Raw genomic sequence first — 71163 nt, forward strand, 5'->3', positions numbered from 1 at the left:
GACACCCCCAAATGTCTTCCGTTGGTGCTCAAACTTTGCGTGGCCGCTTTATCAGACCCGAGGAACTTTCTATGTGATTTCCGCAGAATTTTGTTCCGGGACCCCGGAATCCCGAAAAACGTATATTATACACTTCAATTTCAGCCGTTCGGAAGGTCGTACCGGACACTGTTTCTTTTTCTCCCATATTTTTCAATCACGCATCCGAGCTCATTTCAGTATCAACCTGTTCGATTTCAGCCTCAAATAACGAGCTTTAACACATTTTTCACGATAATCCGAGTTTCGGCGAATGCTGGTTTGTGGCACACTGGCACCCCCAAATGTCTTCCGTTGGTGCTCAAACTTTGCGTGGCCGCTTTATCTGACACGAGGATCTTTCAATGTGATTCACGGAGAATTTTTTTCCGGGACCCCGGAATCCCGAAAAACCGTGTATTATACACTTCAATTTCAGTCGTTCGAAAGGTCGTACCGGACCCTGTTTTTTTCTCTCCCTATTTTTCAAGCACGCGTCCGAGCTCATTTCAGGAATTAATCTGTTCGATTTCAGCCTCGAATAACGAGCATTAACACATTTTTCACGATAATCTGAGTTTCGGAGAATGTTGGTTTGTGGCACACCGGCACCCCCAAATGTCTTCCGTTGCTGCCCAAACTTTGCGTGGCCGCTTTATCTGACCCGAGAAACTTTCTATGTGGTTTCCGGAGAATTTTGTTCCGGGACCCCGGAATCCCGAAAAACCGTGTATTACTTCAATTTTAGCAGTTCGGAAGGTCGTACCGGACCCTGTTTCTTTTCCTCCTTGTTTTTCAATCACGCGTCCGAGCTTATTTCAGGAATTAACCTGTTCTATTTCAGCCTCAAATAACGAGCTTGAACATATTTTTCACGATAATCCGAGTTTCGGCGAATGCTGGTTTGTGGCACACCGCCACCCCCCAATGTCTTCCGTTGGTGCTCAAACTTTGCGTGGCCGCTTTATCTGACCCGAGGAACTTTCTATGTGATTTCCGCAGAATTTTGTTCCGGGACCCCGGAATCCCGAAAAACGTATATTATACACTTCAATTTCAGTTCGGAAGGTCGTAATCGGACACTCGTTTCTTTTTCTCCCATATTTTTCAATCACGCATCCGAGCTCATTTCAGGAATCAACCTGTTCGATTTCAGCCTCGAATAACGAGCTTTAACACATTTTTCACGATAATCCGAGTTTCGGCGAATGCTGGTTTGTGGCACACTGGCACCCCCAAATGTCTTCCGTTGGTGCTCAAACTTTTCCTGGCCGCTTTATCTGACCCGAGGAACATTCTATGTGATTTCCGGAGAATTTTGTTCCGGGACCCGGAATCCCGAAAAACCGTGTATTACACACTTCAATTTCAGCCGTTCGGAAGGTCGTACCGGACCCTGTTTTTTTTCTTCCTGTTTTTCAATCACACGTCCGAGCTCATTTCAGGAATTAACCTGTTCTATTTCAGCCTCAAATAACGAGCTTGAACACATTTTTCACGATAATCCGAGTTTCGGCGAATGTTGGTTTGTGGCACACTGGCACCCCCAAATGTCTTCCGTTGGTGCTCAAACTTTGCGTGACCGCTTTATCTGACACGAGGAACTTTCTATGTGATTTCCGGAGAATTTTGTTCCGGGACCCCGGAATCCCGAAAAACGTATATTATACACTTCAATTTCAGCCGTTCGGAAGGTCGTACTGGACACTGTTTCTTTTTCTCCCTGTTTTTCAATCACGCGTCCAAGCTCATTTCAGGAATCAACCTGTTCGATTTCAACCTCAAATATCGAGCTTTAACACATTTTTCACGATAATCCGAGTTTCGGTGAATGCTGGTTTGTGGCACACCGGCACCCACAAATGTCTTCCGTTGGTGCTCAAACTTTGCGTGGCCGCTTTATTTGACCCGAGGAACTCTCTATGTGATTTCCGGAGAAATTTGTTCCGGGATCCCGGAATCCCGAAAAACCGTGTATTATACACTTCTATTTCAGACGTTCGGAAGGTCGTACCGGACCCTGTTTCTTTTTCTCCCTGTTTTTCAATTACGCGTCCGAGCTCATTTCAGGAATTAACCTGTTCGATTTCAGCCTCAAATAACGAGTTTTAACACATTTTTCACGATAATCCGAGTTTCGGCGAATGCTGGTTTCAGAGACTCTGGCGTCCCGGAATAAAAAACGTTCAGAAATTACACGGAGGACTAGGTTTCAACAAGAAATATTTCCGGTTTTTTTTGTTTGCCAAAAGCTGACGATTCTTTTGTATATTATTATCCACGGTTTTCGAGCCGTTTGAAATAGAAATACTCAGGAATGGAATTGATTGGAATGAGAAAACATAGGAGTATGAGGTCCAAATCCATACCTTTGAAATTATGTTTGGTTCATTAGAAAATAAAGACAAAAGAATGGAGTTAGAATCCATGGGAAGGAGATAGGTATGGGATTCCAAGCCGTTTGGGTGGAATTAGAATCATGATGAATTCTAACTCCATTCCAAAATACCCCAACTAAACACTGGAATGAGTAGAATCCATTCCATTCCAATCCAAACCTCCCAACTAAACACCCCCTTAAACTTAAAGGCCTTAAGTCTTGCCACTAATGATAAATGTCAGTCACTCTTGATGTGCTTCCTGGCATTTTTCAACCATTATGATTTCATATATATTAATATTAATGCTACAAAATTAAAACCAAAATCTGAGAGATGAATTTATACTTTTTAGTATATGAATTTGGTAAATATGAACACAGTGGATAAAAGCAAGTGTAATCTCTACAAAAGTGTCTGTGTCTGTGTCTCTGTGCCAGAGACAGAGACAGATGATGGTCTCTCTTTGTTCTAAAAGTTCTCCTTGTGGAAATGGAACCGGGTGGTGGTGCTCAGGCTGAATTCTTGGCAAAGCTTTCTCAATGGTTTCGTTAATGTCGGACTTCCGCAATAAAATACACCTGCAGTTTAATTTTTCACCCCAAAACACACCAAATATTAGGAGAGAACTGTAAGTAAGGTTGTGCTGAGTAAATAAAAGTATCATAATCGAGTTTTTGTGTATTTACCTATTCTTTGCGATGCGTGGTCAGCAGCTAATTGAGTGAACACCTTCCGCCAATTAGGTCTTGCAAAATGCGTCTTTATCTGTACAAAGTTTACTACTAAGTCAAGTATTCCGTGTTGAAATACTGTACAAGTCTAGTGATGGAAGGAGGAGATCAAATACCCGGCTTTCAGACACGACATCAACTCCACTCTTAGCATGCTGCAAGGACTGTACCATATGAATAAGTGCTGATCGAGCATCACCTTCTTCATACACACTCGTCAAGTAGTTGTGCATTTCTATCACATTCTGTTTTATTCAACAGGAATATTAGCAAAAATAATCAGTAAAAACAGGCATCAAACAGGCGAAACAAGTTAGGTTTGTATTAAACACCCACATCTGTATCATATTCCGCAATATCATCCATGACACCCTTGAACCAATCGAAGGAGCCTTGTTCTCTGGTCACCCAGTAAAAGTAGGCTCTTTGAGGCCCCTTCCTGCTCTCTATATCCTGCAGTTTTTGCAATAAGATCGTGTTTTTGATTAATAATAAATAACTGCTTCAAGAAAAAAAAAAACATATTCTGATCATACAAATTTATGCAAGGAAGATAGAATACCATATAGCTGTTGTCTTTCAAGTTATTCAAGAGATCCTTGATGATGCTGATAAAGGGAGTTGCACCTATCCCGAGTCCAACGAGCAAGAGAATATCATATTTTTTGTAGTTCTGAGCTGGTGCTCCATATGGACCCTTAATGATTACGTGCGGAAAGCTGCCACAAAAAAAACACTCGATCATCTAGAAACTAAAAAGCTGTTTAATTTATGATGTTGGGGGCCTGGCTTCTCTTACCTAGTTGGTTGAGCCCCATCAGCGTCGTAATCAGACCTTGCCCTTGTTTCCATTCTCATAAGCCTCCCTTTTGCTGGTGGTGCAACAGGAGGCTCACAGGCCTGCATCATATCATAATCATATTATATTAGAGTAGAAAGCAAAATGTTTCGAGCTCAAAAGTTCAACTATGTTCCTAAGACTATTCTGCTGCATTAAAAAACAGCGAAACTTATACAGAGAAAAGCCAAGTATTACTATTAGTGAGCAGCTCAGTTTCTAAATATCAACTGCAACATCATAACCCTAGTGCTCGAGCAAAGGAGAGTTGGATTTTACAGTTTAAAGATGTACCTTTGCAAATTTTTCCCTAAGTGCAGTGGTCCAGTCACCCAAGGTTCTAATATGAACACTCAAGTAGGCATCATCTGGCGCTGAGGTAATAGAGAAGGGATGCCTGAAGCAAATAGCAAGATCGGGTTAAACGCAAGTCTGCATTAATTTCAAACTGCATTCATGAAAACCAGCAATCGGTAAAGTTACCACTCAAAGCTTGAGATATCTGGACACTTGACGAACAAGTACATTCCACTTTTGTACTTAAAGTTAGGCGGTTTGCTCATATATAATGCAAGAACATTTCCTGTATATATGACAGCCTGCAGTCACAGAGAGTTCTTTAGGTAAAAACTATGCCACTTTTGAATGATTTTTAGCAGACTGAAATCTCAGAGAATTTATTCAAGACCTTAAGGATGTTGACATGATGATTGTAGTCGTGAACGGATGTCAGTGTTCTCTCACTAGCGTAGAGGACAATCGGGAAAACTAGATACATCCATGTCTGCAATATTTGTCATACGTCAGTAATTGATTATCAGTAGATAGATAAGATTCGCATTAGAGAATTTCAAATCAGGCTTATAAGAGTTCACAGTTGTAAGTTTTTGTCGAAGTAAATAGACTTGTGCAAAGATCTAGAAACATACCGTTTTGTTGTACCACTCCTTGGTGAGAAACAGGAAGTAACCGTGAATAACCAACAAGGCAAAGACAACCACCAGCAGATGATGCGCGTACCAGAACGCATTGAAACCAGCCAAGTGAAGAAATGGCCACGGCAACTTGATAACATTCCTCCTGAAAGAGTGAGTTGCCAGAGTAAAGGCGAAACCCATTAGAATTACCATGAGAACTCCTGTAACCCCGGGAATGCTTTCTAGCAAATCCAAATAAGTTGGTTGTGTGTAGTTGAAGTTTTGTCCTAGGTACTGTTGGAACAAGGGTTTCGGGCAATAAATGAGCCGCGGAAAATCACAAGTCATATGCATCAAAACATGCAAAAACGCTCCAACTGTGATCCCAGCTGCTACCATCTTGTGAAAGTTTATATTATCATCGAAAGGAAATATTCTACCGAGGAAGGTTGATCTTAGTCGTGTGAGAGTTCTTCTAGATACCGGAAGTAATATAAGAGCCATGTTAAATTTAAGGGTCTCGGCTGCACCCTTTGCGACACAAACACAATATCCCATGACTTGGAAAGCTGGTTGTTTCTTGTAATAGCTAAACTTGTAGTTGAAGAGGATAGCATTTGTAGCTAACCAAAGCCCAACAACCCAAATTCTCTTCCAGTTATCTAAGGCAAATTCCGCTGAACTAGTGATTGCTTTTGTGACGGGGTTTCTTAGCTTTTTCGGGATCATGGTTTTAGTTAAGGTGTTGGTTCTCTTCAATTGTGTTCCTTCGTCTGTAGACGTCACCATTCCCCTAAGTAATGTATCAAGTTGCCATATCTGCGCATTAACAGAAAGTCTCGTGTAAACAGGCCTAAGTAATGTATCAAGTAAAATAGTTAAATTCTCGATCTAAAAGTACCTCAATATACCCTAGATGATCGGGATCTAGCTCTTCCATGATCAAAGCCGCATATTCTCCTGCCTGCGTCTTGAGCTTGTTTAGTTTGTTAGCCGAGGCACTCAACACTAAAACCTGCATATGTAGTAGAATTGAAGTCAGCTCTGAGGAAATTCTAGCCGAGAGCAGGACATAATAAACATAAGAAAAAGTTGTTTTTTGAATTGATCACCTCGCGAACCTCTTCCTCAGATAATTTACCATCCCCATTCTTGTCACACCTATACAAATTAGGTCCATCATATCGTCACACATAAGTTTACTACGGAAATGAAATACGCAAATTATGTAAGTTAATAGTGAGCTTACTTACATGTCAAAGAAAATCTGTAAGCGGGCATCAATATCTTGGCTAGTCATATCTTCCCAAAACATTCTCATTTCGTTGATTGTAATCCCTCCTGACGAGTCCACATTCCGTCTCCTTGACAATGTATCATACAACTCTGCTGCAAATTCTTTCGAATCCCCCATCCCTTATACCAACAAACAAGTCATTCATTCAGAATTCTTCCACAAAAACCCGAATCAAACAATTTAACAAATTAACCATCCCTACGTCAATGGGATTAGTCTCACTATAGACGGATATATCCGTCTAAAGTGAAAGACGGGTCAAATATGCTTAAAGTAGTGACATTTTTGGGCCCCACCATACAACTTGTTGCTTGTCTTATACTTAAAAAGTGGATATTAGACGGATATCTCCCGTCTATAATGAGAATTTGTGACGTCAATGACCATTCTGTAAATCAAATCAACAATTTGACTATCCAAATTAGTGATCACCGCACAAGGGCGATTTTGATGCTGACGGGACCACATCATCATGAGTATCACATCTGATGATTTTACGAGCTAAGCTAGTTAAAGAGACATCTGAAATTGTTGAATAAATCTAAAATCATAAAAAACAGAAGAGAAGATTAAAAAAAAAAGTAAAATATAAAAGAGTACCAATGACAGCACCAAATTTATCCTTAGGAAGACGGCCGCTAACAGCATTCTGATTAAATCTTTTTTCAACAGGTTTCCAAGAATCGCCATCTTTACCAGCACCGTCGAGAAACCTCAAACTCTTCAAACCTCTAGCAGCACTTGATTGCATTCTTCCCATCGTCTTATTAGGTTGAGCATTAGAAGGACTAGTAGTACCTCCATTGGCTTGCATTCCGAATCGCTTCCTCGCATTACTTCCAATCCGTGTAAATACTCCTGGAGGTTTATTATTGACAGTGCTGCTGCTGCTGCTACTATCATCATTACTGCCATTGCTGTTGATGTTGATGTTGTTAACAGGAACATCAGTCATTTGATTAATCTCGGCGTTGCGAAGCATCCATTTACTTGACTCTCCACCACTGTTATTGGTCATTTGAGGGATCCAACACCCTGCCCTCCTCTTGATTGAATACGCTTCTTTGAATTCTTCAGAGTTATTGATACAATGCTGCTGTTGTTTTAGAAGAAAACAGCTAAAGAGCAAATCTAGGAGATCAGAATAATGATGTTGGAATTTTAGAGAGAGGGAGAGAGGGAAGGTCAATGAGTGAGAGGAATAAGGTTGGGAAGAAGGAGGGAAAATGGTGGGATTGAATGGACAGTTATTTTAGTTATATATTTTAGACGAACTTGTTTTACGTCAAACTCGTGTAAAACCGCCTTACACAAATATTTGTCCTGATTTTAAACCCACATTTCCTTGTCTTTTGAAAGTTTGTTAACATAAATTCGAGATTTGATAGTCTCATACTGTAATTAACTTGGTTTAAGGTAATTATATGGCAATTAAATCATTTTAACCCTCTTTGTAAACGAGGCAGAGTCGTAATTTGTTTGTAGGGGAGGGAATTACGGGTGTACAAGCTACTAATGTAATAAGGTAAATTAGAAAACAAATCGGAGTTTATAACTTACATTTCAAATTGCACAAATTCTCATTGTTCGGAGGGGAGACTGGCTGCTTAGTCGGCTAGCAACCGCACTGGTGGTTGTATATACCTCAACAATAATAGGGGCGAATCTAGAAATAATTTTTCGGGGTGACGAATTTTTCTCATGTTGTTTTATACTCCTACTTGTGTTAACGTCCATATTTATCCATTGATTTGGCCTAATTAAGGTAGTGAATACTACCATTTATCCATTGATTTGGCCTAATTAAGTACGAGTAGTTAAATGCATTTAATCATAAAACAATGAACCGACTGAAAACATGGTCAAGGTTTTCTTCGATGACAAGTTGTTACATAAAAAAAAAATGTCGGAAGTAATTTGATGATGCAAAGACTTTATAAGTTGAGAGAAGCAAACCAAGAATAAGATCCTCACAAAATTCAATGCAGAAATAAAGAAAGCCGAAGATACAAACAAAGTTGTGAAGGTGAGTTGTGAGCACGTTCTCTAGTTCATGTTACCCACTAATATAATTTGCTCTTGCTCTTTGTCTTTGTCTTTACCTAATCTTTCCTTTTATTTATTTTAGGGTTTTGGGTTAGTCACCGTTTGAGCATTGAGACGTGTGAATTCAACATTCAAGTGCAACACGGGACAGGACTATGTGCAATGTGCATGGGAATGTTTTGCTACGTTATTGTAGCGTAGTCTTCTTTTTAGGAAGCTTTTCACTTTAGTACGGTTAAACTAACTTTTGATTCATAAATTTTTGGGATATTTTCTCGTGTATCCCTCAACTTTTTTATTTTCTATGATATATCCCTCTTTTCACGCAAAAAAAACTTTAACCGTCAATAACTCTTGGCTACAAGTTCAGAATACGATAAACTTTTTTTCCAAATTGACCGTCTTTAAGAGGTCTTCCGTTTGAAAAAAAATTCACCGACGTCTCAACTCGTAGTCGGGAATTATGGTCGGTCAAAGTTTATTCGTTAAAAAATGTTTGACCAATCATAACTACCGGCTAAGAGTTCAAAAAGCGGTGAATTTTTTTTTCAAATTGAAGGCCTTGACAAGATAATTGGTTTGGAAAAAAAATTACCCGTTTTCTAAACTCGTAATAGAGAATTATTGTCGGTCAAAGTTTTTTTTGCAAAAAACAAGGGGTATACCATAGAAAACGAAAAAGTTCAGAAGTACACAAGAGAATATCCCTAAATTTTTTTCATAAGAGCGATAGAGCGATTTTGACGAGGGGATATGAATCACTTTACGGTGAAATTACCAATTAAACTAGGTGACATCTGCACTTTGATTTCTAATGTTTGACTGTACTCGGAAATTTTGATAAATTTATTAGTGGTTTATGTATATATTTGTCAGAATTTATCTTACTTTTAAGCTTTCTAAAGTCGATGATTGTGCGAATAAATATTAGAGTTTTATGTATAATGTGCACTTAGGTATTAGTTTTAGAACTACTTAAACATACCTTACAGGAAAATATCTGTTTTTCAAATGATATTTTTTGTAATGTTACGCTTTAGTTGACTTGAGTGAAAAAATCTCAAAAATCACATTACTATAAAGGAATTATTAAGAAAACAAAAACATTGAACAAACAAAAACTTATCTGTGAAGTACTCGGAATAAGACTTTAAGTTATGAGACGGTTCTGTACGACTACAAATACGACTAAGCTATAAATTTAGTGTAGGTATTAATTAGAACACCAATGAGTTGATGTCTTGAATGGATGGCACAACCGTCTCAAACAAGACCTACAGTAACAGCATTGAAAAAGTTCACAATTACAAAGTATTTCAGAAACCAACACAACATATCTATTTACAGGATCATACCGACCAGGTTGATTTACTCTCATGTAACAAAATTTATAGTTTAGTCATATTCATAGTCTTAAAGAACCATCTCATAACTTAGTCTTCAATGTATGACACAACCGCCTCAAACAAGACCTATAATAACCACATTGAAAAAGTTCACAGTTATATAATTCAGAAACCAACGCATCTATTTACAGTATTGTACATTCGGAACACCATACATTCATACCGGCCAGGTCAATTCACTCTCGCATATGTTGTTTTGACAAGAAGTTGCCAACAAGATTTTAAAACTATAGTAACGTTAACTTGATCCCATAATCCACAAACGTGTAGCAATGTAGCATGATGCATGACTGACAATAATAGAACCATAGCTCGAGATAAATAGGGGAGCAACAGTAGCCGTAATACACCACCAAGTTGGATTCGCAGATGCAACACAGAAGACATCATCTCAAAGCTTATGTACAGGGGCATCTCCAAGACGTTTTAACACTCGATGAGTGTCACCAAAAAAGAAAATATTCGACAACAATGCAAAGACTCCAAATAATTTTGGGTATGTTATACTTCTATGAGACTCTACGGGGATGTTTGGTATTAGATGGGATAAGGGAATGGAATCAAGAAAGGGAAAGAAAAGGAAAAGGGATATCCTTTGATTATTAATGTTGTTTGGTTGAAACTGGAAAAGGGGATGATTAAAACACAACCTAACTTAACCACCACAGAAACGACCAAGTTCCACCTGAAGCACCACCTCAACCCGAAACCACCACCACTCATACACTCACCGTACTGTCTGCACCGCCGTTGACACCACCACTCTCGCCGGCGCACCAGCCTACCGTCACGGCCCTTCCCCATCGACACACTTTCAAAACCTTCGAAAATTCACCTTCACCCCTCGCAACCACCCTCCTCCAATGTTACTTTGTTAGTGATGGATGGTGGTAACTGGTGAAGATGAGGGAATGAGGAAAGGGTATCTCATTCCCTTGGGGGTGGGGGAATGAAAATGGGGGAATCAAGGGTAAACCTAATCTGAAATATGGGTAAAGGGAATGAAATTTGAGGTGAACACACATCACGTACGGGAATGGCCATTTTTCATTCCCTTACCCTTTCCCTTTCTTGAAACCACCCAATCAAACGCCCACTAAGATTGTAATAACGAAAAACAGAAACTATAATTATAAAATTATAGATTAAAAATTATAGTAGTCGTAAATAAAAGTGCAAGTACAAATTACCACACCTGTGTGTGTACACCTAAAACTATTACAAGACCCCTCCTCCTAGGTTTACTGGCATCATCAATTTTTTTTTCCTTTGCCACTACAAAACACCCTATGTCCGTTTTGGGAAAAATAACTCATAACTGCCCAGCCTGAGCCCCACAAATGATCATTTCTACTGTAAATTTAGGTGAAAGACATAATGTGACACTCGGAATAGTGACAATATTTACGAAGTTGTGTAACTTGAAAAAACCTACCTATACTGTTGTATTCACAGGGCAAAATAAATTAACTTCATTTCTTCCCAACATGTTAGAATTAGCTACTTTTATGCTCTATATCAGTCGTACACAAAAAATGCCAAACCTCATTACGAATGTAACATACGCTGTCACTATTTTTAGCAGCAGGGAGCTCGACCAGTAAGAGCTTGATTTCAGAATCTGCACGAGAAAACACGCAGACATGAGTGCTTCAACAATGACAAGCTACCAGCATTGCATAATAATCGGCAGCATACAAAGCACTGGAACCTTGCATAAAAAGATTTCCAGATGACGTAATGAGTCAAAGCAAGATACTGTGCTAAGGGTTGTACGCTGTCAGCATTAATCGAAACATTCAAACATAATAAAAATTGATTAAAGCTTGCTCCTAGTTATATCTGAACAAAACACAGTGCTCGATAATTGCTTTCAATTAGGTATGAATGAGAAAACTAGGTCAAAGACGCAACATTTATCTTTGTAAGTGTATCAAGCAAAGCAGCTGAAGATAATAGAATTTGCGTTAAAAGCATCCAGTATAGATATGGAATGCCTTAGTCCAATTAATACAGTATAGTGGTATCCATTTTACTAGTGTTTCTCATCAAGTTCCTTCTCGAGTTCTTTGGAAAAGTTTTCTAGTTTGGCTAGACTTTTAACTTTAGTCCTCTAAATCTATGTTGATCTTGGGTATGTCTTTCCTATGTGTGAGTCATTGTTGAAAATAGACACTGATCTTTAAGCAAAAGGTCCATATAGAAATATAGTGCCTACATTTGAAAGGGAAAAAACCCAAACAATCAAAATTCACTTTCCAAAGCTACCTAACAACAGAACATGCAGAACAACGACTTCTTAAAAGATAAATGTATTTCCTCATGTATACCTTCAAAATATAGTGAATTACGACGACTTACAGATATTCCAAAATCCCAAATGGGGAACAATGACTAATTGACTATGAAACAAAGGAAGTAATACTTTCACAGCAAGCAAGGATATGACACATAAAAAACAGAAGTATGTACTACCTGAAAAAGGTGCATCAAAGGTAGGCTACTCAAGTCGAGCCTGCCATTCACCCTCTCCTATGTCCCATCATCAAAATCTTTATTTTTGGAGTTCTCTTCATTTTTGTTCTCCAAGCAATGTGATCCACTTTCAATCGTAGCACCTTGTTCGGGCATATGGTTGGCCTTTGCTTCACCTTCTAATTTCTCTTTTGCATCATCGTTCATACATGACAGGTCAACATTAAGATCAGAGGTTGGATCCAAGCCAGTAGGCTCCGTATTATCAGCGGAAGCGATTGTGACTTGGTCATCCTGCTCAGAAGCATCTTTCTTCTGCCTCTTCCATTTCTTTGTAGAGGAAGTACCATCATCCTCAAAATCTTCTTCTTCTCTAACTCTATGCAAGTAGACCCAGAGTTTCCTTTCCCCATCGAATTGTACACAAGGATCACGCTCGTAATGCAAGCGATCCAAGGCTCCACTAACCACTTGATTAACCTGGGCATCAGAAACATCTTCCACGACATACTGAGAGTCCCGTATCAAAGTGCAAACATCAGCCCTTGTACCAATGCTCCCTGGTAACCTGGCAGCCGCATCTCTCACAAGACAAAGAATTGTCACATGAGGAGGCCGGTCAGGTTTCAACATGAAGTGATCTCGCGCTTTTGAGGTCGGCTTACCACCACATCTTCTTAACGGAGCAACTATAGATTTTTTACCATCAGCAGCAGTATAATTGAAGGCTCTATCGGGAACAGAGTACCTGAGATGCTCTTCCTTACGGAAATAAGCCCGGACCTCATCTGTGCTAGGGCTAAAGGTGGGCAGACTCTTCTGAGCTCTCAGGTCCTTAAACCTTTCTTTCTCATCAAAGTTGAGTTCCATCAGCTCTGCAGGTGGAGCAGGAAGACTTCCAATTTGCTGCAAGGTCTCTTGACCACATTTAAGCCAATTGGCAAAAGAATCAACCAACTTCACTAGCATTTTACGAGGGATTCTCCAAGCCTCAGGAGAAATCACCTCTTCAATGGGCTCATCATCTGTTGGAGTCTGCGGACCTGGTCCTGTCCAAGACCAGCACTTTGTGGATTTATCATATGATATGAGAGGCTTCCAACCCTTTGCCCCTAAAGGAGCTGTTTTGGATGCAAATACCTTCAAAACTCCTCTGACCAATTCGTGAAGTGGCTCCGGCGTCTCAAGAATTTTGGGATCCCCTGGATTTGATTTAACACGATTCACAATTTCATGGACAGTAAGAGAAGGGATACTCGTTTGTTCAGGATTTGCAGGATTATTGACATCAATTTGTTCACTGGAACCATTTGTTTGTTCTTGCTTTCCATTTTGATCGATAGTTCCTGCAGCAAGAGTCTCGAGATTTTTCTGAGCCTCCGAAGAGTCTACAGTACTGGGAGTTATCAATGAAACCCGTACAGCTGAAAGAAGGTGGATAACTGAAAAAGAGAAGCCAGTATGTATAGTGGGAGTTATTGGAGGGGAAGGCTTCTTTGGTGGTTTAATTTCTGGCTCCAAATCTTCCACTACAACCTCTACAATAGGTTGCTCTGATGGTCCAGCACATGGAGAGCCATTCTCTTCTCGCCTCTTCCTTCCCCGATGCTTCAAGGAAATGGATTCAAAGACTGGTTGATGAGAATGCATATAATCAGATCCTACCTGCTCATCCATTTCTGTCAACCCCTCTTTTCTCTTGTACTTCTTGCCAGTTGAAGTGCAGCCAATTAGTGAAGCATCAAAACGTCTGTTGTCACGCCTTATGGGACTGTCTTCAAATCTAACCTCATTCTCTTGCATAGAGTAGTCTTGCATGTAATTTGACTTACGAGACAGGGTGTCATAACCAACATTTTCTCTCAGCCTTCTTTCAAAAGGGAAGGCACTATTCATGGGCACAGGTAAACCTTGCACTTGTCCATTCCTTCCGAGAACGTAAGATGATATTCTATTCGTATCAACATTTGTATTTCCCAGATCACCATAATAACAATTTTCTGGAAACCGTGATGTGAAATCCTGAGGGACATCAAGATGCTGTGTCTTTCCACTTTGCCTGGTTTTCAAATAATAGTTATCAATCTCTTGACCCTGCAAACGTCTGGCCAAATCACCAATGGTACCGGGAGAAGGCATCACGCCTTCAAACGCCACAACATTTCCCTTGACACTTCTTTTGGCTTGTTTCTCTTTCTTGTCAATTGCTGATCCATACAAAGAAGACCGAGGAGCCTCCAAATAGCCATGCATTCCCCGGTTCGGCATAATCAAATGGTTTTTCTCCTTTTCTTCGGGTTGATCCGATGAGTCTGACTCTGTATCCTCACCTCCATGGAACATTCTTTCATTCTTCAATGAAAACATACTGGACCCTTCATTCCACAATGTACCCCCTCTAATATTATCCTGAAACACTTTTGATTGTTTCCCATGAAGATAATTTCTATCATCCACACGGCTATTCCCCACAGATTGCGGAGTTTTAAATCTGGAATTTGGAACTTCTTTACCCATATTTATTTTCCTGGAATCAACATCCTTGTCTGCATAATTGAAGGACGGATCCATGAAGTACGCTTGTCTCGGTGTTTTCTTACTCCAATAAGGTTCAGCATAGTTACCCATGTTCCCTTTCATAGCCATCTGTGCCGGTCGCCCTTTCAAAGGGCCCATTTGATCTTCATACGTCGGCATCCCATACTTAGCCCTTTTAGCAGGGTCGTAGAAGCCTCTAACATTTGATGGCTTGGCAGTTAACACTTTAATGTCGGACAGTTGATTAATGTTCAAATCTCTTCCATGACCAGAAAATTTAGTCTTTGCGGAATGAAGTGCAGGTGAATAGCTGTCAATATCATATTCACCACCACCGGGTGCTATACGCTTCTTCCCACGCTTCATAGCTTGAACACTATCTATCTTATTGCCCTGTGCAACATTCGCATCCCTCTGGGAAGCCATCTCATATATCCTTTCTTGTTCATCATTGTAAGCAGCTGCCTTACCTCCTCTAGGTATAACGGAGTCTGGGCCATATGAGCCAGTCTTAATACTCTGATGGCCATGGCGGAAACGCGGAACTAGTTCACTCTGCAAAGGAGACTTTGAACCGGCCATTAACAGCCTAGAATTAGGCTTCCCCTCGGCAGCCAATTTCCCTCCACGTGAAAATACATCCACAGCAGGGCTTGTGCCATACAAAGGCTGACATACTACTTTCGACACAGAACTCCTTCCCTTTGACCTCAAATTAGAAATAGCTTCAGCCGATTCCTCCATTTCAGAAGAATCAGAACCAACACCCACATTCTTCTCCCCAGTCAACCTCTTCCGACTTCTAATGATATTCAATACACGTAGTTTCTCTTCAATACCATACCCCTTACATTTTTGCCAAGCATCCCTCATCTGTAGAAAACTGGCAACCATGGAATCCTGACGGTTATGCAAAAAATGATAGTGTTGGTGCAACTGAAAGAAGTTCAGTCCTTGGCGATAAAGAGCAACTCTCGGCTCACACAACCCTCCTTTCAACATACCGTACAACATATCTATAGGATTGCCAAAATGAATATTTCCCCCATCAAAGAGCTCCTTCAGGGTACGCATAAAAATCTCTTGATCCATATCAGGCAAATACTTTGTCAGACTAAACCTCTCCTCCTCAGTCAAGCACTCGTTCCACACCTCCAACGACAAAATCCCGTGTAAATCAGGAAGATCATAAAGCTCAAACGGAATACAACACGTTTGATCACCAACCTGACAAAACTCAGAACCCGTCTCCCCTAGCTCCAACAAATCAAAATCATCCGACCCAGCCCCGGAATCAGCATCATCAAACTCATCATCATCCTCAGAATCCACAGAGTTCTTTGGACAAAGCTCGTCTCCATCACTAGACATACTTTCCCTACTCTTACTACCAATCAAAAACTCGGTATCCATCCTCGATACCGCCACCTTTACGTTGCTCTTTTCAATAGCCATCACACATAATTCACAACACCTCCAAATCAAACAAACTACTTATTCCCAAATCAATTAAACTTCAAAACCCTAGAAATAACGAACCTACGAATCAATCAATTAACATATGAATCAATCACCAGAATAAGAAATAGTAGAATAATACACATCAAATCAAATTAAATCAAAATATCTCTCTAACTTTCCCCAATTCTAACATAATCGCATACAATCAATCGAAAACAAAACAAAAATCAAGCAAATAAAATGATAATAATAAGGATCAAAGAAAATACCTGAAAGTGCGAATAGAGAAAGATGAGCGAAAAAAATGTGAAGGAGGCGGAAATTAGGGGAAATAGCGAAACGCAGGAAACCCTAGAAGTGAGTATATTATTATAGAGATGGAAAGAGAAAGAGGAGGGCGTAGGTATTTATATTAGTATAATAATAATAATATAGAATAAATAGAAGGATGAAGGGGAAAGGGAAGAAGACGAAGAGGGACGTGGAGAAAAAGGAACCGTGAGATGAAAAGACGAAAAAGGACACCAAATAGAGAGTTTTGTTGATGAGGAAGAAGAGAGAATAATAATAATAAGTTAGTACGGAGTATTATATTTTGAGAGAAGAGGAGAGGAGGCTGAGGAGGTATTGAAGAAGAGAGACTAGAGATTCTTGTTAGAGAGACGATGATGACCCGAGTAGAACAGCACATCTTTACAGCACTTTTGTTGTGCAGACCCCTTGAGAGTTGTTGAGACTCTCACAACTGGTTTTTACTTCACTAGTTCACTCTCCCCCCACTCTTCTTTCCTTTTTTGAGTTTTGAGGGACATGAGACTTTTTTTTTTTTTTTTTTTTTTTTTTAGTGAGACTCTTATTAAGTGACAAACTTGTGCCGATCTGAAATGATCCGACTTGAATATTCAGATTTGTACTTGACGAATCACCTGAATTGAGAGCACGAGCTTGTATACGGATATTTATGTCCCGGTACCCTGAAATCTCGAAAATCGTATATTTTATATACTTCTATTTGTGTTTTCGGGAGGTCGTACCGGGTCATATTTCATTTTCTTCCCGTCTTTCAACAACTTGTCTGGGGTCGCTTCATGAGTTACCGTATACGATTTCAGATGTAAATAATAAGTATTAATCCATTTTTAAGGTGTGCCCCATTTTTTTCCCGAGACTAATTTATCGCATACTTGCACCTTCTAACGGCTTCTGTTGATTCTCAAAATTTGTGTGGCGGTTGTATCTGACCCGTTAAACCGTCCGTGTTATTTACGGACATTTTTGTTTCGGGATCCTGAAATCTCCAAAAACGTGTATTGTATACACTTCAATTTGTCCCGTTCGGAACCAAATGGGTTTGGTGTGGTGGTTGCTCACCTCATCCCTTAACCATGAGGTCAGAGGTTCGATCTCTGTCTATAGGAATGAAGCAAACTCTTTGGCCAGCCGTTTACCTCTTCGTGAGAGCACCCGCGGCGAGGGGATTATACACTATTGTCGACGGTGGACACCCCGGTTTACACCCAAAAAAAAAATTTGTGCCGTTCGGGAGGTCGTACCGGGTAGGGTTTCATTTTATCGTTGTTTTTCTACAACATGTTCGGGGACGCTTTATAAGTTACTCTATACGATTTCAGACATAAATAACATGTATTACTCCATTATTATTGTGTACCCGATTTTCGTACGAGACTGGTTTATCGCATACGAGCACCTTCAAACGGCCTCTTTTGCTTTCTCAAATTTTGTGTGGCTGCTTTATCTGACCCAAAGAACCATCCGTGTTATTTACGGACATTTCTGTTTCGGGATCCTGAAATCTCGAAAAACGTGTATTGCCCACTTCAATTTGTGCCGTTTGTGAGGTTGTACCGGGTCATGTTTTATTTTCTCTTAGTTTTTCTACCACGTGTCCGGGGTCACTTCATAAGTTATCGTATACGATTTAAGCCCTAAATAACAAGTATTAATCCATTTTTAAGGTATACCCGATTTTCGCACGAGAGTGGTTTACTACATACCGTCAGCATCAAACGTCCTCTTTTGCCTCTCAGAACTCGTGTGGCTGCTTTATCTGAGGAAACTTAGCTTGTGTTTGTGGAGTAATCTTAAGCTATTTACCTTAATGGTAAATTTGGATTATTTATTTACATTCTTTCATAATGTCGTTATTTTGCTTACTCACAGCAAATTGGCATAATACAGACACGTATGGATTTAACAAGGGAAGAATTAATGCCAAGTGTGTGTGGCATGCCAAGTGTGTGTGGCATCAAAAGAGAAACCATGGCCCGGTATATCTTGACTTTTAGGGTTCCATCCTGGTGGAGGACGAGTTTCAGGTTGTTCAGTTCCCTCTGGATTCTCTGTATCACTCTCAACGACTTCTTCAACATGAGTTGGTTCAGCCATCATAAATTCTGGCATCAAAACCTCGTCTACTGAACATTGAGACGTGACCCGATAAACCGTCCTTGTGATTTACGGACATTTTTGTCCCGGGACCCTGAAATCTCGAAAATCGTGTATTTATATAGAATTTAATTTGTGCTGTTCGGGAGATCGTACCGGGTTCCCGTTTTTCAACATGTTTGGGGTCGCTTCATGAGTTACCGTATACGATTTGAGCCGTAAATAACAAGTATTAATCCATTTCTAAGGAGTACCCGATTTTCTCCCGAGACTGATTTATTGCATACCGGCACCCTCAAACGTCTTCTGTTAATTCTCAAAATTTGTGTGGCAGTTTTATCTAACCCGATAAACCGTCCGTGTTATTTACGACATTTTTGCTCCGGGATCCTGAAATCTCGAAAAATGTGCATTATAAATCTATCCAGGATGAAGCATGGGTGAAACTAAGTGGAGGTCCGAACCGACTGATGTTGAAGAATCAGCGGATGAGTTGTGGTAAATGGTGAAATGCCACTCGAACCCAGAGCTAGCTGGTTCTCCCCGAAATGCGTTGAGCTGGATTCCACCACCACCAAATAGCAGCCCTTTACACTGACCCTGAAAAAGGATTTCAGCTGGATTTTCCGGTGCTTCCACACCTTTAACCGGGTCTTTTGGAAAGTTTCCGAACTTCCAGGTTCACGAATAGAGTAGTAGGCAGTAATGTAAATAACAAGACTGGCAAACACCAAGAACGAGTACAGACTACAGAGAACCACGAAAAAAATGCTCTTGAATCAAATTACAGTGTGTTCCCGATCTAAAGACAAGATTTCTCCAGCAAACAATGAACGAATTAGGTAACACAGAAATGACACCAATCCTATACAAGATGTACATGGTTTCTGCATATAACATGCATCCAACCAAAAAAGACCAACTCACTTTAGTTAATAGCCGTGAGTGGAAGTCTGGGGTCTCTTACAGGCTGAGCACCCTCGTATTGTCCCAAAACATGTTTCACGTCACCATTTACCTGTTTTCCGGACTTATGATCCCAAAATGACTTCAATAACTCGTCAAAGGCAGGTGTCCGAAGTTCCTCTATTGATGTGACACTAGGCAAAGAGATTTGTCTCTTCCTTGGAGTCGAGCAAGTTGGCTCGTCAACCTGTTTATTAATTAAGAAGAGGGCAATGTTAACGAGTGTTTTCTGATTTCTGCAAAAATGCATCCTCAAGTTTCATACATTTGTTCAGATTTTTACTATCTGAAAATTGAAAAGCACCAATACAGTAATGTTTTCTTTTATATGTACTGCTCTCACTTCTGAAAATAAGAGGCAATGTCTCTTCTCAAGATCTGTTCAGTAGTTCAGACTTTAGACTCGCTTTACACATTTTTTTAATGTAAGAGCCACAACAGTTTTGATGCTAGTCGTTTTTAACCCAAGTCATGAGTACCACCACATAATGACGTTACCAGTTAAACTAGTTGACAACTACAAATTTTTAGCATATCAAAAGCAGCAATTTATAGCACCCCATAATCTAAAGAAAGTGATTTGTTTAACGAGGGGATAATCGATATGGAGTTCACTGTCTATAAAATCGGAGGATAATCTCAATGACGAGACGTTTGACAGTGTATACGAGTCAAATTCCCAATATAAAATTAAGGAAACAAAGCAATCACAAGATATCAAATCATATTAGAAAAGACTTGAGGATGGTTACCCGATATTCCGTCAGAAGGCATTTTCCTGCATGGTCGGTGATCTCTACAATTTTATGGTAATGACCACCCTTCAGTTCTCTTACATCTTTACAGCAAGGAGCAATCATAGAGTCAAGATTGCTACGTGCGTCGTGGTCAAGTTGTAAGGAATCTGCGATATTTTTCAATGTTAGAATATAGAATCAGAAGCATCAGAGTCCTTAAGAAATACATTATCAACACAAACATCCACACTGAAACTTACGGTCTACAGATGCGAGGAGATCTTTGTTGGCAACATTTGCATCTTCTAGAGTAGATGATGCAGAAGAAGAAACCTTTGTTCGAAGTCTTTGATTGGCATCCATTCCTTCCCTGACAGAATAAAGAACAACTCATTAATCATTTGGCATCTGCAACTACTTGTTAATTATGTGTTTATGCATAGCTGTGAAGCTGTGAGCATCAACAACAAACGCTAATGAACTTGAGCCACTCACTTAACAATTGATTCAAGAGAAGAAATATTGCTCCTTTCAAGGCTCAGCAATGATTCCTGTGCATCCTTCCACTGCTGTGCTCCCATCTTAGCTTTATTTAAACTGAATATTAACCAAAAAATTAATCAAAAGAAGACAATTGCTTGGAAGTGAAATGCTTGAATAGATTAGGAAAGAGTACACGCAATTAACAAAGTAGGAGTGGAGTGTATGACTATACCAGCTATGCAGGATTTGTTCAAGGTCTTTCTTTCCACTTTCTACACCAGAAGTGTCCTCATTGTACTGAGACTCTGATCTTTCGACATAAACTCTCCAGTCAGCCTTGACAGCAGCAGTATCTTGTTGCATAGTTGACATTTCTTGCTGGAGTTGACTGGTTCTGGACGCTGCATTTTCTCTAAGACCATGAACAGCTGTCTGAACCTGCAGAAAGATGGAAATATTTATTAAAATAAACGAGCCAAGCATGCAAAATTCTAAAGTAGGCTATTCTCAAGAGCTTTTGTAGGCCATCTCAGGCGTAATATACTCTCAAATTATTATTTTCTCAAGATAGATGTAATCAGAAAATTACTATGGAGAAAATTACTCTTGGTGATTTACTGATGACAAAAGGAACTAAGATTAGAACTCAATTTACAAGAGTATGACAAATTTCTTTTCACAAATGACCAAGAATGACGAGGAAACTATATGGAAATGAACAGTAGTGAGAAAGAAGCAAACCAGTTCTTTCTTCCTAGCATTTGAACTTGCAAGTAGCTCCGCCACTTTCTCTAACAATTGCCTCTCTTCCTTGGCAGCACACTCCTGCAAACGCCAGAATCACAGAAATCAAGCTTTGCCAATTACTAGCACATTAAAGTCAAGTACAAGATATGGAAGCAAGTAGCCAGAACCACAAAAACTTACCTCAAATTTTCTCTCTAAGTCAGATAACTTCTGTTCATTTGTAGTTTGTGCTTCTTCCACAATGTGCGTCAATTCGGATGCGTGTGTGTCTAAGGTATCGAAAAACTTGACAGTAACTTTAGAAATTGACCGTGTGGTCTCCACAGTTCTGGAATGTGCCTGTAATAGTACATATATATATTGAGAGGAATAGTAATTTGTTGGTACGCTTCAAGCATAATCTGATAGTATTACATAAACAAGAGTTACTCAAAACTGACCTCCAACTGTTTCTGAGAATATGCAATTAATTTATTTTCTTGATCACATAGACCTCTTTGGAGTCCATCAAGCAACACATCAGCCTCGTGCGCAAATCGGTTGAATTGCTGTCATTAAGCCTAATGTCAGTAAGACTTCAAATGGAAGAAATTAGTTGCTAAATCTCACTCACTTAGGGGAATATTTATACCTCTTCAATGGCGGATGAATGTTTAGAAGCTTCTGAATTCAGGTCTTTAAATGTCAATTCCGTGTTTCCTTCAAGTTCTCCAGCTAAATCATCCAATGTTTTGATGCCAGAGCCATACATGGCTTTCAGCTTTTCTAGTCGTTGCTTTAATTCTTCAGCAGCCTACAATAGCAGAGTGGTAACTAATTAGGAACTAATAATTCATCCAATGGATCCAGAACCAAAGGTACATCATAGTAAATGAAGTTACCTCCGCCTTCGTTGATACAAAAGACTGCATGTCTTCTTCCATATCTTTCAGCTGTTGCTCTTGCTGGACAACAGAAGCAGCCACTGTTTTATGCAGTGTCTGAAGCTGTTGTGTCAATTGAGATTGAAATTTCTGAACAAGGTTTCTATTCCCATCCTCAATTTTGTCCTTGCGCTCTGTGACCACAGTATATCTGATTAATCTATTTAGTCAATGAGAAATATGAACATGCTTCAGTTTCTAAATACGTACCAATCTTTGAAAATAAGCTAGAAATATCTGAAGCAGCACTCTCCAATTCTGTGCGAAGTTCAGTTGCCCGATCAACAAGAGCTTTCTCTGAAATGATTGAATCTCCGCAGATCAAAATGTTTTCCATACAATACAAATGATATAGCCATGTACTAAAAGCGCAAACATAAGCATGAAAAAGTGTGGCTAAGTAGCTTAAAACTTGTAGAATTTCATATGTCCGAAGTTGTTAAGTTTAACTTTGCACACCTGATCTCAATAGATTACTAATGATGTACTCCTTCTCTTTGATTGTGGCATTTGCTTGCCTGTGCTTTTCTTCAAGATCAGATAGTGAATGTTCAGTCTCCTCGAGCTTTTTCTGGATGGGGAAAACGATGAATGAGGTAAGAGGTCCACGGACTGAAAATACAGCTAATAAGTAAACTATGTCCATTAGCAATCAACCAATAAAACCTTGGCAAATCATTTAATACCTCTGTCATTCCTAGTTTATTACTCAACTCCTCAGACAACCGTTGTTGAGAATCATAGAGGCCCTGAACTTCTACCAGTTGCTGTAGAACAATCAAATTATTATTCATCAGGATTATGCACTAAACCATATATAATTTGCCATTTGTAATCAACATAAGTATGTGCACCTTATCTCTGGTTTCCATATCTTGCTCCATTTTCTCTACTTTTTCAGTCAGTGCCTGTATGATAAAGTATCATACAAGGGTTAATGCAAAAGGCCTAATACGAAATGCTTTCACAATTCATAGGCTAAAAAAATGGCACAGGTAACTGCAGGGAGGGTACCTTTTTCTCTGCTTCTTCTTGAAGATAACGATCTCGGGGTATGTAAATACCATTCTTCTCTCTAGCAGCATAAACCTCTGCCCCAGAATCAAGTTAAATCATAAAAGGTTCAGAAGCGTAGCTTAAGGCAGAAATCATACTTTAATTCACACATAAATGAGAGGATGTTGTCAAGGGTAAACAATAAAATTAGAGAGATGAAACATGATAATGTCTCAGACCTTGCTTAAGCCGTTCTATTTCAAAGTACAAATCCTTCATTAATGCAGACTTGACCATCTTTTGATTGATCTGTTAAAGGGACAAAAACTTGGTCGTAAGAATTGATGTTTCCATGTGGCATAGCAACAAATGAGTGCCAATCTAAAAACAAAAGGTGTTGAGTAACTGACCTCTGGCTTGTTCTTAATATTCTTTGCACGATGTGCATAATCCAAGGTGCTTAGCGTCTCTTCCAAACAAAGAACAGATGGAGCTATGGTAGCAATGATACAAGTCTTTGTTTTCCCACCCAACGAATCCCTCAAAATCCTTGTCAATTTGCTATCCCTGATATTCAAACAACACTCAGGTCACTTCATACCACTTTGATAAGAACATGCAAACATTTACATGGACAGTAAAATTGTATTTCCGTACCTATAAGGAACATGACCCGAGTGTTCAACCAGTGCATTGATGCAACGACCGAGTGTTAGTAAACTTTTGTTAATTTCTCCAGCTTCCCTTGCACGACCCTGTCCAGAAACATGTTCACATACTTTTAGATTCCATCTAGATTGCAGTAGTCCAGAAACCACTTAGCATGCATGATGTCAAACATGTAGTCAAGTAGATATATCGGTACCTCCCTAGCCCCAGACCGCGAAATGTTCTCTGAACCAGCAAGGTCAACAAGGTTAAGCTTCCCACACTTAATCATCTCCTCACCCTCTGGAGTGTACTCCTTTATGTGAATTGTAATAGTAAAAATAGAGTGCGAGCGACTACTTTGTTTGTTAAGTAGTGTCTCTGCTGTACGCCTTTTGGCAGAACCCTTGTCTAAAATTTTGTATATTTCATCTGCAGTAGTCACCATCTCCTCTTCCAAACCACGAACAAAGACCCCTGCTTTACCGTCTTCCATTAGAGCCAACGGTTTCTTGGATTTATCATCAACGAACTTTGAAGATTCTTCAGGTGCTAGAAGATCAGTTAGCTCCTCGTTGTACAGCTCCAAGAAGGAAACTTTCATGCTGTACTCAGCTTGTTGTGATTCCAATATGTCAAAAATTCGACGAACTGATCTAGGGATGACTCCTGCATCACTAGGGAATTCCCCATTCTGGAAACACAGAGAACTTTCAGCAGTAAGTTTCATTTATCGACAATTCATCACGCAAAACTAATTTTGAAGTCCCAATAACACACAACTTTGTTAAGAAAATCCGAAAACCTTTTTTCTTGCTCCACCCTCCATGGTGTAGGTCTTTCCTGTTCCCGTCTGACCGTATGCAAAGATAGTACAGTTATATCCCTCCAGCATTTCATTAACAAGGGGAGACACAGCATGATCAAACAACTCCCTTTGTTTCGACGTTGGACCGAAAACCTGCCATGTTGTAATCCACTAACATTGTCAATTTGACATCTCACCTTTAATGCTTCCAAAAGTGGAAATAACAATACCCAAAAACAACCAAGAACTGGATTCATAACTAAATTCCAAAAATGCAAATATTTCAATATCACATCACACCTCAACAAATTTAATTATAAAAAAACAATCCAACAACACGAAACAACAAAAAACCGAAAACAAAAGACCATCACCTTATCAAAGGTAAAAGTCCTATCAATTTGCTTATTAGCAATGAACTGAGCAGCAGAAACCTCTCTTCTAATCTCATTACAAGTAATAACAACCGGCGTCTGAAGTCGCTTTTCGTCATCATTCAAAGGCCTACAATTCAACCCCCAAACAACATTCCATCAGAAACTCGAAACGATCAACTAAACAATCAAATTCAATAACTCAATAAATCAAATTAACAACAGCAGCTGACCTGCATCTCACAATAACCTGAACATTAACACCTTTCTCCCTATCAACAACCTTACTAGAATTCGACGTAGAACTATCAGGTCTCAGATCTCTGCTAGAATTCGACTTATCAGTCGACCTAGGAGTCCGTGCCGGCGACACGATTTTCATTTCAGCACCATTTACTCTTCTTTTGCTCTCCATTGCCAAATTTAGAAACTTACTAAATCTCGAATCAATCAATCAATCAATCAATATAACACCTAAGCAAACATTAACAAATAACACTCAGAAATCCCCAAATCGATTAAATTAACTTAAAACCCTAGAGATCAATATCCTACATTTATCAAAATGTGATTAAATTTCAAAAAGATTTGTTTGCAATAATCAAGTTAAAGATCAATCAAATGTAAGTAATTAGTAAAACTAATTATTATAAAAGTTAATTAAGAGGAAATTAACAGTGACATTGCAGCTGGATCGAATTGACTTAATCTGTTAAAAATTAAAACAGCTAATTAACACAATAAATTAATTCAAATTCAAATATATGAAATTAAAGATAATGCATTACCTTAATTAATTAATAAATAATAAAAAAAATTGAAGAAAAAATTGTAGGGAAAAATTCAAAGATGGAGAGAGAAAGGGAAGTGATAACCTGGGAGTGTTCAAGATATACAACAAGGATGAAGATGATGACTTGTTTTTTTTTTTTTCTTTAAATATTTTAGTTTAATTTGAAAAATTTAAAAAGTGGGAGAAATGAAATTTACGCCGTTATAGGAAGTTAGAAAGGGGGTAAATCTCATAAAACTGACCCGATTCGAATATCCGAATTACACAGACGGACCAAATTCAGGACTCCTAAGCTTGAATTAACCCAATTTTGTTCAAACCGACCTGAATGTATTATTTATTGACCGTTATTCGCAAATAACTTGATTAAAACCCGTCCGAAATACTCCGACCTGGCCTAAATTCACACAAAACCTAAACAACCCGAACCTAAATTGACTCGATGCGAACTCGACCCAATTGACCCGTTTGACAAGTTAAGAAGGAGCTCACGTATTGATATTAACCTTTAGCCGGCCTTTTAAAAAACGGTCTCACTAACTTGCTGAAAATATTAAAAATTTGAAATAAAATCGGTATCAAAAGTATCATAAACGAGATAGTCACTTTGAGTCCCAATTAATAATAAGAAGGCAAGAAAGTTGCAGAAGACATATAAAAGAGCATGGGAAAAGTGATCTCTTAGTAACTTAATAAGATACCGTTAACCGTTTTTGGTGTTACTCCCTATATCTCAGTCAACTTTTTACATATTTTTTGGCCATCTTAATCAATTTTTTACATTTTTTTTTTACTTTTAGCATGATTTTACATTTGAGCGTTGCCAAATACTATCTTTTACAGTGAGAAGTAGAAGAGTAAAGGTAAAAGAAAAATGTAAAAGCTTCAACTCAAATTTTTGTTTAAAACAGGAATATTGTCTTAAAAATAAAACTATCAAATTGATAAATGGAAAATATAGGAAGTACTTGACTCATTTTTAAAGTTAAGACGGGAATAGTCGTTTAAGGAAGCCCGCTGAAAATTCAAAGGGATGAAGTAGACCTGACAAAACTGACCCGACCCCTATCCAACTCGACACTCGAACTGAGGACCATAGTTTGACCCGTAATCCGAATTGATTCGAATAAATATGGCTCAATCCGAGTGTTTATTGTTGCACAAAGTCTATTATCACTAAATAACTCGAAAATAGTTGAATTGAAAATGACTCGAATCTGAAATGACACGACCCGATTCAATATGACCCAAATTCTTACAAATCTAAAATTAACCCAATCCAAACTTAACCCAGTTAACCCATTTACCGGGTTTAGGAGAGAGGAATTAAATGAAGGTTAACTAACGTGGGGAAGATAACGGGAGTTAGATTAGGTGAGCCGTTTGAATCTAAGTTAGTGACCGTTATGAAAATAGGTGGACGTCGTTTTTGAAAATATTTGATTTTTTTTTTTCAAAAAACAACAAAATTCTTGTGAATAAGAAATCGACTTTGGAAGAGAAAAGGGGTAACGTGATTAGGGGCATGTTCCCTATTACAAGGAATTCATGGGCTCCACATTATTTGCCGTCTCTTTTCAATGTCCCTTTTTTGTGCACTTGTTTGTTTCTTTTATTTCAATCTAATTAATTGGCTTAATTGTGATGTGTTTGGGTGATTGTTGTGATCAATCTAGAGGTTAAATATGTCGGTATTATTAATTATTGTATAGGGTATTTTAAGTCCCAAAAACATTATTTGAGTCCTCTATTTAAAGGTGTCAATTCACTATTATAGACTACAAAGTACACCTAATTTTTTATAAGGTATTCATAGTTTATAATGGTGCATAATCTTTTTATCACAGGGTGTTCTCACGAAGTGATAAATGGCGGGTTAAAAATTTATTATAAGGGTGAGATGAACAACCACTACACCAAACTCATTTGGTCAGCCAATCTTAAATATATATATACTCACACAAATACATGACTCCATGAGTAATTGATTTCTTGGAGACTATAATAAATCGATAAGCGAAGTAAACATTTTTTTTCTTCTATTCACGACGAGATTTTTCTCTTCATGGGGAAAATTCAATCATAGAGTCTTACTATTTTCTGGGTTGATCGGGAGTTTCAAATGAGATGTGGATTTAAAACCATAACCTATTGTCATAATATCGTTTTAAATTTTAATCACTAAATTAAGACTTTTTGATAATTACATTGGTATTTAAAGCTACCATTTACAAGGCATGGCAACTAGAATTGGATAAAATGGTTTACATCAAAATCATGTTTTTAATATTATAAAGAATGCTCCTTTAGGTTATCGTAAACATGTTCATAAATTTAGAAACTTATCCCGTTGTTTAGTCAGATTCATAATTTTTGATTTAAAACCATAACCTAATGTCACAATATCGTTTTAACCTCTAGATTAAAACATTTTTGATTATTACATTGGTATCTAAAGCTACCATTTACAAGGCATGACAACTAGAATTGGATAAAATGGTTTACATCAAAATTATGTTTTACTATTACTCCATATTTTATTGTACAATAACGAATGCTCCTTTAGGTTCTCGTAAAGAGATTCATAATTTTTGAAACTTATCATTTTGTTTAGTCCTAATCTGGAGTATATAATTACTCATCTTTTGTTTTAAACAGTCTCCATTTTTGCATCTCGATCGAGCTAAGGTGGTTGTGTGAAAGCGTAGATACTCCTTTGTTGGGCATCCGCTATGCTGGTGTCCACAATTCATACTAATATGATATTGTTCACTTTTGGTTAAGCCCTCACATATTTATTTTTGGGCTCTTTCTCAAAAGACCTCGTACTATAAGCATTCAGAGACACTTATAAAGATGTTCTTTCATCTTTACATCATTGATGATAGAACATGAATTCACTCTCTAACAAAGGTCATAATCAACATCATCTGTGACATATATTTGCACCCTAACAAGGCCAGAATCAATAACATGCTACTAGACATTCGAAGTCCCAAACACTATTCGTTCTTTATCTTTTCAGATGGTGCCCATTTTCGCTACCCGCCTACGAGCTAAGGCCACAATCCTTAATGTATTAGTAAATCCAACAAACAGGTTAATTGGGTCGTGTTCGAGTTCAGTCAATTCAGGTCGGGTGGGGTCGGGGCATCTAGAGATCGGATCATTATCGGATGGCCTGTTATCAAGTTGTTTGCGAATAACGATCAATATGCGATAATAAACATTCAAGTTAATTCGAATATCATCGGGTCAATTCTGTATTTGTGTTAGAATCAAATCCTTAATTCGAATTCAAGTCAAGCCATTCTGATGAGATCAATTTTGCCACGACTACGTTACCGTTACCGTATCAAAACTAACGCGCTATCGATTTATATTTGGTTTGAAACTTGAAAATTGGAACAATTGGTTTTGGGAGTATTTATTTGGCACCAATTCTCATTTGTGACGGGTACTATTCCGTCACAAACACTATTCATATTTGCGACGGGCCAAATGTGACCACTTTTTGAGACAATGTGGCCATTTTTTTATAAGTACCATTTTATGAATAGTACTTGAGTGGTTACATTTTATCAAAAAGTGGTCACATTTGCCCGTCGCAAATTGTGACCGTCACAAGGGAGAATTGCTGTTTATTTGGTGAGTTAGTATGAGCTTGAGCTTGACCAAGTCACATGGTGACCCACCATAGCTTTAAAGTCACGTGCAGTGGGGACAGTGAAGTGAGTGAGTGATGAATGATGATTAAATCGTGTACTTGAATAATACTCAAAGTATGAAGTAATGTACCTCTCTGTATACTCCAACTCTTATTATTCAGATTTCAGACCATGTGTTTTCTGCTCTCATCTCATTCTTCACTTTTTCTTTCCCATTCTCCCAACTAACTTCCTTCATCTATGCATGTCATATATACCAGACCTTTTTTCTTTGTCAGAGCATCAGAGCATCAGAGCCTCAGAGCCTCAGAGAGTAATGTTATGTGCCCTGCCTTCTCAAGGTTGAGATGCCTATCGACAAATTCTAGATAACTTTGGTATTTTTTTATTTGGGGGGTAGCTCCCTATGTCTGATATGCATGCAAATCACATTATTAATGATTACAAATTTTCATTTAAAACAGGGATATTCGATCCGTCTTAAACTTAGGATGATAACTCCGCCTTAAGGAAGACTAGTTAATGAATGATTAGGGTCAATCTTAATTTCCATGTGCAAGAGGCCTCGTAGACAGTGATAGAGCTAAGATTTGAATTTAACAATGAATTTTTTTTAACATGCGCAAAAGAGTAATATGATGAGATAAACTTGGAATAAGTTTGAACATTTTAACTAAGCACATAGAAATTTTAATCCTCCTAATAGCCCTCATATATCCGTCACTGCTTGTAAATTATACTCCATAATGACCAATAAGCAATTAAAATTTTGAAATTAGTGAATCAAAACAACCCTAATATGAAGTTAGATCCTACCTAGTGTGCTTATTTTGTAATTTAATGTACCATGATGTATAGAGTTTACCATCAATACTTGCAAAGTTTAAATAGTAGAACAAGAAATTCTTGAGGGTGAGGTCATTCTGAGTTCTTGTAATATGTTTACTTTTTTTATAAAACTACCTTAATCGCAATGTTTACGACTTAACAAGATTTAGCACGGTAAAACGTCGTTCATCTAAAAAGTTATGGGATTTTGAGTAATTTGGATCATTTTCATTACTTTTCCTCTCCATTACCTCTCAACAGTCTAGATATTATCCCCAAACGATCTAACAGTCTCAACATTAAATAAACCTATTAGAGGAAATTGACTATCTATTACTTTTGAGGTAATGGAGAAAATTCTAACTCCATATCCTACTACAAAGAAAACTATGTTTGGACGGATATTATTGGATTAAAATCTTGACCATGAAACCTTCTAGTCTCCTACCTAACAACTAAACTTTGGATTAAGACTTCACGTATTGACCCAACGACATCTACGAAGTACAAAAGTAACCAAACAAGAGCTAATGTGGGTAATGTAACAGAAGTTTTGGTAAACTTACCTTACTGGGCTGTGAATTGTGGATTGTGACAGTTCATATTCATCTAATACAAAAGTGGCAGGAATTACAGAAAGATTGATTAGAAATAACTAACGAATGCATAAAAGAAAAAAAATTGTACTCTAGATTACAACACTTTAATCCTCATCTTATCTTATCTTAAAGGATGGGTTGGGCAAGAGTTAACTTCTTAGCCTTTTGTCACAAATTACATCAACATTTTCACACTTTTAAAGGCTTTAAAGCTATCCATTTCAACTTTTACTTTGAGAAATCAATGATCTTATTTTCATCTTTACGAGTATACGATTTTACCAAGTACAAACTCATTTCCGAGCAACAAACATTCAAACACATCTTGAATTTAATTCAACCACCTCATTATTATCTTTAATATATTAATCACAAATGTCAACTAACTAAGCTTGCCACTAGCGGAGGTACTTATGGCTTGGGTTTGAATCTAATCAGCAATATATTTTGCCCTCGCACCAAAAAAAATCTTCCGTGTAATTAAACATATACTCCTAATTATAAGTGAGGTAATCAGCTAACTTAGTTGGTGAGTTTAATTGAAAAAAAACATCGCCAACAAAATTGCCCAAATAGATTTCATTAACACAAGGCAAAACAAAAACAAATCATAGTCACAAGTATTTGTGTAATTCTGTTATAAGTTATAACAATCACAAGTATTCCCTGACATTTTTACCAACATGACAAGAATACTCCAGTAAATTGCCTTTTGCAAGTCAAAACCACAGTCGTTATCAGTTTGTCACATTATGGAGGAAAAAAAAAAAGGCAAAGAAAGGTCAAAGCAACAGAACAATTCAAGAGGCTTCAAAATTCAGCAGATTTGAAATTTTCATCTCTTTTTTCAGGTGCGTTGACATAGAGAGGATGTAACCAAATTGTTCTCTTACAGAAGGTCTGACTTGCCTGACTATTAACAGTTTGAGATCTGAAACTACCCAACAATTTATCAGGTTTTTTGGGATTGGCCATCAGTCATCACACAATGATTAGGTACACTATCCGTCTTAAACTTTGAACCGGACAAATAGGATAAATGGGACATAAACAGAATGCCTAGGACCGGCAAAAGGCTTGTCTCATCCATTCGAGCAGTGTTATTTGACCCGTTTTGATCTTAAGACGAATATGCCCGTCTTAAAAGAGACTACCTAGTTTGTACTAGGGATTAGGGACTATTTTGCAAGATTATTCATAACAACTCGTAAGTCTGTATTAAACACTACAAACTCGAAAATGAGTAATCGAATCTAACATCTCGCACACACATAATTCTAGCCGAAGGTTGAGGACCATAGTCTATGGCCAAATGATCATAGAGGTTCATATAAAAAGGAGAAAGTTTACCTTTTGATCTCATTTTTTGTACTCCACGGATTGACTAAGCCTCCTGTAGTTACAGACTTGCAGTAGCGCATTGCGCACAGTTCTTCTAAAACCTGAAAGCAAAAATTGCGAAGGAAAGAAAGATTTGACCTTAAAAAAGGCTCATAAGGCGGGGATAACTATCGAGTATAAGTAATCACACATGCAACCAAGAAAAAAAAAACATACAACCAGAAAAACATAAACTTTATAGCATACTCTAAGTCATTGTAGCGTCTATGGTAATTAGTACTCCCTCCTTTCAAATGAATTCCATACGTTAAAATATACCTCACATATATTCAACAAACGTGTATGAAATTCATTTGAATGGAGAAAGTAGCATATTAGCATAATTGTCCGTCAAATTCTTCCAAGAGACTCCCTCATGAAACCAACATGCAACATGATAGCTCATAGCTGTCCTTGTTTGTAAGACGACGTTCACCTTTTAAAACTAACTGGAATACGAAAAGAAATAATCCGTAGAAAATACCACCCCTCCGCCTCCCCCTTTTCTCTTCTACCTCGACTTGCATATACTTGCATAATACTACGAATATACAATGCCAGTTAATAGCAGGAATGTTCAAAGAAAGTTGAGAAACAAAGGTAGGGTAAAAGATATACAACACCAAGTCACTCGTTACAGTACTATTAGCTTTGCATAATTAGTCAAAAGTGAAACATTCATTGAATATCTCAAATGAATCTTGCATATCAAGATTACTGTTTAGGCTGGAATAAATCCAAAACACAAAACAGTTAGTTTTATTTGGTTTTGTGTCACTCACTCTGCCTAATTTACTCAATACTTCTAGTACTTCAAGCGCGTCTGATTTGTAAGCATGCAAACTCTTAAAATACTTAGGAATGTTATCGTCCTACCTTAGAGTTTCTCAAAAGAAATGGCTAACCCAAAACCTATTTCAAAGAGGGTGATAATGCCACTATCCAAATGGCTGGAAGAAGAAGTCTGGAACCACGGGATTTAGTGTAGCATTAAACGGCCTTGATTTTTCACAGAAGAAAGTCCGTGGCAGAGAGAGTACTCTTTGCTCTGGAAATACGGCTACTCTTAGTTTAAAAAGGGAGCCTTGAGTGTGCCTAGAGCGCAATTTTGAAGAGGCACTAGCGAAAACGCCTCCGTTCATTTTAGGTGCGCCTTCTAGATAAGGCGCAATTAACAAGACTCACATCATAGATATTATTAGCTTTGCTTTTCTACATTAATCTTAACTTTTACTCCTTTAGATGTTGGTCAAAATGTTATTTGGAAAGGGATTGTTACCCAAAATGTTATTTGGAAAATACAGATTTATTATTAGAAATAAGACGCCTCGTGTCCAAAACGCGCGCGCCTTGCGCCTCGTTGCCTCGGCCTTAAGCTGCACCTTGCACCTTTCAAACTAAGCCACAGCTAACCTCAAATTTGCTGGGAATTTGCAGGGGATATATTTGAAATAAAATGTGAATTTTGCCATGCTGATGTCACTAACGACACTCACAGGTCACTACTCACTAATACATACCTCCATCACTTACATGTACACCAATATATTATGTACAAACATGATGTTGGAACCTGCATAACAATGCCTAGGGATGAAGGTTACTTGAGCAACACATGGTCACTCCAACAATTGATACTCCACAGTGTGTTGACCCTGTTTGGAGGAATATTAGGCTTGTGGACCACCAAAAGCACAAATCTTTTCAAACGTCTTTGATTACATAACACAAATTATGGTATATGACGACCTTGTAAATAAAAGAACCTCAAGCACCGGCGTTAATACTCGAATTTTTCAACATTTTTTTATTTATTTTCATACCTAATATCTTACAATGGTGACCATTGACCAATAAAATTTAGTAGATCCATTATCATTGTAAGTACTTGCTATTTGGAATCTACTAGTTTTTCGAAATATTTGAGAAATGAGACAATTTCTAAGAATGCAACGGAGTAATAGGCTGCACAAACAAGTTTTAGTTCATAAAGATACAAGTATTTTCGTTTAAGTTATTCTCCTTTGAACCGGCCATATATTATAAGACGATCCTATACAAAGTTGGCGGTAAAGAATTGCAAGAAAATTACTATATTCTAGAAAGTTTAGAATTGGCCCACCTCCCACCTTAAGTAGTTAAGTGTATTGCTCATAAGGAAGTACGGAGTACCTTTTTGGTATAAGGATACGTAAAGATACCAAGCCTTTGTTTATAGAAGTATAGACAAAACAGTTAAAGAATCCTTTAACAGGGAAGAAAGTTTTCTATATATGAGACACAACATATTCAAAGTTTCAGGTTTAACCAATTTAAACCTCATTGTCATTGCTATGGATTAAGGTGAAGGTGATGAGTAATGTCCCGGAAAGCGTAGTTGGCTAAGGTTGGGTATTGACTATTACGAGTTAAGAGTTTTTATTACCTGAACACTTGAATATTCCATGTTTGTAATCGGGTATTCGGGTATAAGATGAATTCACATTTCCGAATCCACTATCTACCTACATCATGAAAAACATTGACAAGAAGTAACGTAAGTACTGTAGGGATATGAAGCAACAAAATCATATTTTCAGGTAAATGATTCAATGCTAGGACGACAAAACAAATCAAATTTGAAGAAATTAGAAGAAAATTTCAATGAAAGTGACAATACAAGAGCAAGGCAATACAATTCGTTTGGTGGCAAAGTGGAATTACTAATAAATAGGGACCTGTTTCTTGGCCAACGATATATGAAAGAGAATGTTGGTTTCCAACTGTTTCTAAATGAGTAATTGCCAACCATGGAATGAAACGTTGTCACAAGTGCTACTGTAATTCTTAAGTTATTAACTAGTACGTATACTCTCATTATTCTCCAAAGCTTAAGTTCTACATAAATTACGTACTGTTCAGTAGTACTTATACTTACTAGGTACCCGGCTTTGATGGACCCTCTTCCTTATATGCCATCGCGGCCCCGTCCTGCCCACTTTCCAATAATAAAGGCCAGTAATATTATCATGGTCCCAAACTCCCAATGTAGCCTCCCACAGGCAAGGCTGAAATCAGATCACATTGACAGCAACCATTCAATCGTATTGTACCATCCAGACTCCAATCGAACCTGAACCAGGCCTAGCTAACAAAACCGCTCTGCAGACTAGAAAGTGTAAATGTGGTGCTCAACTGCTCATGACCTGGGTTAAATCCTGCCAACATTAAAATCACCTCGTGGCTCTCTTTAGCCACTACACCAAAAAAAAAAAAAAATACAAAGTTAAGTGAAAAAACAATGGAATGACTTTACTGTATAAAGGGTCTTTTTCAAAATATTGCTAACAATTTTTTTGTTAACTTTTGTATGAGACGGCTTTGGAAAATTGGCAATAGAAAAACAAGTGTAGCAGTAGTGTATAGCAATCACATGGGAGGAGCAAACCAATATAATATCCTATGATTTTTTTTTTGAAAGAGGGCACCAAGCCGTAACTTGACTCTATGAGTGACGAGAATCAAATCAAATGGATGGGCCTTCTCATCTTTTTACTATTGCTTGCTTAAGTGCATCCTGGGGCCATGCAAGCCTTCCAACTTCACGTTCACTTTTGACTCTATTACTCATAAAGAACGAAGTAGGAAAAGGAATGGTGATATTAAAGATTTACTAGTCACTATTAGACCGAATAACTCACTATTCTGCCCATAAAAATCTTTAGTTTCCGCCATTTTGTTAGCATTCAGTAACTAGTCTAGTAGTCTACTACCCAATTTGGTATCTTTCGTTGTCTGAACTTCAATTTAAAGTTAATGACGGAAGTATCTCAACTAAAAGGATAAGCGTTTAAGTGTTTAACCCTAGGGAAGGATTCTATCGCTAATGGCTAATAAGTGACCGTCAATCGAGTTGCTGACATTCGTAAGCACTATATTTAGACTTCCTGCAATAGCATGCTGATATTTCGAATTACATCTAAACATAATTTTCCCAGTTTGGATATGATAAAATTTCAGTTTCACTGTATTTACCCAACTCAACTAAGTAAACCATCAGGTGTTCATCCGTAAGAGATATAGAGTTAGACTGGTATACTGATACCAATCACCCAAAACATGGAATTCTGATTTTAGAAATTAAAGTACTAGCAATGTCTAGCATCGTCACAAGTTCTTCAAAACATATAACCCACTGACTCATTTTTCATCTCTAAACACATGGTTTGAACCAAAGTGTTTCACTAAACTAATTGACCTTATATTATGAAATAGTAGTACGAGTATTAAACACTTATTGACGCAATTTTCATTATGGCTATCAGAAAACTTCTATATTTTTAATGCTAGGTGAAACTACGCATATTAGACTATCCTTATTCCTTACCCTTACACGTCTCTAAGGCACCAAGATAATATTACTCCCTCTATCTCAACTACTTACATGTGATTATAGTACTCCTTAGAAAAGAACAAACATGTAAATAATCAGTTGAAGTCTGTCTAACAGTCATATCGATCAGAATCAACTTTCGTTTTTTCACTAAAACGTGTTCAATTCTAATCGGCACTTTCTAATCGACACTTTCTTTTCTTCTTTGCTTGCAACCCTGACCTCATGTGTGGTATACTGGAATCTACTCGTACTAGTCTACTCTCCATTCAAAGTCGTAAATAATTGTGAGCTTAAAAAAGATAAGTCACTACACGGCTACACCTTCAGTCGAGGTGCATGTAGCAATGATGTGATCATATAAGAAAAACAAGAAAGAAAATCAAAAATTCTCATATCTCATAGAGTCATAGTAATAATAATCATGAAGTTGATTGATGGATGATAAGTTCTCTTACTTTTGAGTGATTTGAGAGTGTATGAATATCTCACATTATGTTAATATAAAATTTCCTTTGTGAAGAGAGTAGCTCATATAAGTATAAGATGTAATTAATTCACATTGATGATAAAAGAGAACAATCATTTTTAAATTAACCTATTTTAAACTTACCAAGTACAATATCTCTCCCATGTGGGTGTAAGTCGTTTAATCTAAATTCAATTTCATGTATTTAAAATGATATCAAAAATCATAGCTGTGTTGTTGTTAGCCTCAATGTCGCCTCGTGGTGATGAATTGAAATTAGGCCAATTATCTGCAACTCTATGAGTTGTTTGATTTGTTCATATTGTTTTTTTAAGCATATCACACATGGGAGTGGGAAATAAAAAGAGCTTAAACAGTTAAAACCCTAAAAATGTTGCATGAAATAAACACTGATAAAAAAGTGTTAATCTATGTATGAAGGAATGACTTCTATTCTCAACTGATTTTAAGTTAGATCCTTTTAAATTAATGAACTAGACTCACTCGGTCGCCTTCTTGTATCTATAGCCATACTCGGTTGTGAATAATAAAAAAATCTTAAATAGGAAAAAAAATTGACCAGCAGTACTCCAATGCACTTTTCTTGGTGGAGCGGGGGAAAATGGGAGCACTAGTAGAGTTCTAGGTGGACACAGGCAACGTACTAGTAGAGTACTAGAGTACTTATGTAGGAAATGAGTCAACTTTGTTTGGAAGAAAAGTCCTAACAAAGTTCTCATATATATAAACTTGCAAAGAGCAATCAATTTTCACACTAAACTCATTTCAATTGTCAATTTTACCACACTCACACACACCATGTACAATCATAATTATAATGCCTACGACCAGACCTCTCGCTTCTATGGCCAGTTTGATCCTTCTAATTTATCACCTCTATTCACAGAGTCTTTTACATGTGAATTCGACTCCGTTCATGAGACAGTGATGCTAGAGAATGTGAATGGGAGCACGAGCACAGGAAGCGGATGCACTGGCAATAGTTATTTAGGCTCACCAAGTTCTCCTCTAAGCTGTACTAGTAGTCATCCACCTCATTCTACTAGAACTTCATTTCAGAGAAGCTTAAGCAGTCACTCACTCCTTAAAAATGGACTTCACACACCCTTTTCAAAGCCTCCTAGCCTTTCTAACCTGGATTTGGGCTCAGTAAGAAGAGTGTCTAGTACAGGTGATCTAGAACAGGTAACTCTTTGTGTAGCGACTCTTGTAACTTGTAAGAGATGTTTGCATGACGAACTCAAATACTTATAAATTCCTAATTTAGTTATACGACAACTTTTGTGCTCCTTAAAATGTTAAAAGACGTTAGCAGTCAAATATTTTCTGCTCAATCAGATAGTCACACAGGGCGATTAGGCAAGTCACTGAATAAAATAGTGTCCCTTAGAAACGGGGGGGGGGGGGGTTCTTTTATGAAAATAGTAGAACCTTCAAAATGGTAGAAGATTCAGACTATTACCTGTTGAAAGATTTATCTGCATAGACCTGACTGACATGGTCGATCTTCTGATGACAGGGTGTTAATATTCTACGTCATGGGGGAAGTCCGCTGGCAAACGAAACCACTAGCATTATTGAAGGTATGACAAAGCCATGTCGATACAGTCCTGAGGAAAAAAGAGAGAGAATTGAAAGGTATCGCAACAAAAGAAGCCAAAGGAATTTCAACAAAAAAATTCAGGTCAGTCTAGATTTGCATCATTTTACTCAAACTCGTTTAGAAATCCGATACAGGTGCCTGTCCAATTGTCGAACTCCACTATATTTATGGAAAATCTATGTTTTTGGCTTATATGATGTGTTGAAGTGTCATATCATGTCCGAGTGACACATGTCAAACACCAGTAAGCGGGGTAATAAGAGTTGAGGTAACATAGGACATCACACTTTAAGAATCCCATATATGCTCCATATTAATAAATATTGCAATTGCAATTTGATTACACCATTTCATTTTTTGGTCCCGCATATTCGTTATACCATTCAAAGGATATATTCAACTAACACAATAATATACTTCCTATGCTTGGTGTCAGTACGTTTGCAGAAAGACATTGGCTGATAGCAGATCAAGAGTTAGAGGCCGATTTGCAAGGAATGATGAACTTGAAAAGTCGGATTATTCTCCAGATATAGAATGGACTCAACTGGCAGGAGAAGAAGACGGAGAAGATTGGGTTCATCTCCTTGAGTCCATCTCATCCAGTTTAGTTCCATAATTAGTCATAATACTTGAGTATCCAAGAAGAAAAAAAAGGATTATAGCTCAGGTTACTTCGAATTCAAATTATGTTCTGTTTACTAAAAGAGTCATAGGGCAAGATCATGTAAATAGAGCTAGAGGGTGAATTTGTTAACTTGGTTATTGAATTATTGAAATCGTATGCATTCAGATTTCAGAATAGTGTGTGAACTAGTTTGCATGAAGAATTCATGCAGGTAGTAATGCAGGTAAAAATCATTTCGCGTGCCAAAGTCAATTTAGAAGTTACTCAAGTGATTGCTTCATTTTCCTTTTTTTTCTTTTGTTCATAGAAAAAACAGCACTCGGCTCTAGCAAAAGCCGCAATAGCTTCACTTATTTTAATACTTTTACACTAATCATCAGATTGCTTCAGCATGTCTTGTCTACTGATTAAGTTAATATGAACTTTATCATAGTCACCAAAAAAAAAAAGAACTTTATCATTGAAACTCATAGCGACAATTAAATTATACCATGGCCCAACCGCCCAAACAACGGAAAAATACTTTATTTTTTGGCAACCTACTTTTCCTTTGTCAGCCGATCGTGGAAGTTACAAACTAGACAAACCCTACACTGTCTTTGACAGAATTGTTAGCCCAAATTGGAAGATAAATTTAGTTTGTCCAGATACATCAAACATGTGTAGGCCTAATACCTAAATTTTACAATCAAATGCTATCATGCAACCTTGACCAGAAAAGCACATAGTCCTGGAAGATGGCAATCGGTCTGAGATGGTAAAGAGATAAAAGTTCATAAAATCTTGGATTTACATTCACAAGATATCCAGTTTCAAGGTCCCTTGTCGTGTCCGACATGCATGATAGTCATGCAGGTTTCAATCTATCAATTTAAATCCATTCCGAAATTTTATACTCCCTCCATTTTCCTATTTATCCCCACTTTTCAAATTTCCCTCACATTATATGGCAGCAAATGAGGCTAATTGAAAAAAATGGGGATGGTACAATATGAGAACTGTACCCTTTGATTCCCGAGGGAGGAAAAGATGATGGAATAAGCAAAAATGGTAGTCGATCGTGACAATTCTTGACTCAATTATCATTATGAGTCATTCGTAAACAAACGCTTCTAATATTGATAAGGTTGCATTAATCAGACCCACAAGATTCAACTATTTGATGAAAGTACAATATTAATTTAATCTGAATAATAATAAAAAAACAAGGTCTATGCATTTATGCCAATGATAGATATTCAGCTGAAATATAAACTATTAAAATAAGATGAATAGAAGGGGGTAAGAAAAATAAGCAGAAGAAAGGCAACAAGGCGTGACTGACCGATAAAATGCTCCCAGACAAGATCGACACTGAGCCGCAACCTACATGACTGATGACCCCTACACAATGGGAAAAGCCGAAAAGGTATAAATTGTTAAAACATGACAAATCATCATACCTAGGTACATATAGAATATTTAACAAATATCATGCACAAAATCAGTAACTGCTATATTTTGCCATCATACTTCCAGGTGCTTTCTACCCACTTGGAAAATAAAATAAGTAAAGAAGCTCAGAATCTCAGATGGCACATGAATGGCACTACAAACTAGCCAGCAAAAGAAAAGGAAGAAACTTGTTACAAATAAACTACCATAGTCATTAGTGGAATTGCACGTTTAGACATGATTTTAAACTAATACCTTTAAAGGTCACATAGGGATTACCATGCACAACTTTCGGCAAAGATTTTTGCCATTAGCAGGCTAGCAGCTTCCTCTCAGTTTCCCTAACAAGTTGCTGTTGGGAAACATGGTAGTAGAGTTGCAAGCAATGTTTTTGCCTTGGGCGGTAACTGGAGGCTACGAGTCTCATCCCCTGCTTTCATTTCCTGTAAACGAAAATCTCAGAAGCGTTATGCCATAATAGTATATCATCTATAGCTTATTCCCCGCTTTTCATCATCGAAAACAAGCATTGGAAATACAAGAACAATACACTAGAAATGAAAATTCAAGAACATGCAAGACCTATCGTTCCTTTCTCCTAATCAACTCTAGTACCGTTCAGGCATTAAGCATCAGTTTACTCCATGTTTGTGATCTCATATTCAGGTCCAGCATCAATTTTAAACAAACTGTCACAACTTGGAGAAGTTGAGTTTGGGAGCACCTCGGCATAATGAAATATTCCTCCACAAAGATGCTCACATTTCTCAGCTTACACAGTACAATCATTAGAACCAAAAGGCGAACTATCAACTAGGCAAGGGATTTTAATATGTGCAGGTGGATCAGAAAGAGATAAAGGCTACAGCGATAGAGCGCTCATATAATCACAGTACCAAGTCTAGTGTCATAAGTGGGTCCTCAACTCCATCATGTGAATCCTTCCCCTTTCCACGAAAGTTATAAATGCAAAGAAAAAGTGGAATGCTCATTTAACTACTACAACAATTGATACAAGTAGTCAGCCAGTAAATACGACCAAGACATCCTACTGACGAAATAATAAGCTGGAAATCACAAAGATTATTCGCTAGAAAGAATTTGAAGACCTTCGATTGCACCAAGGAAAAATGTTCTCTAGTTTTCTGGATTGATTTGTGTGGAATACTCACCAAAAATACTGTGATTGGTTAGGAGGGGAAGACTAGAAATTTAGATACACCATACTGTTTGGAGTTTAATAAAAGCAATAGACATATAGACATGTACTTGTTCAATATTTAATTAAGCCTCAATATAAACACCAAAGAGTACATTTATCCAGCATAATGCTGGCAAAACAATTGTTGAAACAAAAATATTGATAAGCATGAAATCGAATAATAAATCAAGAAGGGTTTTGGGCTGGGACGATAAATATAGTCCTAGAAGCCATACATCAAGGCTCAACCGTTGCCAAATCACTAAGGGCTTGTTTGGATGAAAGGTTTTGGAGGGAAAGGAAGGGGAGGGGGAGGGGGAGGGAGGATACAAAACCCTTTGTTTGGATAACATTTGGGTTAGAGGGGAAATGGAGGGGGAGGGATTTGGAGGGATCATTGTCCCTCCTCCAAGGCAAATCAAATTCTCTCCACCACAGGAAAGATTTGGAGGGAAATTGTATCCAAACAACCATCCTCCATTCCCCCTCCCTTTCCTTTCCCTCCTATTTTTGGTGACCAAACAACTGTAGCAGCCAACAAGTTGTCATGTAATAAATCCCTAAATTCACAATCAGGTGTGCAAGGCCTAGTATGCCTCTCCAATCTCCAATGAATCAAAATTTAGCGCCATATGACCAGAAAGATGAAGCCTAAATTTCAATCCTACTGCTGATTGTATCACTTCACTAATATCTGCATTAATGATCATAGGTCTGGCAGCTAAGAATCATAGCAGAAACAAAATTTCGACAGTCTTTCTAAGTGAGTTAGAAACTATGTTACTCATACTCGAACTCAACACGTGCTGAGAGTGTCCGATACACTATAGAATTAAGCGACATGCAAACTCAGTGAAACAAGTGTTTTGAATTATGTAGACATGGACACAGCTCGTCTTATATAAATTATATAGATGCTTCTATTCAGTCATGTTTACGAAAAAAAAAAGAAATTGATTGAAAGGAGTGTTATAGTGAAGGAAAAACTATTAAGAAAAGTCAAAACGAACTAAACAATCCCTCATCACTACTTTATGACTTGATCCTGCACAGACAACTAAAATCCAATGTAAATTTTTTTATTGACTTCAAAAGGTTTTTCACCCTTCCCCATACTTTTTATCCTCTAAATTCTTCATCCCCTTTTGCTTCTTGCTCTTAATTGATGCCATTGAACTCAATCTGAAGATCTCAGCCTCTCCACCTCGGGTGTGTCAGTGTTGTGCCTGATTGTGCCGTGTCAGACTGTATCACTTCTAATATTGTACATTACCTGATTTTGTTAAACCTAAACAATGTTACTCGGCTATGAGTTGATGACACACTAATTCATCACATAATTGCACCTCTGAGAGACCACTGAGTCTGTCATGTTAAACACACCTATCCTAGTTAGCTGTCCAGTAGAATCGTTTCAGCAGCAATTTTACTTTTTTGATGGACAAAAATGTAATTCAAAATACCATTTTTCATCTCACTTAACTAGAGAGACAGACGCCTCTAAAACATCTGCCGTCTTAAACTCTTCCAGAATGGCTGCACAATACATTCTGAACCTTGATATTTTTTGGTCTAAAGTGTGCTATAACAGCAGTTTTGATGCAAACTGGATTCAAACCTTAACTTAACTAGAGAGACCAAGTAAGTCATGTTAATCAAACCTAGCCTACCTAGCGGTCCAGTATAATCCTTTCACTGGCAACCGTACTTTCCTCACATATATCAACGTAATTCAAAACACCAGTTTCTCAAATTTAAGAGAGACAGACGCCTCAAAAGACATCTCTAAAACATCTGGCGTCTTGAACTCTTCAAGAACGGCTACAGAACAAATTCTGATTCCCTTGACTATAGGAAAACCATATTCGCATTTGAGTTGCCAGCCATGATTAAGAACTCCCCCATAACCTTAATTTTTTTTTCTTTCGGCGTAGAGGGAGCTACAAAGGCAGTTTTGTTGCTAACCGGATTCAAACCCAACTCATTGACTACTACTCTACAATTCTACATGAGTTTACCCGATTAGCTAGCTGACATATAGTCGTCAAAAATTCAAAGAGGAAAGATGCATAGCACACAATTCACCGAAAGAGATTCTATTTTACCCCTTCTTAAAGCTCAATGCCAACATTTCACAATAGTAATCCATTTCAACAAGCACTCAATCAACACATCTTCTGTGACGCCGTCTCATACATTGATTGAAACATAATACTTCTCACTCAATTTTATGCGTGTATGAAACAATCCCACCCACACGAAGACGACTTCTCATACTGATCGTTTAAATAACATGAGTGGTTCTACGAAAGCATGTAGTCATCAATCAGTCGCAGACTCGCAGTACTAGCTAAGAACACATTAAGCAAAGAAAAAAGTGCAATTCACACACCTTTGTAATACAAATCATATGCCTTCTCATTAAATCATCTTCAAAAAGACGAAAACAAAAACTCGACGAACAATCTCTTACTACACTTCACCGGTGCAAATTTAGGTTTCATGACACTACCTAACGAATACTCGATCGATCAATCAATCAATCAATCAATTAAACTAACAACTAACAAACCGCGACTACAATCGAACACATAAAGTCGAAAAACCAGTCCGAATTGCCAAAAATTGTGTCAGAAAATCAATAGAAATGATATTAATCTACTCACAACAAAAATAAAACAGCCAAATTTCACAATTATAGAATTATATGAAATAAAATTAAGTTAAGTTTAATTAAATTAGGTTGAAAGAGACGAAGAAAATACCGAAATGCGGAGATTAAGCGGAGAAGGATGAGCTAAGGTATCCAAGACAATGAGGAGATAGGCGGAGTTGGAAGATTTGCCCAAAACGCGGATTCGCGGGAATTTGCAGCCCTTTATATGATGCGGTTTTAAACTAAACAGATGGTTTTAATTTGGGCGATCATATCCGTTTTAACTTTCCTAACTTTTAAGTGTAAACCGGTCAACTATCGCCTTATAGGCCATAAACGTCACAAATACTACTATACAACATGTTGTAAAAAAGTATTGTACGACAATATCAAATCTAACCGAGTATTTTTTTTCGAGCTTTTATAGTTTTTTATTTATTTAAATTTTTTGATGTCAAAATTAAATCTAATTGAGTTTATATATATTAGAGAAATTATCAAAAACTCCCTTTTAAAATACACTTTTTAAAACTTACTCCCTTTTAAAAAAAAGTTTAAAAATTACACCCAAAATATTGCAAAAATTTAAAAATTGCTCCCTAACCTATATTTTTGCATTTTTATGACTAAAATGCCCTTCATTTTTTTATTTTTCATATGTTTATCGACCTCCATTACAACTCTACCCACCTATCTACCACCCAAGGACTCCACGGTAAACTACCACAATCCTCCACCCAAAATCCATCATCATATTTGTTATATGAGAATAAAAACTTAGGGGCAATTTTGTCATAAAAATGTAAAAATAGGGGTTTGGGAGTAATTTTTAAATTTTTGCATTATTCTGGGTGTAATTTTTAAACTTTTTTTTAAAAGGGAGTAAATTTTAAAAAGTGTATTTTAAAAGGGAGTTATTGATAATTTACTCTATATATTATTCTTAAGTTTCATTATAATTTTTTAAAAACAATATTTTTATAATGGAACTCAAATTCTTTCAAATAAAGCTCATCATTTATAAGTCTATGTTCAAATAATTCATTATAAAGCTCAAATTCTTTTCTATACAACCAATACAACTTCTTGTATAGGCTACTCACTGCCATAACGTTCCACGACGACATTTGTGATCATGTATAATCTTTTTTTTTTTTCCAAAAAATGAGTCTTGTTTGACCTTTGACAGTATGATCCGACATACACTTCCGTTCGAGTCGAAAGCCCTGCCGTCAACTGTGATGCATGCAAAAATCTAGAACTTGTGCCTATTGATGGTCACAATTATGCAACTCTTCAAAGTTCAAACAACGTCCCTTAGGGGCTTATGGTACCCCATTTTGGTGGGCTCGGCACTGGGGACCTACATATGAGTTCATCAATAACCACCACCCTGCATCAGCGTCGCAAGTTCAAGACTCAACGAATACAACTATACAAGTACGTAATTGACTAACATTGCAGTTAGGAGTAGATTCTAATGTTTTGGTAAAATTTTACGATCACTGTTTATCATAATGTACTCGCCTTTTCTATCGTCGCACCAAACGACAGTCACTGATAAACTGGGAGTAGGACCTAAATACCAGGAATGACATACAAATGCAGCAAGTAAATAATGACATGACATCCATTTTCCTGATGAAAAGCCAAGATATAGTTAAATTGCAGAAATAAACAAATCCAAGAGTACACATCTTTTGTACAAAAAAAGGGAAGTAATTAAACTCGAATTTTTCCAAAACTCGATGGAATTACCAAAGCCTAAAATGAACATCTAATGAAATGTACAATACTTGTACCAACACAAAATCACTGACTCTGGTAGAAAGAACACCCTTCTTGCTCTTGTGAGTGCCCTCGAACCTCAAACTAAAGATAACAAATAATGATGTTTGTTGCTTGTCGAGAAACTCCGACCTTCGGACATGGCTTGACACGACACGGCTTGACACTACGACACTTCATTTTAGTCCAAAAAAATCTTAACTTTTTTCACAAGATAGTCGTGCGTGACAGACACCATGCTGTGTCCCATGGGGAATAGTCGGAGTTAGAAAGCAAGAAAAATACCATATCTCCGAAGTTTTATTAACTCGTATAGAAATCACCGGCCCTCAGATTTCACCAGTTGTGAGAAAACCTTGCTCATTGAAACACCTGAAAGATCGTCGACATTTGTTGTTGTTTCATACTGCATGACAGAAGAAACACTGGCATCATTTGTAGTGAAATTGCTAACTTGAGGAGAGATATCACCAATAAAGTTAGTGCTGTGTTCTTCCGGATCATCCGGGATAGTCGCCTCTTGAAGTTGAAGAGCATACTCCAGATTCCACAAGACATCTCCCATGGGAGGCCGGTCAACACCGTAGTCAGCCAAGCATTTTTCTGCGGTTTCTGCAAACTTCCTTAGTGACTCTGCCTTTACATTGCCTTGTAGAGCCGGGTCAATAATTTGGTCCAACTGCCCTTTCTTCTGCCACTTCAAAGCCCATTCAGCTAAATTGACCATTTCCCTAGGTAGAGTTGGGTCAATAACAGGCCTCGCGCAAAGAACTTCAAACAAGACCACTCCAAATGAGTAAACATCCGATTTCTCAGTCAGCTGCTGTCTTCTGAAGTACTCTGGATCAAGATATCCAAAGCTGCCCTTTACTGCAGTACTAACATGAGTCTGATCAAGCTCAGGTCCCGTCTTTGACAGCCCAAAGTCAGCAACTTTGGCCATTAGGTTCTCATCAAGCAAAATATTAGCAGATTTAACATCACGATGAATAACCGCTTTTGCATAACCAGTGTGCAGATAATGAAGCCCACGGGCAGATCCAATGCATACCTCTAGCCTTTGCTTCCAGCTCAGACTAGGAAGTCCTGAACCATAAAGATGGCTCTTTAAGGTTCCATTCTCCATGTACTCGTAGATCAATATCATCTCATTCTTTTCATCACAATACCCAATCAAGGAAACTAAATGCCTGTGACGGAATTGTGAGAGCATTTCTATCTCAGTAAGGAACTCGGCAAGACCTTGCTGAGATTGAGGGTTGCCTCTCTTAACAGCAACTTTAGTGCCATCCCCTAATTCGCCCTTGTAAACCTTTCCAAAGCCACCAATTCCAATAACCCAACTTTCATCAAAATTGTTAGTGGCCTCTTGAACGGCCGCAAAAGGAATGCGGTATCCCAAGTTGGAAGCCACGCTGGTAACAGTCCCATTCGAGTACTTGCTTCCCGTTGTGTGGAAAGTCCCTCCTGTGAGGGATAGAGGAATCCAGGTTTTAGAATGGCCTTGAGAAAGCTTTTGTTTCCTCCTTGAACAAAACAGGAAGAGAATGAAAGCCAGAACAATCAACGAGACTCCACCAACAATTGCCCCAACTATTATACCTATACGACTCTTGGAACTCGACCCGGATGAATTAGCAGCAGCCCCAGCTAAGCTGTTCTTATCATTGCTCATCTTCATAATCTCCAGGCCATTCAAAATACCATCGGGTTGGTTCCCATTAACAATAACGGTGCCAATGCCTACGCTTAGCTTGTTACTAGTCGCTAACATTGTGACATAATCATTATAGATAGGAGTAGCCAATTTACCCGTTATGGTAGAAAGGTCAGTGGCAGGAGAAACTAGAGCAGAATTAACAAACACATTGAAGTAGAGTTCATTCAAACTAGCACTCACTATGTCACAGTAATGAAACCGAATAAAGTATTGGAATCCAGGATCGATTTTAAAGTCCCATGTGACATTGAGATTAGCAGTCGGGTTGTTCTGAATGTTTATCCTTCTACACGTGCCATAGACAGTGAGGGGTGCATCGTCACTCGTTGCAAAATTAGCATACTTAACAGCTCCAATATTACTCACCTTTACTGCAGAATTCTTATTATCTAAGAAGTTCTCATCGGGAACCCAAGTTCGCCAAAGCGTGTCATTGTTGTAATCAACAGTAGGGCCCCCCATATTCACCCGGAAAACCGTTTCTAGACCCCGTGATATGAGGCCCTTGAAGCTTCCCAGTGGGTTAACTAATGCGGCATCATCTTGGATCAGAGTATCAGGGACTAATACAACTTCTAGGGCATTCAGGAAAGCCACGGACTTCGGGGCAGGATGAAAGTTGATAACAAGGTCTTTGGAAGTCACATTGATGGAGAACTCCTTCATGAGAGCCGATCCTGAAGGAGTAAAATCACTGAGGAGTGAAAATTGTTGAGCAGAGACACTGAAACTCGCGGTGCTCAAGTCATTAGCCCCAACAGCAAAAGGGAAGAAATAAAGACGGATAAAGTATCTCCCTGTCTGACTAATCGGGAACTTGTAGCTCGAATCTCCATTAAAAACTCTCACAGTCCGATAAAGCTCCAAGTCGTTATTTCCCGAAGAATTGCCTAATATGTTTTGAGGAGTGGAAAGATATTTCGAGGCATAGCTATCAGCCAGGAAAACACGTTTACCGACAGTCACATTGCTAGGTGATCCACAGTCTATCAGGAAATCGCCACACACCTCCTCCATGAGGCATGTTAAAGATAGTACAAGGACCATCATGAAGAAACAATCTCTATAGCCCATGATTCTTCCTGTTTTAGCACAGTCCACAAAATTCCTGCAGACCAAAAATCTAGGGTTTTAATATCCTTAGTCCCCATCAAAAAGGAAAGTTCCCAAGTACAAATCTAACATACAGTAGATCTCAACCCACAAAAATCGCTTTTTAAAACACAGATATGCTTTCATTTTCTAATTTCAGCATAAAAGTCAACAAGATTCAACAATTTAAGCTCAATCATAGTACGAAGACTACAACTTTCAAAACAAATTGTTGACAACAAATCTCATTTAAGACCGTCTTAAGCTCAAGACGGTCTCCTTCTGTGTTATATTAGCTAAATCATAGTAGGAAAGACTAGAACTTTCAAAACAAATTTTAGACACAAAATCTCATTTAAGACCGTATTAGCTGAATCATAGTAGGAAAGACTACAACTTTCAAAACAAACTGTAGAAACAAAATCTCATTCGAGACCGTCTTAAGCTCAAGACGGTCTCCTTCCATGCCATATTAGCTGAATCATAGTAGGAAAGACTACAACTTTCAAAACAAATATTATCGACATAAAATCTCATTTGAGACCGTCTTAAGAGCTAAAGGTGACCTCCTTCCATGCTATATTGTCCATTTAAAGTTGAAGACCGTCTCAAGCAAGACTAACTAGGCAACAAATCTCAAAGCAGATCAAGTTACAAAATCATTGATAAAGATTAGATCTTTACTTTACTAATAACTACAAGATTAACATAAATAATTAACATCTATAAATTACCAACTAAAATAGCAAAAAAAGTGTACCTTTCAGATCATATATGCTGCAGGAAAAAGAGAATATTAAGATCAAAATAAGCTGAAAATACCCAAATCAGAAGAAACCCTTTTAAGCTCCCTAAAAACTATGAATCAAAACTAAAAAAATTAAACAGTTTAATCAACCTAGAAACGCGTAATTAAGAAGAAAAAAGGGCAAAAGTTGATGACAACCCCAGATAGTGATTATTATTATTAATTCTATCAAGAAATACAAGAAATAATGAAAACCAAAAGAAATTGTGTAATGAAAAGACAAAAAAGGTAATAGCTGTTGGGAAGTAGTTAACAGCTTGATTTTGATTCAATAATTTGAACAAAATCCAGCTATTTGCGCAGCCAAATATGAAAGAAAAAATACCCAGAAAATTTGAGAAAACAATTTTACTGATTTTTTTGAGACAGCAATATGCAACTTGGGCTAAAATTATTAGGTATGTAACTGTCACTGATTTTATTATCCTTTTTGTAGTAAAGTAGAGAAAAAAGTGATATTTATGTTCTTTCTTGTCTGGTGTTCAATGTCGATAACAGTGAGTATACGGAGTTAGCTGGGACGTTTGACCCGGCTATACAATGGAAAAGATTAAAATTGTAATTGATATTATTGAAAAAAATTTGGGATTTTCTATTAGTTTGTACTTAAATAGTTCGTCTGTACTAAAATTTCTCAAATCCTGACTCCGTTGCTGGCCACGGTGTTTGTAATGGAAAGTGGGGGAAAAGTGTGGTGTATGATTGAGATTCTTATATAGTGATGTAAAAAAGTTTTTTTTTTTACCGTGTTGAAATTAAAGGAAAGGGGGGAAAAAGGCGGTAAAAATGTGGAAGGTTATAAAGTAAAAAGTCAACTTTGGGAAAAGGTAGTGGAAGACCGGCCCAATAAACCTACTAATCAGTAATTAGCCATGTGCTAGTGCAACTACCACGTGCTTGTCATCTGTAATTACGGATTTGATCAAATCATAACTTAAATTTAAGGAGGTTAGTGGCTTAATATGCGGACTTGATTGATTTTGACGTTTTAAATTATTTTGATTAATCATCCAAATTTTCAATTAACAACGTTACAGATTAATAATATTCCGTATAACACAAAAACTTTAGAGATACGGTTGAATGTGAGAGGTTGGAGTGAAAACCAATACTCCGTACTATTTGTTGACGTTAACTTATTTGAAATGCGAGATAAAGCTCTTATTGTGTCTTTATTGTTATTGCATTATGCAACGATTTTAGCTTATTATCAATCGAGTTAATACTGGTTGAAGATGTACAACCAAAGAATTGGATGAAAATTACTACTTATTACAGTACTAATTCTTCTTCTTTCAAGAGATAATTTAGGAAATTTTCGCACCAAACTCGTGCTAGCCTTTTGGTAAATGGGAATAACATAATTAAGTAAATAAGTTTGATATTTTATAACAGCTAGTCTTGCTTGTGACGGGCTAATCCCGTCACAAGCTTGTGACCTCTCACAAAAAAGGGAGAGGGACAAGGTGGGGCACCCCCATGTGCTTCCCACTCACCTCTCAATGGGCATTTTGTGAGAGGAAACGGTACCCGTCACAAGTTTGTGACGGATACAAATGAGAATTTGCCATTTTATAAAGATGATCCCAATTTTAGGTTATCTCTTGGAGTTAGTAATAGTCATGTGGAAGACTCGTTCTTCTCAACAATTTTGATCAATTGATGTGGCCTTCAACTTCATGAAGCGTGTAGTTAAAGGGTAAAACTGATTGTTGTATATTATCAAGTTGTTCTTTTAATTAGGAGAATAGAACGAGTTTTACCGTTAAGATAAGGGCAAACTACATATAATATATTACCAAGCATTTTATAAGATCTTGTTATTTTGAGATTAATAGAGCTCAATTGAACTAATTGAGTTGAAGTGAACTGAACTGAAATGAGACGAATATAGTTAAACCGGATCAAAATTTGCTGAGATGAATAGAGTTGAAATAGTTGAGTTTAACTGAACCAAAGTGAGCTGAAATTAAACCAAAAAAAACATGGCCTAACACACGAATTCTACAAACTATTGTACTATTCATCCAGTGTGAATTGGTCCACCTTCAAAGGTATCGGGTGACGGTGAGATTGTTTGAGGGGGTGTTTGGTTGGCATCATAATCAATTTGAATGTTTGATTGAAGTGTTTTGTAACGGAATTAGATAACTAAAAGATTCTAACTTCATTTCAACCACTTAGAATCTCATTCTCACCTCATCCCTTTGGATTCAAACTCCGTTCCTTTATGTTTATTATTCAAATTCAAATGAACCAAACAAGTTTCAAAAGGTATGGAATTGAAACCCTATAATTCTATGGATTCTCATTCTATTCCTTTATATTCCTAGCAAGTGAACCAAATGACCCGTCACTGTAATTTCGATAATTTACTATTTTTCTATATTTAAGCGAGTAGATGTAATTAAAATATTACTTTATCTAGAAATTATTATTATATTAATTATTATCTTATCAGCAATTATTTTAGTCTTATATCATACCGTCATATACAGGTAATCACAAGATTGAATTTCTAAATGTCGATTATACACACATTTGACACATAACAGTCTAATATATATTTTTTTCTTTAGTTTTTAATCTTACCATTCCTCTCAAATCATCAATATTACAGTTTTAAAGATTCTTATTTTATATTAGTTCGGTCCATGATCTGATTCGCGGTCCATTTAATTTGGTCCAGGACTATACCGAAAATCATAGTAGATTAAATAGATAAATTATGAGCCGGATTAAATAAAATATGGTCCAATCCGGACCAAATGATCCTAATCCGATCTGGTCTTTGATCTGCACCAAACACCCTGAGATGGCAGAGAAGAATTTAGATCACAAAGATGAACACAGAATGAAGTGGGCTACAATTTCCTACCTATTTGAACCTTATACCATACTGACATTATGGAAGCCCATCCCTTAATGTGGTCCTTTGCTTTCCATTACACCATCCATTTCAAATTGCAAAAATGTTGGTGTGCAAACAAATATCGTTATCATACCAAAGATGTCTTAAGAGATCATAATGATAAAGTCGTTTTGCTAGGAGCAAAAAATTGCGGATCTAATAGTATTCTTGTTGCTGAAGCTATCGCTTTAAAAGAATGCATTTTAGCAGCTAAATACTTAGGAATCTCGAAGTTAATTATAAAAGGTGATAATTTATGTGTTATCAACTCAATACGTAGTACTTGGCAAATCCCTTTGGAAATTTCTAGTATTATAAAGGATGTAAAATTAGATCTTCAGTTCTTTGATGAAATAATAATTAAACATTACTTTCGTGAAGCTAACAAAGTTGCTGACTTTATGGCTTCTATTGGATATTCATGTCCAAACCTTTCGAGGTGGTTTGAAAGCCGGTGGCTTCAACTTACCTCTATCATTCGAAAGGATGAGATACGTTGGTCTTACCTTAGAGGATCAATTTAGTTTTATTGCCTAATAAAAAAATGCCGAAGATGTCTTGATTTAGTGGTTAAGACAGAGATATCGTGGATAATAGGTTTCAGGTTCGAATTTCTTTTCCATTTATTGTTATGCGACTAAGTGCTCGTTTTGTTTGACAAAAGAAAAAAACAAATATCGTTATTATTTACTCATTCCATGATTATTAAAGTATTCGTCTTATAAAGATAAGTATTTGATTTTTCATTGTATATAAAATTTTAGAAAAATTATTAGAATTATATAATTAGATTCGACATGAAATTTGTTAACGAAGAAACATGATAGAGAGATAGTGGATTTGTTGGTAGGAAATACTGAAATAGGGTTATTTCCTTTTGTTGTCTACACTGTATTGAGTTTGAGGCCTTGGAAGATGTTTTTTAGTTAGGGGGTTAGCGGTTAGCCCATTCTTAATGACTGGACTAATCTCTTGTATTTGGGACGATCTTTTTTTCGTGATTTATTTTGTTTACTTAAATTTCACCCAAAAAAATTGAAATTTGTTAACGAAGCAAACATGTCGATGGTAACAAAGCAAACATTGAAACATTAACTCTACCAAAACATCAATTTCTTTCAAACAACTAAACAAGCATCCATTCTAAAGAGGACTTTGAAGTTTGTATGTATACTGTCTTGGGAAAATAATTAAATTCAATAACGTGCCTGGGTCATACTCAAACGAAAGAGACAAAGTCCACAATACAAATTTCTCTAATTTTTCAATGTGAGATTCTTACATGTGTAATTCATATGGGTTGAATCTTTATTCTCCACAAAAATCATCCATTTCAACTTAACACAAATCAAACAATTCCTATAAAATTAAAACTAAAGTTAGCAATAACACTTAAATGAATAAGTTAGGGCACATTGACATCAAAGCCAATATTATATAAACCATAGGGAATTAGGGACTGTGAAGAAACCCAAAGTCCCACATGTGAGGGTTGTCCCACATTGATAAAAGAGGAGAAGAATTACCACTTTATAAGGCAAGGGGCTACTCCCTCTACTGCCAATTGGTTTTAGAGTGGAACCCTCTTGGGCCTACGTTGTGGACTCTTTCTCCTCCGTTCGGGTGCGGCCCAGGCCCGTTGTTGAATTTAACAGGGACTGACTTCATGACTTCATCCTACCAACATAATGAAAGAAATTTGATAGTAAAAACATGTTTCTTACATATAACGTGACTATTAATTCACTGTATCAAAATCGCTTTTATAAATCCTTCGAAAAATAAAAATAAAAATTGTGTGCATACCTTTTACTACCATGATACCATCCAAAGCAAGTGTCCCTATACAAAACCATAATCGAAAAAGTAAAGCATTACAACTTACAAGCACTAGAAATATATAGATTTCAACAAATTGTCCTTTACATCTTCACCTTATAAAAGATTACCAATTATTCAATCAATAATATAACAAACCAATTCATCAACAATGTCTTCTACCCACATATCATCAACTAAGAGTTTCCCTCCCTATCAACAAACTAAAAATCATCAATTCAATTCTCGATTTTTGAAACCAAGTATGTTTGGTTGCTATGAAGATGGAATTAGAGTCGCGGATTCTAAGTCGTTCAGGCAGTTATACGTAAGGACGGCCTACCCATTTACGCGGTCAGAGGAAGAGGTACATAATAATAATACTCATAATAACGTTATAAAGAGAGCTAGAAAACTATTTTGTAGAATTAAACAGAAGGTTAGTATTGTATATAAGAAAGGTAATAAGATTAAGGTCAAGAGACGTAATTATCGGACGGTGAAGATTTACTTTTCTGCTTCTTTCTTGGGTACGGTTCGTAGGATGCTTTCATGCACAACCAATAAGGTTGATGTTGCATGCGACTGATCATCCATCTTTACACCACCGATGTGGAACATGGATTTGCAGTCTAAGAGACTAGATAATTATTCTACCGAAGATGTTTAGTTTAAATAACCGTTCTGTTAGATTATAATGCCCTCGTGGCTCATTTGACACCAAAAAGAAAACTACGGAGTAGATAATAATTCTATGTATTTATTATTATAATTTTCAGTTCAATAATAATTCTATGTATTTATTATTATAATTTTCAGTTCAACTTGCAACTCTAACTAAGTTCAAGTTGGAAGCTTGAATTATTGTTATTTATTATTACGGAGTATTATACTCCGTAGTTTTTAATATTTTTCAATAAATATTTATGATCCGAGTTTTGAAAATTTAACCTCATTAAATCAAATACTATGTAGAATCATCCCATAGAAAAGGAGGGAGTATGAATTCTTGCTGGTTTGAACTCTTAGCTTGTGTCTTCTGAGTAAATGACCTAAGATATTGCTGCTACCTCGATAACGCGATTAACATGCCCTACCTCGAGATTTTACGTAGTGCATATTCAAGATAACAGCTGCGAATTCCCGCTATTAAAATAAATTCATGTCTATGTTTATGCAAACCCAAAGAAAATATGTGTTTGCAATGTGAGCTGGAGAAGGCGGCGGCGATGAGCTCCTTGTCCACAAATTCTTGTTCAAAACAGGTATATCTATTACTCCCTCCTATTCAGCCTATACTTTCTCTTTCATTATAATACTCCTCACATATATTAAAGAAAGGGGAACTATAGGCTGAATAGGATTGAGTATAATTTAATTATGATATGCGTTAAATAGTTAGATGGGACGACAAAAAGGCATAATGCATTAAACCTAATAAAAAGCTTATCTCATTTGACAATATAAGACAGTATATTTAACTCGTTTTAAATTTAAAACAGATATAAACGTTTTAAGACGACAAAATTTTTAGAGTGTGTTTGGATAGCAAAAGTGGAGGGAAAGGAAGGGGAGGGAGAAGGAGGGAAGAGAAAGGGATGGAAGGGAAGGGGAGCGAGAATGGAGGAGATCATTTTCCCTCCAAATCTTGCCTTTGTTGGAGAGGAAATAATTTGGCTTAGAGGAGGGAAATAAAGGGATCCATTTTCCTTCCCCTCAAAATTCCTTTACCTTCATTTTATTAACCAAACAAAGGATTTATCATCCCTCCCTTTTCCTCCCCTTTCTTTCCCTTCAAATCCTCCTATCCAAACACACCTTAAACAAGTTGAGTTGACACTTGAGAGAAGTGGTGACTCTCTATTCCACTATAAATGTACGTGTAGTAGTTTATAAACCAAGAGTTCAAATCGTATAATCAATCCTCTAAAACTAGAGGTTCGTTAAGGGTGTATATATAAAGGTGCTTTAATGATAAAACTAAAGTATGAAAAAGAATGACATGCACAACTTGATTTGGGAAACTAGTTACTCAACTCGTATAATTTCTGACTCTTGCGAATGAAAAAGCCAAATTTGAAAACTTGGTCATGGAGCACTTAACTAAGTACCCTTACTTAAACATATATAAACACCCCTTTAATACAATCCAAGGGTAAAGACCATAATTACCGACTTCGAGTGTTAAAACCGGTAAAAAGATGAAACACCTCTTTAATCCAATCCAGGGGTAAACACCATAATAATAAGTTAACTGACTGAGTTACATAACAAATAATTTAACGGCGGAACCAATTACGAAAGCTGCCCTTCTCCTTCTCCTCCTCCTCCTTTGAGTTTATTTTGGAAGCCTTGGGGCGGTCACGGACAATCGTAATGTATTCGCTGTAAAATTCAATCAACAGATAGTAAAGATGAAAGAATCAACAACTTCTATCACAACACAAATGATGGACAATATAAATTCTTAAGAGAAACGGTCTCTCATTAATATTAGTGAGAGATCAGACCTCTCACATAATAGCTAGTAATTAATTTTATTAAATTTTTATAATTTTCTTAAGACAAAAGATGAGAGAAATGGCGATACTCACTCTATCCTGAACATAGCATAGGATATCAATGAACAAACAACAATTCGGTCGGCATACGTCATCGTAAGCTGCATACATGCAAAAATAAACAAACATAAAATCACCAAACTTTATATTATAATGAAACTCGATTATATTTTTGACTCGGAATCGTAGACGACTTATAAGAAAATCAAATTTAAACAAATGATTACGAGGGAGGGAGTAATCGCGTTGATTCAAAGATCATAAAAGATAAACAACAAAACAAACAAGAACGAAACGACATAAAGCATAAAACTTGATATTATAATCAATGATTTAAATAAATAAACAAACAAACAGAAATAATCAACATGATCCAAAGCAATAATTGTTAAACGGGGTATGCCGGGTATCGAGTGTTAATTTCGTGTGTAAATTATTCGGATTGAGTTCTAAATATTAATTTTAGATCCTAAATAAGATAAGAAGATAACTAGAAACTCAATCAATCAATCAATATTGACTCGTAATGTAGACGACTGACTTCTAAGTCGATCCAATACCGTTTAACAAAACAAACATGAACATGAATGAAAGATTAAAGAGATTGATTACCAGGAGATGTCAATGTCAAGTTTCTTGTACAGAAAGATTTCACAGCAACAAAAGAATGAGGTTAAAGAATGACTGTAGTTATTAGGTTAAACAAATATTCCCACAATCTCTGCTATTTATAATCGGAATTGGCAGGTTCGCCCTTTTCCTCGTTTTTTTTTGTTTTGTGTATATATTACTCCCACCAAATCTTATATTTATATTAATACAAAAGACAATACTCAATCTTCAGCGCGCCACGTCATTAATGCAGTTTTTTTTTGGAAATTCATGTTATGGTGGGACCCATGAGTGTGCAATGTATTTATTTCTTCAGATTTCCGTCAATTCAAACATGCGATAAATTCCGTCTTACACAAATTCTATGAAATAATATTATGAAATAATTTTATACACTCCGTGTAAATAAAATTAATAACATATACGCATTGAATTACAAATGCGAGTAAATGAAATTGAATTACATAATTTTTAAAATAAAATTACATAATAATAAAATTACATAATTTTTAAAACAAAATTACATACTAATAAAATTATGCTATGTTTGGGAACCTTGAATTGGAATTGAATTCAGGAATTGAAATATTTCAAGTGTTTGGGAGCTCCTAAAATTTGGAATTGAAATTGACTCAATTCCTTATCAATTTAAAGCTAGTTAAAATTTGGGGTTTTCAAATACCTACCATATGGTAGTCATTTCAATTCCATCACTTATTACGTTTTATTTTGTGACGAAAATTTCATCAAAATATTTTTATTTATGATATTTTTTCCGATCGCAAATATTTTTCGAGACAATATTTATTTTTTTCAAATATAAAACATCAAATGACCTCGACTCATATCCGTCTCGCCAAGTTCAATTCCAATTCCAATTCCATGGGTTTCCCAAACGCAATTTTGAAATTGGATTTGGAATTGAATTCAAACATTTGAATTTCTACAATTGAAATCATGAAAACGAAATCAATTCCGTGTTTCCAAACGCTACCTTACATAATTTCAAGAAGGAATTACATTTATATACGGGATCGAACATAAAACGCAAATGAATTACATACATAATTTTTTAAAAGTACATGGTACAAAAATTTTTGTTTAAAAAAAAAAATCAATTATGACGGAGTATCTTATCTTTATTAATTCAGAAGACAATACTCAATTCAGGGCGTGCCACGTCATTAATTCAACTTTTTTTGAAATGCATGTTATGGTGGGGCCCGAAGTGTGCAATGTATTTTTGTTCTTCAGAATTCCGGCTATACAAACATACGACAAATTCCGTCTTAGAACAAATACTATGAAATAATTTTATACATTCCGAATAAAAGAAATTAATGGCATATAAGCGGAATGAATTACAAATCGGAATAAATAAAACTAATTACAAATAAATGAATTACCTAATTTTTAAAAAAATTAAATAATAATTAAATTACATAATTACGAGAAGGAATTACATTTAATTATGGGATTGAATTACATATAATGCGAATAAATTACATGCATAATTTTTAAAAACTAGATAGTACGATATATTTTAAAAAAAAAAGATCTATCCTTTGTTATTTCTCTTAAACCATTGCATGTGAACACATATTTGTAACAAGTTTAAACATTAATTATGTAGATCGCTGATTTAGACAACTAGATAAGTATAATAGAAATGCAAAAAAAAAAAAAAAAAAAAAAAAAAAGCATCCAAAAACATTAATACCGGCCCCAATACATACCCGTGCAATTTTGCACGGGTTTAAAACCAGTTTCCTATTATGTTCTTTCTTTCCTTATTCACGCAAGTTAGTTAATTCTTTTTTTTTTCGGTAAGTTTCATTCATTTTTTATTAATTTTTCTCTCTCCTATTACTATTATCTATTCTCACACATCCCTCTCACAAAAGGTGGATCTATGTTATCTTTGGAGTAGATGAGAGGGAGTATTATTTAAGATACAAACGGGTCAATTATTTAGTACACAAAAAAGTTTCAATTAAGATATATCCGTTTGAGTTTAAGACGGGTCAAATATCACGTATAAGCCAAAAACAGAAAGCATTGAAATTAACAAAAGGTTTCTCCCACTTATAAAAATGGGGTGTTATTAACTCGTTTCAATTTTAAAAGGGTTAGTGTAGTCGGGGATGACCCGGGATTTTATATACGGGGTAGTAGAATTTTTTTTAACATTTCCTCCGTCAAAATAAAACATTAATGAACACAATTTTTTGTGTGGAAGCAAGCGAAAATGAAGCATTGGATAATTAAACAGGGTTGACGCCACCATTAGAGTCTGGGAAACCGAACTTGCTTGGAAAGCACTTCTTCAACAAAAGGTCGAAAGACTAGACTCCTAGCTCCCATCCAGATCAAAGATTACATTTGATTTTTTGGCACTATTTACGATTGTAGAGAATCTTTGATATTATTAGTAATGTATAACAGAAAACATAGTCATGCGAGATCTTGTTAGATTCATCGTCATGAATGCTATAACAATATCAATTTTTTATAATTTTTAATAATGTATAACTAAAGATATTCATGTTGCAAACAGGCCTCAACAAGCGTAATAAAGTCAAATGTAACCTTTGGTTTGGATGGAGGGAGTATATCTTTAGACCCTACTGTAATTAGTGACTTATCACAACCTGTTGACGACAATATAGTCCAAGATGCTAGTGAAGAACCTTCATCAGACCCTACTGAAACTGTCGTTAAAGATAAGTCAGAAGGCGGTGGCTTGGACGCAGATGTACCACCACTGCCACCACTTCCTGAGGAGTCAGAATACTCAGATAGGCATGGGTCGAAAATGGACAAGTAGAGGTGTCTCAACCACCGCCTTCACCTGAGGTGGATTCAACTATAGAGAATATATCTTATTCCTAATTCTAGTTATTGTAATATATTTAGCTCGGTCGTTTATCGTAAATATTTCCTAGTTCTAGCGTTGTATATTTTCCGTATCTTGTGTATATTTCGATTTCCTTATTCTCTAATTATGTAACCCTAGAATCGTAGCCCTGTATTCTAGTATATAAGTTGTATTCATGAATCGTAAACAATGCAATACAATTCAATAATATTCAACCGTTCATAATTCTATCATGGTATCAGAGCCTCGTGCTCTTGATAGAGGTTAAATCCCTCGGAGTAATCCTATTTCCGGAAATCTACCCACCCTAAACCCGACCTACTTCCACTGCCATCACCCGCGAATTGCATCAAACGTACACCCGTCACTTTCAAAACTCCGCAAACACCTTTTCGCATAACAACAATTCACCACCGTGACAACCAAAATCGACCGTCTCACTACCACCGTCGTCACTCGACCTCAGAAACAGACCATACTCCTTAGTCACGCAACCACGAGTCCCACCTGCATCAAACGCATAAACGAAATCGAAACAAACCATACATCGGCACATCGCACCTCCATTAAAAACCCAACCAGTCATCAATCGTCACCATTCACCGTGGTACCATCATTCGATCACTGTGCTACAACCCACATCGACACCTCCTATTATCACCTAAACACCGAGCTTAAAACCCTCGAAAATCGTACCCACAGCCCTCGCCAAAACGAACAGAACCTGCTCCAGGCCTGTTATCGCCCTTTTTCGCACCACTTAGGACCATCAACGACCCCCACTCTTCCCATATTCACAAAATTCGTAATCTCACGATTCCAAAACGTCCAAAAACTCGGATTTTCGTTACCGTTTGACCCTCCAACGACCTCATCAAAGACTGTTGCAAAATACACTTTATTTTTCGAAAAATCGGCTAAACTTAAGAACATTTAGACACCTTCTTCTCCGACTGCCTACACGATCCACACGACACCTCCGACTACCTAGCATCACTGACTTGGTCATCCGTCCGCGTAATTTTCTGTGCCAATTTTGGTGCGTCCCACTAACGTGCCAATCCGATACTCGTATGAAAAACCTTGCGCATGGATTTCATTTAGTTCGTAAGTGAGTCTAGCTACCTACTCTTCGTGTTCCACATATCAACAAGGCGATGCTCAACTTGTTGATCCGCTTCCTACACCGTTCGACCGTCCAACTTGCGAGAGCGTATAGAGAATATATTTTATACCTAATTCTAGTTATTGTAATATATTTAGCTCGGTCGTTTATCGTAAATATTTCCTAGTTCTAGCGTCGTATATTTTTCGTATTTTGAGTATATTTCGATTTCCATATTCTTTAATTATGTAACTCTAGAATCGTAGCCCTGTACTCTAGTATATAAGTTGTATTTATGAATCGTAAACAATGCAATGCAATTCAATAATATTCAACCGTTCATATTTCTATCATCAACATCTAACAAAGGCGAGAATATGAGAATATGATGATTTTTCTTCTTGAAATAACATGTCAGCTTATAACATTAATTAGTAGTATAAAGATGTTAATTATGTTTCATCCACACATATAATATAAGTATGTTATATTTTGGATGATTGAAATATAGAAAAGATTAGGGCGAGGAGTAACAAGTTACTATAGAAGGAATTATGTGTGTATATATATATGCTTGCTCCGATGTAATCATATCGAGAACGGGTTATATATTTTGGATGACAGATCCTCAGTTCATCGTTTCTATGCAACAAATTAGGCTTAAAAGTGATGGTTATATGTATATAAACAGAAAGACATATATAAACACACTTTTAATATAGTTTTCGTCTTCAATGAGAATTTGTGAATACAAATCCAAGGGTAAACAGTAAACACCATAACAACCAACTTAAGTCACCTAGCCAATAACTTAAAACAAACCATTATATCACTTCTCAGCGACAGCTTTAGCCGCTTCGTTTAATCGTATTCTTTCCGCTTGGTTTTCTTTCCTCAGCTTATCGAAATAAGTATCAATACGCTGATGAAGTTTTCTGTAAAATCAACAACACAAAATTAATCGATCAATTGGGTTACTGTTTGGACAACACATTCTGATTATATTAAATATGCTGGTTTATTTCTTAGTGTTTGGCAATTAATTTATACTCCGTATTTGAAACAAAAATTACAAATCATTGGTTGAAGTTTGAAGTGAGGATATTATGTATAAAAGAAAAAAACGTGATTAGTGAAAGTCGTACTAACATCATGCCATAGCTGATAGCAAGTCCGAGTGAAAACACAAATAGCCGAGGGGGAGACCACCATGGTAGGTTAGTAGGCGACATGGTAAGCTGCATATATATATATATACAAAAAAAATAAACAACATAATTAACCACCAAACTTAATACGTATGTACAAGAGATCGATAACTGTTAATTCGTGTGTAAATTATTCAAATTGAGTTCTAATTAATAATCTTAGATCCTAAATAAGATGATGAGGAGATAATTAGGAACAAACATGAACGAAAACATGACCTCGATCGATTTGTTATCTAATAATAAAGGGAGTGAATACGGAAATAACAAATTTTAAGAAAAAATCTGATGATTGAAAGATTAAAGAGATTGATTACCAGAAGATGAAGATGTCAAGTTTCTTGTACAGAAAGATTTCGCAGCAACACGAGAATTAGTTATTAGGTTAAGCAAATATTCCCACTATGTTCACAAATAAATTAGGTTAACCAAGTATTTATATGGATGGACATGTGATTCGGTGTGGTCGGTGAATTTCTTCCTTTTTCCTTTTTTTTTTTTTTTTTTTTTTTTTATTTTTTAGAAAACCCGGGATTACGAACTTATAATTAAATCCGCATTAGCAATTTTACCAAGAGTTCTTGATTATATTTTTCACTATGTTCACAAATAAATTAAAAGAGTTAATTTTGTTGGTTCGAATAGTTACCACGAGTCTTTTTTAGTTTTTTGTAGAAACAAAATAATGATAATTTTATCCCTTTAACCAACTACGACAATACAATGTGCACCACTATAACTAAACTCTGTCAATCTTGATTATTGGTAGTTTCCCTAGTAAGAGGATTATATATCTGATGTACTACCTCAAATTCTATAGTTTTTGAGCATTATAAAAAAGTTTTTGAGTTTGTTTTAAAGTTTCTGAATTTCACTATAAAGTTTCTGAGTTTATTCACTTAAACATTCAGCTCTAAAAAATTATATGGGATTTTTTACAAGGTAACCCTTAGTTTTTTCGAATTCTATAAGGTAACCCTCTATTTAATGAATCTCACACTAATAACCCTCTACTTCCTAAAAAGTAATTAGCGTGACATTAAGGTTTAATTCCGTCAACCTTTAACGTTAAGTGATGATATGTTATGTTGACATGGTTCAAAAACAAAACCCAAGCTCCCAAATTATGATCATCGATCATTTCAGAAACCCCAACACCCTTTCACATACCTCATCCCCCCTGTTCCATTTTCAAAACCTTTCACCCTTAATCTGCCAAACTAGGGTTTCTGAACCCACAATTCATCGTCTAATCAAACCCAAAATTTATCGATTCTTTCATCAATCACTTGCATTTCGATAACTTTAATTCTTCATCCTTCATTTGTGGTTTTTCGGTATTATTCATCTTTCTCCTTTTATTTTTGTTTGTTATTAACACAATATTGTTTAATTTTGTATAATCTGATGTAGTTTTTTGTTATCGTGGCTAATCAAATAGAGTTAAGCCATTAGTTCCAGAGGAAGCATCAACTGTTTCATGACCTATGAAGACACTGCCCAAATAAAACCTTGTAACTATATTCACCACCTGGTAAATGCAAAGGCAATTAGTATAAAGATGTTTACTTTTCAAATAACCAGTAGTTAATTGCTTGAGTTCATGCTTTGAAATTGATAATTTGATTGGGGAAGTAGCATAGGTCGATGAAGTGCTCGGTAATTTGGTATAAAGATGCTTACTTTTCACATAATCAGTATGTTTGGATGCAGTCAAGTGAGGCAATTTGGAAAATTAACTAAGGTGGTCCATGTCACCAACTTAACAGCCACATCACCAAGTTAACAACCAAAATTTAACGGATTGCAAATTTAAGGTTATGCTTATTAGTTTATATAGAGTATAGGGTTATTAGTGTGGGATTCATTAAATAGAGGGTTACCTTATAGGAATCGAAAAAACTAAGGGTTACCTTGTAGAAAATCTCAAATTATATTAAAACTCAAAAACATTATACTCCCTCCCATCCACTCTTTTCTTCCCTATTTCCTAAAACAAATTATTCAGGTTTTCTTCCCCTTTCCTTTTTGAGAAAGTTTTTATTAATATTATACTTATATCTCTCTTCACTCATCAAACCCCACCATATCCTTTATTAATATTTAATTCTTATTATTCCTACCTCTCTCCAATAAACAAACCCCACCCATCTCCTTTATTAATATTTAATCCAAATTATTCATACCTCTCTCCAACTACCAAATCCCACTCATATCTTTATTAATATTATACTCCCACTCTTAATCTCCGTGCCCACCTCAAAGAGGAAGAAAAGAGTGGATGGGAGGGAGTATATAAATTTAGTTAAATTTGAGTTTTGACGGAAAAAATATTAAAATTTAACTTATAAACTTTATTATGCTAAAAACAAAAACATATAAAGTTTTAGGTAATAAGCTCAAAAAATTACATATATGCTCAAAAAATAAAAAAGTTGGAGATAGTACATCCGATGTATGTTCCTTTTTCTCGTAGTTTCCCTGCTAGTAGTGATCCGAGAAAGATGAACTTTGTTAATGTTTAAGGCATATTTGTGGGATCGGATGTATGATGGTTGCTTCATGGATCGGTGAAAAGAGACGTAGAATTATGTTAACATTTTTTTTCATTATAACTATGTTAATTACCCCGTTGCAACGCACGAATTTTCGACCTAGTACTTAACATTATTTGAAATTTTGTGCATTTAAAATACTAAATTACAAAAAAAAAAAAAAAAAAAAAAAAAAAAAAATCCAAGAGTGAATTGCACCTAATTTGAAATTTATAGGGCTAATTACTCCTACAACTTATGAGGCTAAATTGCACACGCAAGCACTCCAATAAAATTATCATACCGACTATATTTACTTAGGCCTCGTTTGGTTCATCTTGGAGTTTGATTAACACCGGAAAATGCAATTCACATGAATTATTTTCCTATATACAAATTCACGTAAATCCGAAAAACTTGTTTGGTTGCGGATGTAGGAGTTGAATTCCTAGGAGTTGTCAACTACCTAGGGGGGAGTAGGTAATCCAACTCCTCCAACTTATGAGGCTAAAAATTGAATGCTACATTTTGCCAAAAGAATGGCAACCAAACACTCTCCATTTTTTACAATTCATGGGATTTTAATTTTCCCATGAATTAGATAGGCAATCAAACAAGGCCTTAATATTTTAATAGCACTTGTTAATGAACTGGATTGTAAATCAAAGGTGGCCGTTATTTATCTGGTATAACAATAATAACAAAAGAAAATGTTATATTGCAAGTTCGGCAGTCGCAACATTACATGCATTCCTCTTCTGGTCATACCTAGGCCGGCCGGACAGACGGACGGCCGGTTGGCCTGCACATTTGAATATAGCTTAAAAACGAGTCAATGTAGAACAAACTTCAGAACTAATCTTGCATATACTATTTAATCAGAAATTGTGGGGGAAAAAACACAACACAATCAGAAAACCTCTTTTGGCAAAAGACGAGGCAACTAGCAAGCAGTTTTTCGTCTCCATTTTTCAGGTAAAGCACCTAAACATTACGCCTCTATAGTTTTTCGTCTCCATTTTTCAGGAAATAAAACTAATTTTTCCAAAATACGCGAAAACTTATGCAGGTACAGCACTAAAAATGACAAGCAGCGGTAAGTTAGATGAAGAGGTTATACGGCAAATTCACCGGGTGGCCGAGGCAAACAGTCTAAGGCTACAGCATCTGGAGGTTGCTGTTGCAAATTTGACAAATGTTTGCAATGCACTGAGAAAAGGTCAAGGAGGCTCAATCAGAAAGGTTAAAGCCGAGGCTAATAAGGTTGAACCGCATTCTTCAAGGTTAACTTCTCCAAGCCTCGACTTGAAGGATAAAATGCTGCGACTTCAGATGCAGCAGTTGGTTGACCAAGCAAATGCTCTAGGCATCTTTAAAGAAACCGAGATCACACCCACTCAAGTTTCAGGTAATATATCAATGTTTTCGCTTATAATGCTGAACCCCTATTACAGAGAGAAATGGGTAAACTCCTACAGAGTTTCGCTCAGTTGTCCAATACTCGTATACTGTCAACTGAGTTAAACTTGCTCAAATATGTGATGACAGGGCATGTAAAGAACAAAAGAGGACTAGGAAGAGCAGCGCCCAATAATGTGCAAGCGGCAAGCATTCAGAAAAGTTTGACAAAACCACGGGTCCTCCAAACTAAGGAATCAACCACACCGAAGAAATTTGCAGCATTTAAAGACATCGGAGCAACACAACCAAAAGGAAAAAGTTACCCGCAAAGCACACTTAAGAACAAAAGGCCAACTACTACTGCTAAAGTAGCAACACTGAAAAAGACAAAGACTGCGATATCTGAAGTCAAAATCACCAACAAGAGCAAAGAAACATACAGTTCAAACATCTCCAAGAAATCATCAGTTCGGAATATTAAAACCATAGAGCGTAAAGGTTCTGTAAAGCTGAGATTTCAGGCAGGACCAGGCGACAAATCACAAAAATCGACAAAAGTACGTGATTTGGAGAAGACAAGTTCATCGTCTAAACAAGATCTGAAACCTCGCGGGAAATGGAGCGCAACAAAAGAAACTACTTTGAAGAAATAAAAGTATCCAAAAATTGTGACAGTAGCACCTTAAAGTGGCGTAAAGGCCATATAATGCCGGCTACAAATTATATTTCGTTCTTCAATGGAAGGTAAACGGGGTCATCAAATATTACTTACACAGAAAGCAATTTCTTTAAAAAACTAAATTTCTCGAGATATATGACAGAAACTATGTAAGGTCTAAATTGCGACATATTGAGATCTTACCCTCACGCGTTTGACCCAAAATACATTCTACATAAGTGACTACAACTTTTTTTTACCACCGCAAGCAAGCCAATGAAATGATCAAACTCAGAAAAAATGAAGAGAGCACGTTCACAAAAAAAAATGCATTGCTGCTAGATCGAGTGCATAACACACACAGAGAAATGAATTGTACGCAATCTGAATTTCAGACTCTGAAAGACCCGTTTTCCTCTATGATCAAATGAAGTATCAATCCGATTAAAAATAAAATAAAGCTACCAATGTTAAACTGTCACTAATTGCATTCCTTGATAAATGTCAATTCAATACAGACTACTGGTGATGGTTTAATAAAAAAAATATATCAATCCGCCACAACATTTTCAATGTTTGTAGAATGAAGATTGTGAATTCTTCTATGAGTAGTATTAGATGTGTTCTAGTTCGGCTCTAGTACAATGTTGGGGTTGGAAATAGACCTATTCAAGTGCTAAAGTAACAAACACAAGGGAAACTGAGAATGAAATTGAACACAGGAGTACAGACCTTGATGCCTATCTCACTCTGCTTTTCGTTTATGAGTTCTCCTTGATCGTGATCTCTGCCATTCAGAAGAACACCGTCCGATGAATTTAAGAACTTCGTCAATTAGAATGACGGGAAGAGAACATAGTAGCACTAGGAGCCACTCATTCAGGCTAAGAGGGACAATGCCAAACACTTTGGCGAGGAAGGGCACATATAGGATCAAGAAGTGCAACCCAAAGGAGACGGACATAGCTAGAAGCAGCCAGGGGTTAACCCATGGAGGCATAGAGACAAGGCTGCCATCTTCAGAAAGCGCATTTAAGGAATTAAACATCTCGATGGCAACCAACACAGAAAGGGACAAGGTCATAGCTTTGATTTTCCCAGACTCGAAGTAGCCACAAGGATCTGCATCAAATTTGAATGTCTGGGCCCCAGCAGTGAAGGGTGAAACTGTGAAATTATCCCATGAACGGCACTGACCCCAGTTTGCAAGCTGAGAATAGCTAACTAGACTGTGACCGTCTTGGCTAAGGTCAATTCCCATGAATGAGTCATGGGTGTACCAAACGATGAAAATACCAACAGTTGCCACGCCAACATAAAGTCCAATCACCTGCATCCAAGTAACAAATTAGCTAATATCACAAAAACTTTATATGAAACGGTTTTACATGTGAAATCAGCACATAAACTCCAATAATCGTATGAGACATGTATAAGAATTTCGTTCATCTTACGTGTGAGGTCATCTCAGATAAGACTCACTGAGCTAAGATAAATTACAGGCAGCATTTTCTTCTGGGACCCAGTAAGATTGAACTCTCAGTGCAAATGTCAGATTATAAAAGCAGGGCACTTACCAAATAGCGGAATAGAATCCAAGCATTGATTAATGAAGCGTCACTCCTTCGTGGAGCTTTCTTCATTATATCCTTGTCAGGAGGATTGAATCCCAAAGCTGTGGCCGGAGGACCATCAGTAACAAGGTTGACCCAAAGAAGCTGAACAGGGATAAGACCTTCTGGAATCCCAAGAGCAGCTGTGAGGAAAATTGAAGCAACCTCGCCAATGTTTGAAGAAATCATATACCTGTAATTGCACAGAAGAACTAATTACTGACAAAGAAAGACAGCCTGCACTCGTCTATCATCAGAAAACCGAGGGACAAAGTTGTGAGTAAGCTTCAAAGCTGTGACTCGGCAATGGAAAAGGAAACCTCAAAAAGCAAAGGCCGGGCTGTACCGATCCACCATCTAGATAAGCTCTTTCTCTTATGTACATTTACCCTATTCCTGGTACGCTACATGAACCCTCGGCTATCAGTCTATCACCGACCCTCAATATTGGTAAAGCGTGACCACAGACATTTAAACAACCAATTTCTATATGGTTTTAAGACATAGATGTGCAAATACTTTCTTGGCAAGGAAACAACACCTAACATTGATTTAGACAAGGTTGCCACATCCGATACACGATATGCTCTAATGAAGTATCTGTTTTCTGTTATACAGATTTTAATTAAGCAACTAGACAGAAAACTCGAACCAATTCGCATTCACCGGGGTTGGGTGAATACATTAACCCAGGTTTAACCAATCCACTCACTTTCCACCATTAACATGTTCTTATCATCTGGATTAAGTAACAAAGTGACAGTATATCGAGCAGCAAGTGCATTAAACAACCATCACAAATCCAAAACACTAAGATTGACATCTTGCCTGGGCAGTTCTCGTGGAAAATCATACAAGGACAAATTGCTATATATAACAAGAAAATATAAAGATGTGATACCTAATAAATGCTTTCATGTTGTCATAGATTGATCGACCTTCAGACACAGCAGCAACTATTGTACTGAAATTGTCATCGGCCAGCACCATGTCAGAGGCTTCTTTTGCAACCTGGTGGAGTAGGATAAAGGTAATCATGAATTGAAAAAACATACTCCATATCACAAACCTATGATAATTAATATATAAGGGGTGACTTTATACTCTGGTTATAGTAGTTTTACAGGAAGTAAATGTCAGGTGGTTTTACGCTAGTCTTTGTGTTATCTAAAGTTCACGATTCTTGAAATTTTACTCTTTAAAGGTTGAATTGAGACATATCATCACAAACCTCTGTTCCAGCAATTCCCATAGCTATTCCAATATCAGCCAGCTTTAATGCAGGAGCATCATTCACCCCATCACCAGTCATTGCAACCACCTCGCCATCCTCTTTCAACAACCTTACAATTTCTTGCTTATGCCTAGGCTCGGCCCTGGAGAAAAGCAAACCTCCTGCATTTCTTAGATGGGTTTTCTTGTCAATAAGCTCCATGAACTCTCGTCCTGTTAAACTTTTTGAGCTAATGTCTTCATCAGAGTCAAAAACGCCAATCTCACGACAAATAGCTTCTGCTGTATTTTTATTGTCTCCTGTGATCACCATGACTCTAATGCCAGCAGCTCTGCAGTCTTTTAAAGCTTGAGGCACCTCTTTACGAGGAGGAT

The 71163-nt window shown here is 36.8% G+C and overlaps 6 protein-coding genes and 3 long non-coding RNA genes across 11 annotated transcripts in view; 1 reads left to right on the plus strand and 8 right to left on the minus strand.

Annotated features, from left to right (window-relative positions):
- Positions 1–2687: 2687 nt before the first annotated feature.
- Positions 2688–7400, minus strand: LOC141590822 (putative respiratory burst oxidase homolog protein H). The gene is made up of 14 exons (XM_074411370.1): positions 6783–7400; positions 6139–6301; positions 5998–6046; positions 5787–5900; positions 4898–5704; positions 4657–4752; positions 4452–4567; positions 4263–4365; positions 3930–4030; positions 3693–3849; positions 3467–3583; positions 3247–3375; positions 3086–3164; positions 2688–2977 (listed from the first exon to the last, which is right to left on the minus strand). Exons 1-14 carry the CDS (start codon positions 7198–7200, stop codon positions 2868–2870), a joined length of 2559 nt encoding a protein of 852 aa, XP_074267471.1. The 5' UTR covers positions 7201–7400; the 3' UTR covers positions 2688–2867.
- A 3354-nt stretch (positions 7401–10754) lies between these two features.
- LOC141591422 (uncharacterized) lies at positions 10755–16911 on the minus strand. The gene is made up of 3 exons (XM_074411736.1): positions 16378–16911; positions 12110–16186; positions 10755–11255 (listed from the first exon to the last, which is right to left on the minus strand). The coding sequence occupies exon 2, from the start codon at positions 16100–16102 to the stop codon at positions 12167–12169; it is 3936 nt and encodes a 1311-aa protein (XP_074267837.1). The 5' UTR covers positions 16103–16186; positions 16378–16911; the 3' UTR covers positions 10755–11255; positions 12110–12166.
- Positions 16912–19262: 2351 nt separating this feature from the next.
- LOC141591423 (kinesin-like protein KIN-5D) lies at positions 19263–26194 on the minus strand. Of its 2 annotated transcripts, none has more exons than XM_074411737.1 (23): positions 26072–26194; positions 25430–25670; positions 25197–25326; positions 24820–24975; positions 24232–24708; positions 24024–24121; positions 23777–23933; positions 23606–23675; positions 23385–23461; positions 23225–23278; positions 23057–23137; positions 22830–22941; positions 22581–22667; positions 22329–22504; positions 22079–22240; positions 21888–21995; positions 21628–21786; positions 21442–21525; positions 20933–21138; positions 20713–20814; positions 20478–20587; positions 20233–20384; positions 19263–19667 (listed from the first exon to the last, which is right to left on the minus strand). In XM_074411737.1, the coding sequence occupies exons 2-23, from the start codon at positions 25609–25611 to the stop codon at positions 19443–19445; spliced, it is 3165 nt and encodes a 1054-aa protein (XP_074267838.1). In that variant the 5' UTR covers positions 25612–25670; positions 26072–26194; the 3' UTR covers positions 19263–19442. The 2 variants fall into 2 exon arrangements, with proteins under 2 accessions (XP_074267838.1, XP_074267840.1); XM_074411739.1 differs by having other exon boundaries at positions 25985–26101.
- Positions 26195–31779: 5585 nt separating this feature from the next.
- LOC141591425 (uncharacterized) lies at positions 31780–45046 on the minus strand. Of its 2 annotated transcripts, XR_012520848.1 has the most exons (7): positions 44958–45046; positions 41247–41434; positions 40882–40940; positions 38789–38936; positions 34890–34968; positions 32435–32526; positions 31780–32015 (listed from the first exon to the last, which is right to left on the minus strand). It is a non-coding gene; the product is annotated as an uncharacterized LOC141591425 (long non-coding RNA). The 2 variants fall into 2 exon arrangements; XR_012520849.1 differs by lacking the exon at positions 31780–32015 and having other exon boundaries at positions 32428–32526; positions 41271–41434.
- On the plus strand, positions 38007–39644 carry LOC141591424 (uncharacterized). The gene is made up of 3 exons (XM_074411740.1): positions 38007–38511; positions 38846–39010; positions 39366–39644. The coding sequence occupies exons 1-3, from the start codon at positions 38125–38127 to the stop codon at positions 39546–39548; spliced, it is 735 nt and encodes a 244-aa protein (XP_074267841.1). The 5' UTR covers positions 38007–38124; the 3' UTR covers positions 39549–39644.
- A 1441-nt stretch (positions 45047–46487) lies between the features above and the next one.
- Positions 46488–50820, minus strand: LOC141591426 (receptor-like protein kinase HERK 1). The gene is made up of 2 exons (XM_074411741.1): positions 50209–50820; positions 46488–49464 (listed from the first exon to the last, which is right to left on the minus strand). The coding sequence occupies exon 2, from the start codon at positions 49428–49430 to the stop codon at positions 46956–46958; it is 2475 nt and encodes an 824-aa protein (XP_074267842.1). The 5' UTR covers positions 49431–49464; positions 50209–50820; the 3' UTR covers positions 46488–46955.
- A 6240-nt stretch (positions 50821–57060) lies between these two features.
- Positions 57061–58306, minus strand: LOC141590823 (uncharacterized). The gene is made up of 3 exons (XR_012520505.1): positions 58159–58306; positions 57580–57647; positions 57061–57370 (listed from the first exon to the last, which is right to left on the minus strand). It is a non-coding gene; the product is annotated as an uncharacterized LOC141590823 (long non-coding RNA).
- A 4518-nt stretch (positions 58307–62824) lies between these two features.
- LOC141591427 (uncharacterized) lies at positions 62825–63753 on the minus strand. The gene is made up of 3 exons (XR_012520850.1): positions 63667–63753; positions 63291–63379; positions 62825–63076 (listed from the first exon to the last, which is right to left on the minus strand). It is a non-coding gene; the product is annotated as an uncharacterized LOC141591427 (long non-coding RNA).
- A 4657-nt stretch (positions 63754–68410) lies between these two features.
- Positions 68411–71163, minus strand: part of LOC141591428 (calcium-transporting ATPase 4, endoplasmic reticulum-type-like) — a 6623-nt gene continuing 3870 nt past the window's right edge. Inside the window, exons 6-9 of the mRNA XM_074411742.1 lie at positions 70787–71163; positions 70457–70566; positions 69520–69748; positions 68411–69272 (exon numbers count right to left, since the gene is read on the minus strand). The exon at positions 70787–71163 is cut by the window's right edge and continues 1 nt beyond it. Coding sequence (XP_074267843.1) covers positions 68688–69272; positions 69520–69748; positions 70457–70566; positions 70787–71163 — 1301 coding nt within the window. The 3' untranslated portion in view covers positions 68411–68687. The remainder of the gene's footprint in view (positions 69273–69519; positions 69749–70456; positions 70567–70786) is intronic.

The sequence above is a fragment of the Silene latifolia genome, chromosome 7, assembly GCF_048544455.1.
Source record: "Silene latifolia isolate original U9 population chromosome 7, ASM4854445v1, whole genome shotgun sequence".
Classification (NCBI taxonomy): Eukaryota; Viridiplantae; Streptophyta; class Magnoliopsida; order Caryophyllales; family Caryophyllaceae; genus Silene; species Silene latifolia.

Coding starts and splice junctions, on each gene's coding strand:
- LOC141590822 (XM_074411370.1), bottom strand. CDS start 7,200: ATGACCAATAACAGTGGTGGAGAGTCAAGTAAATGGATGCTTCGCAAC. Junction 4,366..4,451: donor GATATCTCAAGCTTTGAGTG/GTAACTTTACCG, acceptor TATTTGCTTCAG/GCATCCCTTCTCTATTACCT. Junction 3,165..3,246: donor ATGTCGTGTCTGAAAGCCGG/GTATTTGATCTC, acceptor AACTTTGTACAG/ATAAAGACGCATTTTGCAAG.
- LOC141591422 (XM_074411736.1), bottom strand. CDS start 16,102: ATGGCTATTGAAAAGAGCAACGTAAAGGTGGCGGTATCGAGGATGGAT.
- LOC141591423 (XM_074411737.1), bottom strand. CDS start 25,611: ATGGAGAGCAAAAGAAGAGTAAATGGTGCTGAAATGAAAATCGTGTCG. Junction 24,122..24,231: donor CGCGGTCTGGGGCTAGGGAG/GTACCGATATAT, acceptor GTTTCTGGACAG/GGTCGTGCAAGGGAAGCTGG. Junction 23,138..23,224: donor ATATGGAAACCAGAGATAAG/GTGCACATACTT, acceptor ATTGTTCTACAG/CAACTGGTAGAAGTTCAGGG.
- LOC141591424 (XM_074411740.1), top strand. CDS start 38,125: ATGTACAATCATAATTATAATGCCTACGACCAGACCTCTCGCTTCTAT. Junction 38,512..38,845: donor GTACAGGTGATCTAGAACAG/GTAACTCTTTGT, acceptor TTCTGATGACAG/GGTGTTAATATTCTACGTCA. Junction 39,011..39,365: donor ATTTCAACAAAAAAATTCAG/GTCAGTCTAGAT, acceptor GCTTGGTGTCAG/TACGTTTGCAGAAAGACATT.
- LOC141591426 (XM_074411741.1), bottom strand. CDS start 49,430: ATGGGCTATAGAGATTGTTTCTTCATGATGGTCCTTGTACTATCTTTA.